This window comes from Perognathus longimembris, chromosome 18 (genome assembly GCF_023159225.1).
Source record: "Perognathus longimembris pacificus isolate PPM17 chromosome 18, ASM2315922v1, whole genome shotgun sequence".
NCBI lineage: Eukaryota > Metazoa > Chordata > Mammalia > Rodentia > Heteromyidae > Perognathus > Perognathus longimembris.
Window position 1 is genome coordinate 41,470,446 of NC_063178.1, and position 72,089 is coordinate 41,542,534.

The window sequence follows — 72,089 nt, forward strand, 5'->3', positions numbered from 1 at the left end:
CAGGTGGCCCTCACCGGGAAGAGTGGAACAACTCGGCAGCAGCAGCTGGCTTTCTGAGGCCCAGCCCACCCCCATGTTCGCCGACACTCACACACGTGTGAAAACGATGCTGTGGCAATTACTGCTTTCTCTTAGGGAAGAACTGCAGAGTCACCGTGAAGAAGCAGAGGTGTTCACAAGTACCCACCATAGCCCCTCGGACTACCAATCAACCGATATGCTTTAAAAATGCGCCCCGGGTTCTGACTCTCTCTCTCTCTCTCTCTCTCTCTCTCTCTCTCTCTCTCTCTCTCTCTCTCTCTTTATCCCCCCAGCTTTCTTGAGGATCAGTAGTCTTCTAGATTCACATATAGATTGCTGTCTAAATAATGTCAGTAGGGTTAATCCACTTTTTTCATGGGTTTGCAATGTCATTCGGAAGCACGGTGTGGACAGCTCTTCCTACAGCTGCATGTAAGGCACTCCTCCTTCCTCTCAAGAAGTTTCCCACATTCAAGCTTAGCTACGCCGCCGTGAATTGCTTGCCTTTGTCCGCAGTGATGGTCCCAGCTTCAATCCATCACCGAGAGCAGCATGCGTCTGTGTACACTTCTCTAGGACGGATCTCTACAGGAGCGGCTTCCAGCCAAGAGCATGCTTGCCCCAGCCAGGGCAGTGTGCCTGGGGTGGCCCAGCCTGGGATGGGAAGGATGGGAGGGGAGAGCAGGGTTCACGCACCATCCCATGGGGAAATCCTCTACCTGGCCACAGAGAACTCCAATCCGCATCCCTCATCTCGGAAGAAAATGGCCGTCGCTGCGCACGTGACAGACATGACTCTGCAGCCGCGTCCCTTGTGCTGGAGTGTCTGTGTGTGTCCACTATCTCCTTACTGCGTGGTGGCCTGGACACAAAGTCTAATTCATCATCTCTTTGGCTGCCCATTGTTCTCAGTGACAGCCACAAATCCCTCTCTAGCAGAAGAAAACCCCAGGCCTCCGCTGAGAGGCCAGGGAGCAAAGGAAGAGCCCTGTTCCTGTTGGAGTCCATTGTTGATTTAACCCAGTGGCTGGATTATAAACAGGCTTGTTTTATTTCATCTGTGAGGCAAAGAGGAGAAGTAAATTATTCCTCTGTAATGACTTCGAAGGTTTGGGGCCAGCGTCTGGCCAGAGCTGTTCATTTACATGAACATGGCCTCTCTCCCTCCGCCAATAGAAGTTCTGCACATGGAAGAAAGAAATGGATCTTGGCTCCATGCATTCAGACTCTGAGCATCCAGTTACCAATACTGGGCCCCTGTGACTCAGTCCCGGTGTGCAGAGCCCAACGCCCACAGCTGACAGTGGAGGAATGCCCGCTGCCTGCTGGGCACTCTCCAAAGCCCCTATCTACTTCCCCAAACTTTCCTTGTCCAGGTAAGGAAGCTGTTTGGGGGCTGGAAGCACCCACGTTTGATGTCAGGCAATCAGATCCCCCATCCAGTTCACGTGGCTGGCTGAAGTAGGAGCTCATCAAACCGGCCGCCATGATGGCCGGTGGCTACAGGGAAAGAGATGGAAAAGCCAGGGGATAGAGAACTCACCAGGACTAAGTTCAAAGCACCCTAAATGACCCGTGTACAGGATGCGATCAACAGAGCAGGACTGAGTCCTGGAGGGATGGCAGAGGCAGAGCCCGGCGGGCGCTGATACCCGAGGGGGGTCCCTGGAGGGCGGAGTCTCCACCAGGCTCTCCAGGCATGAGGAAAGCAGCACATGCATTAGGAACATGGGACACGCTTGCAGGAAGTCGCAGGCTGAGTGATCCCTTCACCAGGCCGCCCCCTCCTCTCCACCCCCGCCCAGCCCGGCCCTCTCCTCTCCTGTCCTCAGCAGGCCTCCAGGGAGCTGTTCCTCTCCTCCCACTCAGCAGAGGAGCAACAGTTGTCACACTGACTGTTGTCACGCTGGCCCAACCCAGACGCTCTTCCTGGTTGCTGCGCAAGAGAGAGCGAGTCTCAAACGCCAGAGGAGGAGCCGGGTGCGGGACAGAGGGAGAGAGGCGAGGGGACCTTGTCTCACTGGGGAGGCTGTGCACGTCACGGTAGAGAGCAGCTCAGAGGACCGCAGCGCTGCCAGGTCTCCCTGTGTCTCCCCGAGCTCCTGATCTTCCTTCTCCGCCCAGGTGTGCTCACAAATCTCTTCATTTCTTTTTGATTGACCAAAGTCTGTGGAGAGAATTAGTTGGGCGGTGCTCTGACGGGGAAGGAGTGGGCGGGCTTTGAGCCCCCATGCGCCCAGCGGGGTCACAGGACAGCAGCCGCAGAGGAGTGGGCACCATGTGTTACGATGATAAAAAGGGAATTACAGCTCAGAATTACCCAAGTAACCGAAGGGCACATGTTGACAAAGTGGCTGCCACAAGCAGACATCAGCCCTCAATCCAAAGAGCTCCAACCCTGTCCCCAGCCGCCCCGCCACTCCTCCAGCCTGCTGGGGGGTCAGCTCCGTGCTGGCTCCACCCAAGGACCCAGAAAACCATGGCAGGCAGGCAGAACCCTCCTTCGCCAGGCCAGCTGTGGGCGTGTTTCATTGTGAAAGCACAAACTGGGCTTCCAGGACCACCAAGCTTCCCATGCTGCTTAGGTTACAGATGGGAACCACTATATCTCGCTTACTTGTTGCTTAGATTATGGACGGGAACCGCTATATCTTGCTTACTTGTTAAGATGGCATTTTACTGCCTTTAGGTATGGGCTGGTCTAGAAGTACGATCCTCCTGATCTCTGCTTCCTGACTGGCTAGATTACGGCCATACACCACTGCGTGCTCCCGATTCAACTTTTAAGAGTGGTCATCTAAGTACTACTCAGTCTAAAGGCAAGTTTTGTCTTCAAACACGACAGATGTCCCTTAAGAGAAATAAACTCAACCACTTATTTTGCCAAGATTACAAGCTATGTATTTGTCCTATATTTTTTAACATTTTTACTGGGAATGGTGCTGGGGAGCGAATCTGATCTCTCTCACCCGTGTGGTCTTATAAAAAGATCTGATATGAGCCTGTAACCCCTCTGTACATCACCTCCATAATAACAATAAAAATTAAAAGAAAAAGAAAAAATTCTGGAAGGCAAAAGCTGTGGCTTATATTTCTAGAAGCAGGAGGTGGTGGGGAAAGGAGGGGGGATTCAGTGGGGATCAAACTCATTGCAGGGGCAATGGCTCCTGGGAACCAGTGTACTCTATGCCAGGGAGCCAGCCATTACTGGAGGGGGAGGAGAAGGAGGAGGGGGAGGAGGAAGGAGGAAGGAGGGGGAGGAGGAAGAGGAGGAGGAAGGAGGAGGAGGGAGGAAGGAGGAAGGGGGAGGGAGGAGGAAGAGGAGGAGGAAGAGGAAGGAGGAGGAGGAGGAAGGAGGAAGGAGGAGGAGAGGAAGGAGGAAGAAGGAGGAGGGAGGAAGGAGGAGGAAGGAAGAAGAAGGAATGAGGGAAGAAGGAGGAGGAGGGAGGAAGAGGGAGGGAGGAGGAAGGAGGAAGAAGGAGGGAGGAGGAAGGAGGGAGGAGGGAGGAGGAGGGAGGAAGAGGAAGGAGGAAGGAGGAGGGAGAAAGGAGGAGGAGGAGAAGGAGGAGGAGGAAGGAGGAGGAGGGAGGAGGAAGAAGGGAGGAGGGAGGGAGGAGGAGGGAAGAAGGAGGAGGAGGGAGGAAGGAGGGAGGAAGGAGGAAGGGAGAGGGAGGAGGAGGAGGGAGGAGGAAGGAGGGAGGAGGAAGGAGGAGGAGGGAGGAAGGAGGAAGGAGGAGGAGGGAGGAAGGAGGAGGAGGAGGAAGAGGAGGAGGCCACCTGGGGAGGGAGAGGACCTCACAGCTGATCCTGAGCTTGAAGCCCCAAAGGACCCAGGGAAAATCATTCCCACTGGCTTGCTCCGTGGTGTCTTGGGGCTGTCCCCCAGAGGGCGGCAGACACCAAGCATCAGGATGTGGTCACTCCCCATGTGGCCACACTTAGGATCAGAACTCCACTATACCCCATCAGCCCCTCTGCTCTGCTCTTGGGAACACAAGCTTGCTCCACGGCCACACTGCCAGCCTCCTGGCCAGAGGCAGGCTGTGTCCACAGCCAAAAATAAAGTAGGTGCTGACATTTTGGTATTCAATTGCACTGGAGAGCTGGGAATATGGCCTAGTGGTAGAGTGCTCACCTCATGTACATGAAGCCCTGGGTTCGACTCCCCAGCACCACATATATAGAAAAAGCCAGAAGTGGTGCTGTGGCTCAAGTGGCAGAGTGCTAGCCTTGAGCAAAAAGAAGCCAGGGATAGTGCTCAGGCCCTGAGTTCAAGGCCCAGGACTGGCCAGAAAGAAAAAATAGCAGGAGATTGCATTGGGGCATTTGAGACCTGAAAGTGGGCAGAGACTTCACCAGGCAGAGCGGGGCAGGCTGGGACCCAGCTCAGGTCTGAGCTGACACAGCTGCCAGGTGGATTCTGTTCCAGAGTCCTTGGAGCCCCTGGGAGGAGGGGGCAGGACGGGGCGCATTTTTCTGTCTTGGAGGTGAGCGCTTGGCCTGGGATTGCTGTGGCACAGGTTTTGCCTGCATGGCTGGTCTGGCTCCGGCTAGCCTCAGCTTTGAAGCCGCTACCAGGCTGCCAGGCATGGAGAGAGCAAGCGAAGCGTCGGAGCATTCTGCTGGGAGGGGGCAGAGAGCACGGAGCCACTTCGTAGGGGCATTGGACGGCCGGGGTGCACGGGCCCGGTTATCCCAGGTGGGCAGCTTCCTAATCCACCCAATGCTTAGCTCTTCAGACTTGAAATTCTGCCCTGAAATAGCAGAGCCGGCTCCAACATGGTGGGTTGTTGTTTCTTCTCATGAATGGGACAGACGTGCCGAATGATAACTAGTTCATCTGTGGTGGGGGGGGGTCCATTACCTCGCACCCCACCTCCAGCGGCTCCCACAGAGGCTCGGGGCAAAGACCTCTTCATGTGTGACAAGACCTGGGTCAGCAAAAGAGTTATTAGCTCCTGTCATTGTCAAGCAGCAATCCAGAAGGTTCTGTGAGGGAAAATAAAGAGGACAAGCTGGGAGCCTGCCTCAGGTGTGTGGAGGTAATGCCTAACCAAAGACAGGTCACTTGATTCTGCTCAGGTTCATTAAAATAATGCTGAAAAAACACACACACTAGGGATACAACAGTCTAAGAGGTAGCTAAGGGTGGGTCCAGCAGAACCCTGAGCCTTCTCCTATTTATTTAGCATATGCTAATTAGAAGACATAACTAACCACCACAACGTCATACACTGTACTTGGGTAGCAGAACTTTAGAGCCCGTTCTACTGAGAGCTTGTTATCTGGTGAGACGCATTCTTGATAAAATCTCTCATCATCAAATACAGGGCTCTTTAGGGTGTTTTTATGCTAGTACTAGGACTTGAGCTCGGGACCTTATGCTTTCACTCAGGAATTTTACTCAGAGCTGTCTCTCCACCACTGAAACCACACTAGTAGTTCCAGCATTTCCTGGTTATTTGGAAACAAGAGTCTCTTGGATTTGTGTGCCTGGGCTGACTCCTAGCCTTGATCCTCAGAACTCAGCCTCCCGAGTAGCTAGAATTACAGGCATGAACCACCAGTGTCTATCTTTTAAATTTGGTTCAAAATACCTGTGAGTCACCTGAGCTTCCAGTAACAGAGACCTACGTTTGGAAATCAAAACTAGTGTGATCATTGTATTACAACAGTGGTGCTGTGCAATGAAAAGGAGGAGTTGTCGGTAACACTGAGAAATGTTTTTAAACAATTTACATACAGTTCATTCCACAAGTATTCATGGAGGCCTAGTTTGTGTCCCAGATACATGCTACATGGAGTGTAAACATCTGTTACAGTTTTTATTTCTGTGGAAGGTGTTGGGGACTCTTTGACTAAGGACGCTTCTGGAATGTTTTCATGTGTGGTGATGAGTCTCCTGTCTCCCGCTTGGCCTCTGAAGGAGGCGAGCAGGGGCTCACCATGCCAGCTGCAGCATCAGTGCCCCCAAAGGCCAAGGGCACAGCGGAAAGCTCGCGGTGCCTCTCTAGACAGGAAGGGCGATAATGAACATGGGAGAGGAAACGGGCAGGGATAGAGGACGAGATGAAGCAGTCCAGATAGAAGCAGAGAAAACGGAGATGTGAGAAGGACAGGACGGCCGTCCATGGTTGAAAAGTACAGGCCGTAGGTGACCAGCCCTGGTCACATGGGTTGACTGGACGCTGTGTAAACTCACATCAACTGCTAGAGCAGACCTCCCAGCGTGAGCAGCGCGACTGTTTGGATCACGGTGAAACCAGGCTGCAGGGCGGTGGGGGAGAGCACCTGGGGGGGTGGGGGGGTGGGGAGAGCACACGCAGGGCGGGTGGGCCTGGTGCTGTCGCCCTGCGTGCTGCTCTTCAGCCTGGTGAGCACGGTGGCCCCGGGCTGGTGGCAGCTGTTGGGCTTCCTGAACAAGCCGGTATATTTGGTGCTGTTCCAGGGCCTGTGGGGCCTGTGCCCTGTGCCGCGAGGGCAGCAGCAGCGAGTGCCTCTGTAGGCAGCCGGACGCCTGGGGCTACCTGGAGACTACAAAAGGGAGCCTGCTAGTGACAGTTGGTTGAAGCTCATCTAAACATAGAAGGCCAAGTTCAGTGTAGGACTGTCTGCCATAGGCAGTCAGCTCTGTATTTTAGATGTGGAAAAAACTGATATGCAACATGGAGGTAACCCACAACAGAAAACGTTTACAGTGATGTCATTTCTACAAAGACATAAGGTTAAGACAATGACATGTAAAAGCCAGCTTAAGTTGTAGAGACAGCTAAAAATCGTTAAATATAAAAATGTTCAGTGTCCGTTTATGAAATAAAGTCCTTCTGGTGAAAGGACATTCAGTAGGTTTTGTAAATTTTTGAATGAAAAAGTAGTATGTCAAACTAGTATGGTTGTCATTTTTGTTAAGGAAATAAAATTCGCAAGGAACATGTATTTTCTTTCCACGGCAATGGGCCTTATGACACAGACTTTTATAATCCCATTTCTGGTACTGAGGATAAAGATTCAATACAAAGTGATTTGCCAAGTTTGAGACCAGACTCTTTTGCTTTGTGGCCTTATCTGCTATCACGAATTTAATGATCTTCACACTTTCCTTGGCTGTAAGCACAGTAGAAACCTGGGAAGACAAGCAGAGCCTTAGCAGGCCAAGCCATGCGTGGTCCCTAGCAGGTCCAAGCTAGCTGAGATCAATCCCAGAGTACACCGACTCCACGCTGCTAACTACAGCATCACCAACTTCATTATAAATGAGACTTACACAAATCACCTTTCCATAACTGTAAAGTATACTTGCTTGCTCTTTTAAATGCAGGATTTAATGATAACACGAGAAAGACTTTTCATAAATTCTAAGTGCCAATGTGTACTAACTTAGCAGTAATAATATGTGAGAGAAGAAGTAGAGAACTAACAAATGATCATGTGCTACTTTGCAGAAACTTAGCTTTTATCCTAAAGACAAAGAAATCACTATGTTTGGAAAAAGTAGGAAAATAGACTCTGCAGTTTCACTAGCTCAAATTTGGTTCCAGAATCAAACATTCAATTCCAGAACGTCTAACTAGTATTAGGGTAGACACCGTGCATTAGAAAGCCCTGTGGCTGAGTCCTAACCTAGGCTATGAGGAGACCACTCTGGTCACCTCTGTGCATATTCAGTTTTCCCAAACTCACTAACAAGCCCAGACAAACTTGTCCAATTTAAACAGTGACAAGTAATTACCATGTACCACCAACTGTTAAGGAAGTTAAAAGAGCACACAATAAAATGCATAAGCAGGTTTTGTTTTTATTTAATTGGGGGTTCAGTTTCAGTTCCTTGCTCATAACATCAGTCCATTTGTGAAGAAGTTAGCAAGTCCTGTGGAAAAGAAGAGTGGAAGTTAGAGAATATACATTATTTTAAAACAAAACAAAAATACAGAGACGGTGCCAATGATTTGAAGCTGGCTTGGTCAGACAAATCTGAGAGACCCTTATCTTTAATTTGACCAGTAAAACAACTGGAATTGGAGGTGCAGCTCAGTTTGGTTGCGCACTAGCCGAGAGTGAAAAAATCTCTTGAGGCCCTGAGTTCAAACCCCAGTATTGGCACGCATGCGCACATGTGTGTGCACACACACACAATTGTAGAGATGACAGTAGGACTAATATTTTAGGGTAAAAAAGCCTATCCTACTCTCCCATAAGGTTCAGACCCTGGAAACTCCTGTAAGACATGTACTAAAAGCCAAAGTTCTTGCTTCTAGTAGATAAATCTCCATTTCATACATGTCTCACTCTATTTAGCCTCAGTTCTTCAAACCAGACCCTGAAGAAAGAGTTGCCTCACAGTAGGTTGATATACAAAACAGAAACAGTCAAGGTTAAAATGAAAACATTACCTACTTTCCAACAGAGTTACTGTTTAACTGCATCCAAGAATTCATTTTCCTTACAGAGATTTGCCCAACTTCCTCAACGTACCTGTTCATCATAGGCTTCATTAACGAAAACCTCACTGTTCATTAAAGTTTCTTCTTCTTGCTTATTTTCCTCATCACAGTTCAAATTTCTTGCTGATGTCCTAAAAAATCAAAGAAACAAAGGCAAAAGTTGCTATCTAAGGCAGAAGCTGAGATCGGGGTATCTTACGAAAGGTCAATTTACCTCATATTAAAGGTTACTGTTATAGAAATTGTGCCTTGTTTTAATAATCTCCTATCAGAGCAAATAATCAGGAATGGGCAATACTAGAGTAGATTCCTATTTGTTACTAGGCATTTAGTTAGCTTCAGAAATGGTCTCCTTTCTCAGTTGAGGAAACCTAAGTAATGGAAGACTAAGAACAAGGAAGTAGTAGCTGGGCCCAACTGAGTTAGGAAAGCAGGGAATGTAGCAGGAGACGAGGCGTGAAGGAATGCGACCATAGCCCAGGGCTGACCACTTCACTACTAGCTAGTGTGACTCAGGAAAAGACAGGCCAATCCTCCTCGCCTTTCTTTTAGTTTGTGAAGTCCCAGAAGTAGAGAAATATATCTTCTCGACATGCCACATCCATATAAGTCAGACTGCAACTACAGGGTCTCTAAAAGATGTGAGCCCTGATACATTATGGTAAGCCAAGTGCCAGTAATGCTAGCTACCCAGGAAGCCGAGAGTGGAGAATCACAGTTCGAAGCCAGCCTGAGCAGACAAATTTGCAAGACTCTAATGTTCAAGTAACTGGAAAGTAGGGAGGCATGGCTGAAGGGGTAGAGCGCCAGCCTCCAGTGCAAAAGCAAAGGAAAAATGCAAGGCTCTGCGTTCCCAACCCCCATACTGGTGCCACAAAGCAAGAAAAGGAGAAGGAGGAAGAGGAGGAAGAAAGAGAAGCTGGGAAGAAGAGGAGATTTGAACACAAGCGAAGGCAAAGGAGAAACTGGCCATCTACAAGGCAAGGAGAGAACCTACAAGAGACAGCTATCCTGCTGGTAGACTTGGTCTTAAACATCTCGCCTTCTCTGAGGAAATGCATTATGTTGTGTGTGATGTCCCATCTCTGGACCTGTGTGATGGCTCTCCTCGCTAACAAATGCTCATGCTAACAGACCTCTCCTCCCATTCCCAGCCCTGGACGGCTCTCTCTGCCCTTCCTTCCTGAGGCTTTGCCTCCGCCCAGTTGGCTCACACTACACGCAATATTGTCATTGGCCTGGGGTCTCACTAGAAGAGGGCCCCCATTCCTTACTAGGTCATCTAACCAGGGAGACTGACTCGTCATCTAAATCCTGCCTCAGAAGTCCCAGTTTTAAGTGGCGTTAGGCACCAATCTAACGAATCTCCTGTGATAAACCTGCTTTGGAATACCCCTGTCCCATGAGGACGTGAGTGGGGCTCACCTTTTCAATTTCCGTTTTCTTCTGCAGTGCACCAGCGCACCCAGGGCCACGAGAAAGGTCAAGAGGGCGATGGCCACCGCGAGAGCAGAGGAGTAGGGCAGTCCGGGCAGCCAGTAGGGAGGCTTAGGGGATGCGCGAGGACTCAGGGATGTGGACACCGGTGGTGCTGACACTGGGCGTGGTGCTGTCGCCCTGCGGGCTGCTGCTCAGCCTGGTGAGCAGGGTGGCCCCGGGGCCGGCGGCGGCTGTCGGGCTTCCTGGATGAGCAGGTCGACATGGTGCTGTTCCAGGGCCTGTGGGACCTGTGCCACGAGGGCAGCGGCCGCGAGCGCTGCTGAGGGCAGCCCGGACGCCTGGGGCTACCGGGAGGCGCAGCCGGTGCCAGCGGCGTGCGTGCTGATGCTGGCCTTACTGGAGGCTGCCCCGCGGGGGCTGTTGCAGGCCGCTCTGGGCGCAAGCTGCTAGTGGCCCGATCCGCGCTTGGCGCCCCGCCGGCCTCGTTGGCCTCGCGCGGGCAGGGGCGGGTGCGCTGGGCTTGACGGCTGCCTCGTGATACACGCACGTGCTCGGGGACCGCACGGTGCTGCCCGCCCCTACCAGCCCCATCTCCACGCAGACCGGCTATGCCCGGGTGCTCGGCTGCCTGCGCAGCTGCCTGCTGCTGCTGGGAGGTGCGGCGCTGGCCCTGAGCTGGGCGCCCTGGTGTGCCACCCACCGCCGCCACCGCAAGGCGCCCCCCGCCGGCCCGCACCACGCCAGCCTGTGCGCGGTGTGCGTGGAGTGGCCCGCGCCCCCCGCCTGCGACCCTGCCCGCGCTGGCGCCGCGCCCCGCGTGGGCTTCCCCATTTCTGTGGCCCGGGCCCTGCGCCTACACCAACCCCTCTGACGTGCTCCATGGGGAGCACCCGCCCCGCAAGCCAGCCTCCCGGGGCGCTTTCTCCCGCACCACGCGGCCCTGTGGCGCAGGCGGCGTAGAACCCCCCCTTCCCTGTGACTCGGACCTGTAGACTGGACCCGGCCCGGCCCCCCGACCCCGGTCCCCCGACCCTGGCCTCCCGAACCCGGCTCCGTCCCAGACTCCCGGTCCCGGGCAGCGGGTCCCGGGCCGCCTCTCCCGCGCCTTGCCCGCGGTTCTCTCCCCCGGTGCGGGCCCCTTGTCCGACCGCTGGGCGCAGCTCCCTGCTCCCCGCGGTCCAACGGAGGGAGAGCCGGGACCAGGACCCAGCGCAGTCCCCGCCGCGAGGCCCCAGCAGACGCCAGGGTCGCTGATGGCGATGGCCGGGGGCTCAGGACCCAGGGGCTGCGAGGTCTGAGGATCCAGGCTCCAAGGTCGACCCAGCAGGGAGCCTGCGAGCCCTGCTTTACCGCCGGGAAGACCAATGGGGAGTTGCGGTTCCAGTGGCCGCACCAAGGAGAGCACCCTCCTGGAGAGCATATTCGAACCTGCCAGCTCAAGCCCAGGCCTGCGCACAGCCAACGCCCGGAACCTGCAGTCATCTTCACGGATCCCACGCTGCTGCTGTGGCCAGGCGGCCGAGCACCAAGGCGTAGCCGGCCTGCGCGCAGACGGGGCTGGCCTGGGCGGGCAGCGCAGTCCCCAAGGACAGCGTGCCCGCCGCCGCCAGTGTGAGGCCGGTGAGGCCCGTGATGCCGGCGGGCACCAGGCGTGGCTCGGGTGAGTGGGGGCTCACCTTTTCAATTTCCGTTTTCTTCTGCAGTGAACCAGCGCGCCCAAGGCCACAAGGAGAGGGCGATGGCGACCGCGAGAGCCACGTAGCCAGAAACTAGTCCCCGCACCCACTCCTCGCACACCTGCCCTCCGTACTCATCCGGCAGCTGCATCGTCTCAGATTACCTTCCAGTGTGCACACGCCCTGCCCTCCGCAGAAGCCGCTGCTACAGGGTGGGTGCTTTGCCCTCTGTGCATCCTCGGGGTGAACACACCCCTCCTTTCCCTTCGTGTTGGGGGTCTTTCTAGGGCACGCAGACCTCAGGGAGGTTAGGGTTTTCCCGGCTGGGTATCTCCTTTCTTCTGGGTCTGGGTATGCAGATGTGGTAAATTTGGTTTAAGGCGACTGTGGGAGACCCTCTGGCACTTTAGGTAGTGATGGTGAATAGGTTGTACCTGCAAATACAACAAGGTATATGGCGTCAGTTAACTCCTTCAGAAGAGTACGACTTTCAATTATCTTAGCCAAGGGATTTGAGTTTATGAAATTACAACCACAATCATTATTTGTGGTCAAACAGGAAGAGCAGTACAGGTTTATACACACATAACTGTATATTTTAAGGGCAAATGCATAGGTTTCAGGACCATTGTATTTTACTGACCAACCAATCCATTTCAAAATCAAAGTATGCACTGTTTTTTTTTTAAACCAAGGCATATATTATAATGGCTCTATAAGTCACAAATTAAGTTCTTTAAGAAATGGAGATCATTAGGATGAACTCCATGAGATATGAACAGCTTCCTTCACCGCTCGTTACCACCAAGACATCTCTCCCCAACATGGGCCCAGCCTCAGTGGGGCCAAGTGACTGGATCAGAAGGTATGCGGCCAGTCCAAATAAGTCTTTTCTCCTTATAAGTTCATTGTCTCATGCACTTTGTCCCAGAGCCATCCAGCCATGGTGTCTGAAAAGCAGGGAGCTTCATATGAAAGCCAGACATTTTAAAATATAAAATATCACAGTGGACATGAAGCCCTTAGTGTAAATCCAAATGGCGTAAAAGAGCCACAGAATAAATTAAAGCTCCACACACATGACTAAATCATGGTTACACATTATTATTTAGGTTAGGAATATATATCTCCAAAGCAAGACATTGCCCAGGACAAGTGCTAGTGCTAGCAGCAGCAGCAGAGGATTTCTAGGTGTAAGTTCAGTCCAGTCAGATATCTATCTGCTGCAGACTCACTGTCATCCGCGGTTGTCCAGAACAGCATGCCTTGACCACACGTGAAGAGGCTGAGGCCCTGAATTCTGCGGTGCTCCACTCTGTGTCCAGAGCCGTCCGGCTGAATGCTCTCTATGAACCCTTGCCCTAGGAAGAGAGGGTTCGCTAGTTTCACTTAGCTTGTCAGTGGCGTGATGCCCTGGGGCTCTGGCCTGAGCTTCTCTCCCATGATGGAGTTCGAGTATCACCAAAGCCAGGTCAGCTGCAGTCATTTTGAAGAGACAATTTAATGGAGGGGTGGGGGGAGAAGAAACCCACCCAAACTTCCTCTCCCTCTAAAAGTGATTGAAACACAGATTTGTTCATGCGTATTTCTTAAGTTCTCCAAATTTATGCTTCACCAAAGGGGCCATGGCGTGTCTCCTTGGGCTCTCAGGACACTACTTACAGCCAGGAAAGATCATATTGTTTTAGAATGCAAGCACAGACCCCAGTGCTCTCTGCAGCTCTGTCTGGAGAGCAGTGAGCTGACCGTCTCTCTCTCCTGGCCTCCCATCCCCCGATGCAGGAACAACAGTGGCTCACCAGCGTCTGCCCAGTACAGCCAGGCTCCAGAATCCATAAAGGCCAGGCCTACGGGCGCCTGGGATTTCCGCCACAGCACTCTCCTGCCGCCGCCATCCATGGAGGCGCACTCAATGCTGGAGCCAGGCCAGCCCCTGCCCTGGGCACCCGTGCCCACAAAGCACATGACCGTGGAGGGCGGGTGCAGCGTGATGGAAGTGGGCTGGTACAGGCAGTCGCTTAGCAGCACCCCGGGGTACTGGGCTTGGGGGGAAGCCATGTGGATGCAGGGAGCCTCACTGTCAATCCAATAGATGTTCCCACTCATCCAGTCCACAGCGAGGTCGGTCACAACCCCCTCCAGAGACAAGACTTTCCTCCAAGAAAGCGCCCCCGATGGGCTGGGGATATGGCCTAGTGGCAAGAGTGCTTGCCTCTTATGCACAAAGCCCTAGGTTTGATTCCTCAGCACCACATATATACAAAATGGCCAGAAGGAGCGCTGTGGCTCAAGTGGCAGAGTGCTAGCCTTGAGCAAAAAGAAGCCAGGGAAAGTACTCAAGCCCTGAGTTCAAGCCCTAGGACTGGCAAAAAAAAAAAAAAAAAAAAAAAGCGCCCCCGAGTCCATGAGCCTCAGGAGCCTGACGGCACCATTATTCAGCTCTGACAGGTAAAGAGCCTTTTCCTGGACCAGATAATCCAGGGAGGCCAGCGGTTCACACTGGTAAATGGGAGCGTTCTGTGCTGCGGCAGAGTTGCTCGTTGGGGTGAAGTTTTGAGACTTTCCAGATAGATCTATAGGAAAAAAAAATAGGTAAGTGGCTCTGGTTGAACGTAGTCTAGTTCTTCATCTTAGTCTTGTATTGCTGTATTGGAATCTTAAGGTCAGATTTTCCAGATATTCTATCATCTGGAAGTAGAGAGCAGTTGTGTTGCCCTCTTCCTGCAGCGTTAAGCAGTAGCAATTTCTAGAATCTCAAAATCTTTGTCAAGAATTGCTCCCTTGGGCTGGGGATATAGCCTAGTGGCAAGAGTGCCTGCCTCGGATACACGAGGCCCTAGGTTCGATTCCCCAGCACCACATATACAGAAAACGGCCAGAAGCGGCGCTGTGGCTCAAGTGGCAGAGTGCTAGCCTTGAGCGGGAAGAAGCCAGGGACAGTACTCAGGCCCTGAGTCCAAGGCCCAGGACTGGCCAAAAAAAAAAAAAAAAAAAAAGAATTGCTCCCTGTTAAAAAGCCCTCCTTCACTGTGTATCACCGGTGGTAGATGCCTATAATCCCAGCCGAAAGGGAGAAAAGGATGAGAAGATGGATGTTCAGGACAGGTGTGGACAAAACCTAGTAAGATCCTTCACAAACTAAGCTGGGCCTGGTGGGGTTTCTCTGTGATCCCAGTGGAGAAGGGAGAATCTGGTCTGAGGCTAGCCTTGCAAAAAATTTAGAGGCATAGTTCCATGGGAGAATGCTTGCTGGACTAGTAGGTGTGAGGCTCTGAGCTCAAATCTTAGTACAAAATTTAAAAAGCCATTAAAAAATAAATGATACATATATATCTACGTAGGAAGATAGATGATAGATAAATAAAATGCTAAAGATAGACATGTCTAGCTATATGTATAGATATCCATATGCATTTTATCCATCTGTATCTACCTATTTATCTACCTATCTATCTATGTCTCATTGTGTAGCCCTGGTTGGTCTCAAACCTAGGGTCCTCTTACCTTACTTCCTTAGCAATGAGTTTATAGGTGAGCCACCAAAGCCTTCTTTTTAAACTAAGACTCCATTAATTAATACCTTACTGATGCTGAAGTCAATCTGGCATCAAAAACTTTTGTTTGCCTTTTTAAAATGCCAAAGTTTACAAGTCTTCTAGATAGTAAAAGAGGGGGGTAACCTGCTTGTTTGTACCTTTTTTCCTCCTATTAATTTAAAGCAAGTTTCCTCACAAACACACTTTGATGTATGCCAGCCTGAAACCCAGCATAGCCACTGGTATTTGCAGTGACTTTATTTCCTGAGCTAGGTACTTGTACAACCAAGCAAAGGCAAACACACCTCAGGAGCCCTAACTTCACTGTGTTCTAGGGTGTGAACATGTCTTGCCAGACTTAAAGTAGCTCTGGTTTCATTTACTTATTTAAATAAATATTGATGTTGCTAGTTCTTTTAGCATGGCCAGGATACTTTATGGAAGTTACGGTGGCACCCAGCACAGAGGAAATGATTAATGTGTCACTGTATTTGTAGAACATGCCAAGGAAAAGAGCCCCTAGCATACGCTGCTGTCCATGGAAAATTCAAATACTGGAAGTCTGAAACAGGACATATACCAAGCACAGACATACAGTACGAGGAAGGTTCCAGAACAGTACCTGCATGATAATGGTGGGCAAGGCCAGAAGCACGAATGCAGAGTGTGGGGCGAGACACAGGTGACTCCATCATCTGCCAGCCGGAGGCCGACCAGACAGCAGCAGCGGCCCTGGGCTCGTGGGCTCAGGAGGCACAAGTGGGAACAGCCCGCATCCAGACAAGGGCTGGGCGAGCAGGGCTGGAGCACGGCGTGCATGATCTGCAGGAAAGGAGCGAGCGCCTTGAACACAGGACACGGCTTTCCTTCTGCAGTGCTGGGAACTGAATGCAGGGTACCCTGGTGCTGACAGAGCCCCTGCCCCTCCACCACTCAGCCACATCCTCAGCTCAGCTCTTGCTTCTGAGGGAGAATGGGTGGCTACCGCTGGGGTGGGTGCCAGGCAGCTTGCCCGGGTGCATTCCAGAGAGAACGCCAGGACGGCTTGGGAAGCCCTGCATACCTTGAGTCCATGGGGTGGCTCAGATCGCTTGATGAGCATAGCCCTGTTTCTGGCCGTCACCTTCTCCATGTGCCCTACCATTCCTGCCTTTGGCTCAGTCCAGAAGACCTCGTCTTCAAACACAGCCACTGCGAACGGGCTCCTCGTCTGTGCCAGCCATATCACCTGCAAGGGCAAAGGCGAGCTTTCTGGGGTAGCTTTTGTAAGAGACACGGGACAGTGTACACGAGTTGAAGGCCAGAAAGACACTTACACGCACACCAGTCCCATCCAGGTTGGCAAAGCCAATACAATGGAATTAGTCATCAGACCAGAATATCCTCCAGCTTAACTGGTCCAGCGCTAGGCTCGTTGGCCAGCCAAGACCTTGACCAATGAGTACTTTCCTCCTGCTACCATCCATCCCAGCTTGTGCAATTCGAGGTTCGTCCCCACTTCCTGTCCAGTACATCAATCTGTGTGAAGAGGACTCCACTTTAAGATAGTGCATCACTTCACTGAAAAAGAATACCAATGTCCAATTATGTTTCCTCAAATGTTAATCTGTTCCCTAAGTATATTAAAAGAAGCTTTTCTTGAAATTTGATGGTCATTGTTTAATCCTTTCATGAGGATAAACAATCTGTAATGACAACTGTACAAAAATACTTGGAATATATTTGTCTCCAGCTAGAAAATACCCAGGGAACCTGACTACATTTTTTTTTCTTCCTTATAAGTAGGCAAGCTCTATGTGCTGAAGTGAGCCTCAGACCTCATTAAATTATTTTTGGCACTGGTAGTGGGGCTTAGCCTCATCATCTCCTCTCACGCTCCTTTAGATTTTTCCTATGAAGTCTGGCACTCTACCACTTAAGCCATACCTCCACTCTGGCCTTTTTCTGGCTAATTGGAGATAGTAATATTTTGGGTTTGGCTGCCTGGGTTGGCTTTGAACCTTCATCCTAGATCTCACCTTCCTAGAATTATAGGCGGAATCTACCAGTGTCTGGGTTCAGACTTTATTCTTGACTATATGCCATTAGATATATCAAAAAAAAACTCCCTTTAGTTTCCCAAGGACCTTGTTGATCCATTCCTAATTGAATTCATTTCAAGGTACCAAATGTGGGCTGTCTTTGGATCCTAGGATTCCTGTATCATTTTCATACATTTGAGGCACATATGGTTATCTCTGTGAGGGAATGGAGTGTTAACCTTAACTTCCTTTGCAGACAAAAGACTCAAAAGAACTCCAACCTGTGTTGTCAAAACTTATATCTTCCCTTTACTTTCACTTTCTATTCCCTTCTCATTTTAAAGCCATCATAACTGCACCACTGAGGTGTATTTAGTTACCAAAGTGGCAGAAAGTGTAAGTGGACCACCAGGAGTGTCACACTAATTTCTCATGTTAATGGTATAAAGAACCTGTCCCAGGTGGGTTTTAGGCAACTGTGTTACAGTTGACTCACATCTTAATACCATTAAAGTCAGCTAAATTTCCTATTCATTCTTCTAGATCAAGAGAATTCCCACAAGTAAAATAGAACTAAGGAAGAAGAGCCAACTTATAGATGTTGACCACATGAGAAAGCAGAAAAACTAAGATGTTGACCAGAGTTTTAACACCTTGACTCACCCACTGAGGGGACACAAAGCCAAAGCCTGGGGTTGAGTCAAGTCATCTTCCAGAACAATTGTGTACTCAGATTTTCTGCTCCAGACAGCAAAGAGCTGAATGGCCAAAATCTGGCCAGCTGTTCCATCAGTCCAGTAAAGATTCCTTCCAATCCAGTCAATTGCGATACAGTCTGGTTTTATCCCTAAAAAAAAATTCAATAGGTGTACTTATGCTATTTGTGTGTGTGTGCATCCATTCATACATGCGTGCACACACACACAGGCACACACACTGGGATTCATATTCTGCACTTTGTCCTTGCTAAACAGCCACTCTACAACTCTAGCCATACCCATAGGTCTTTGGGCTTTTGTTATTTCTTTTCCAGTAGGATCTGAAGCTCTGACCCGGGCCATCCTGACCCATGATTCACGAGTGACTGACTCATCCTCCCACATAGCGAGGTGACAGGCATGAAATGCTGTGCCCAGCTTATTGGTTGAGAAGTGGCATCATGAACTTTCTTGCTCAGGCTGGCCTTAAACCAAAACTATTCTTAATCTCTAACTCAGGAACAGCTGGGATGATGAGGCCCAGGTGGATATTTTATAGCTTTTCTGTGTTTGAGCTCCTAGGCTGTAGGCTTGCATGCCATATGAATTCACTTTCCAACAGCTGTGTGCATTTCTAGATGTCCTCGAGGCTAAGACGTTCTAATAGACAGGCAGAACAGCATTATGAACAGTGGCTGGTGGCCAGTACATTGGCAGAAAGATAACATAGCTTTATACCTCTTGTCAACTAGAAAGACTCAAGGCTAGATAGAATCTGCCAATGTTCAGAATGCTAATAGCCACTGGTTTTATTATGTTATGTGCTTTTAATAAAGGTAGATTAGAGGCTGACAAAGTGGAATGCATACTGTTTTGCCACAGTTCCTTTCATCTTTGTGTTCATACTTATCCACCTTATACTTTCTGCATTCAGGTCAGCCCAGAAGACTTTCTGATCCACTAAGTCATAGTCAACAGAGACAATCATCAAGTTGTTATTGGTAGTTGCCAGAATATCTTCTTTCAAGCTTCTCAACCCATACAAATAGGTTAAACTGAATTGCAACAAGTAGGATTGGCTCAGAACCTGTCAAATAAGAATTGCCTTCAACAGAGTCATAGAGTAGACAGTGGAGCCTGTTGGGATTCTGCTTGGCCCTGAGTGGGGAAGGGCGATGAGAGACGCTGCCCTTCCCCTAGCCCTGGGGCAGTATGGAAGTGAGCCACACCTATCTCCTTCTGGGTCCGGAACCAGCAGGGATAGCTTTGAGACCATCCCTCACCTTGCACCAGCCAGCACGTGTGTTCCCTTTTCACGGGCTTTACCCACAGGGCGGTACTGTGGGAAGTGACGTTAGCCCATGCGGGAGGTCCTTGGGAGCTGCTCTTGGACAGACAAGCTTGCCAGCCTATCGCCAGCTCCTTCTCAATCCTCGTCATCATTATATTACTGTGAGCCCCTCCCAAATAAACCAGATTGCTCTCCGAAGCGTCTCCGAGATCCATGTGCACCTGGCTTCCTTGGTGGGTAAGGAGGGAGGAAAACAGACTCTCGTTCGGCCACGTCACCTTAGGCTTGCCCATGTCCCTTTGCTCCACCTTGGCCGCCCAAGGGTCGGGTGCCCAGGGGAGAGGGTGAAAAGGGGAGCACTGATAAGGGAGTAAGCTTAGCATCCCCGAACCAGGGGAGGTAAATCTAGCCCAGCAGGAGCCCAGCCCTGGCAAAGAAATACAAGGACACAAAAGTCACTTTTTTCTCACTGGAAGGACTAAAATAGTAACTAGCTGAAGTCAGAGTAGTTCTCTGTAATATAACGATTGGAATCGCAACCATAGTTGAATGTTACATAAAATAAAGGGATTAAAACAAAGCTTCAGTGGAAAGTATTTGAAATTAATATTTAGGGGAAGGAAGGTAGAAAAGTAATATCTGACCAGACAATCGAAGGTCGAGTCATGGATTCAGAGCTCAGAGTTATGTTTTCATTACAGTAACCCCATGATACTAGAGACACAGATCTGGAAGGTAGGCTCTGGGGATGTGCTAGGCTTTCTCTAAAAACAAGCAAGTGGCAGGAGCATTAAAAGGTAAGGAAGAAAGAATGTTCTGGTGTGGCCAGAGGCCTTAGAACTCAGAGCACGTGAGCAGCATACCGACTGCTTTACAGGTGTGGCTGTTGGGCTCCAGCCAGTAGCCGGGGTGACAGGTGCAGACATAAGAGAGCCATCGGTATTGATGCAGATCTGACTCCAAGGCCGTCTGCCTGGCTCCACGCACTCATGCATATCCCGACAGATCGCACCACTGCCATCCAGCTCGAAGCCTGGCTCACATGCACACACCTGGAGATACACGAGAAGACACTGACATTTCCCAGAGCCAGCGATGACAGATGTGGGCGATGCACAGGGGGTGGATTCCCCGCTGATGCCACTACTGTTCAGAGTCCGCTTGTCTTGTAGTCACTTCACTGGTCACCTCTGTTACTCGCCCGCCAGCCTCCTGTACACCAGCACGGGTCCTGAGTCAGTGAGGGTAACCAGGCCCAGCGCAGGGTGACCAGGCCCAGCACAGGGTGCCCGGAGCCCCGGCGGGGTCAGTGAGAAGATCCAGATGTGGTCTTCATGGGCCTGGCCACTTGCCAGGAGATGCTGGTCTAACCCAGGAGTAGAACCCTTTCCTGGGCTTGCTTGTGACATGGTAGTTCATTGCATTCGGTCACTATGGCCAGCCAGGGTCAGGGCAGAGGGGGTTCACATGGAGCACGGCTGGGAAGTGGAGAGTCACCTTCCAGATCTGCAACCTGGGGAAGACACTGGGCTTTCCAGATGTTTCACGGCCTTTCTCCAAGTACCCCCAGGGTGACCCACACATCACCATAGGTGTGGGATAGCTTCCCCAGGCACTGGGAGCGAGTGGGGAGCTACCTGGGGTACACCAGGAGCAGGAGAGGCTCGAGCCCACCCCGGCAAGGGGTCAGGACAACTCTGTCCTGTGCTGCCCTGGGGAGGACAGGGAGTTATTTGAATGTGCGGCCCCCTTCCCCCGGGAAAGCACAGAGGCGGGAGTGACTCACAGGCCCAGCAAGGGACTGGTAGCAGGCATTGGAGCACTGTCCTGGGGCGCACTCCATCAAGGCGTACCTTCCGCCCTCATCCGACCCGTCGGGGGACGAAGTCCTCCTTCCTGTCTCACACCAGGGGGAGGGGGAAGCAGGCAGGGGCGTCGCACTGGAACTCAGAGCCCTGGCACCTCTGCGGGAGGCCTGCAAGGGGGGGAACCCTCGACTTGGACAGTGATCATCCCGCCCTCCCCCCGCCAGCCTCCCCATGGGGCCTCCCCTTGGGGAGTCCAGACCCCCCCTCCCCCACGGGGCAGGAAGGGTGGCAGGTCCCCTCTTTGCCCGGCACTCACACGTGTCCCCACAGTCCCTCCGCCCGTTGCAGGGCCATGGCTGAGGGCCACAAGGAGCCAGTGCAGAGCCACAGTCCTGGGGAGACACAGCCCCGGTCAGCAGCCCCCCTCGGTTGTCTGGGGGTGGGGGGGGGAGAAGGGGGGCTGAAACACATGGTAAGACACTTCCCACCACCGGGCTATGGGTTCTATACGATGCCAACGCAGATGAAAAACTAGGATGAAACATTATACACACACACACACGTATCTATCATAACTAACCTACTGAGGAACTGCGATTACATCGAGGAAACAAAAGCAAAACTCTACATTACAAACACTAACCTGCCATGTCCAACACAGACCCCAGCAAATGAACCATCATCTCCTCGCAAGTACTCAGAAGAGGGGAGGCACATGGATACACCTGCTTGCTCTTTTGGATAAACTCATGACCCCTCCATACTGAGTGATTTCAGGTCACATGCTAGCAGTGGGTTCAAGTCCAGGATGCACCGTAGGTGTTGCGGCAGCTTTTGTAAATGCCACGGTGCCCACCAAGTAAGCTGTTCAGCTCTTCAAAGCACATGTTCCAACAGGACGTGGAAGACACAGCTATCACGGTCCAACTCTGGTAAGCCTGCTCCTACAATGGAAATAGCTGGTCACAGTTTGACTTTCAGCAGCCTCCTATAAATAGATCTGTGTCCAATGCAGCTAGGAGCAGCTTTCTGGACCATGATTATATTCATGTGTTTTTTCTAGTGCTTTCTTGGTGTTTCTAGAGGAAGCGTGTGGTATGTCTGTGACCCGCAATGAGCTCTCCATGCCTTGTGCAGCCACAGAGGTGGCTCTGACCACGGAGCAAAACGATCTGAACGCCAGGAGCTGGTGGCTCAGGCCTGTAACTCCAGCTACTCAAGAGGCCAAGAGCTGAGGAGCCGGGTTTGGCATTAGCCAAGAGAAAAGCTCCACGAGACATTGATCTCCAATTAGCCAGCAAAAAGCTGGAAGTGGAGGTATGGCAGCTCAAGGGGTAGAGTGCCCGCCTCGAGTGAGAAAGTGAAGTGATAGCTTGAAGCCCTGAAACCAAGCTCCAGTACCAGCACACACACACACACACACACACACACACACACACACACACACAGAAAAAATTAAAACTGCATCTTTGTTCAATGTGCGTGTGTTTCGATCGGTTGCATAGCATGCGCATTGTATGAAGTATCACAGATAATTTAAATAACGTGCAAAGCAAGAGGTGGACAGGTACACATAAATCTCACGCATTCCACACAGAGGACTTGAGCAGCCCCAGGTTCGAGACTCCCGAAGAGATGCTGCACCGGGGCTCCTGTGGGCGCTGAGGGTGACCACGCTCAGGTAGTTTTCTGAAGAATGCATGTGCTACCTTCTCTTCGGTGCCGTCTCTGCAGTCTGGGTCTCCATCACAGAACCGCCCCATCAGGACGCATTCTCCACTCCCTGGGCAGCTCTCCTGCCTGGGCGGGCACTCTGGGGGCCGGGCTGCAATCCCAGCCATCACAGTGCAGAGAGGAAGAGATGCACTGGCCATTCTCGCAGTGAAATTCAGAGGGGCCGCATTTTTCATGAACTGAAAAAGGTAAAGCCCTAGGTAAGCGCATGGGCATGAAACAAGTCCACAAGTCCATGATGAAACGATTTGGCCCCTCCCAGGTGGCAGGGGGGGAAAGGGGTAGTGAGTCCTGGCAGGTGGCAAGGCAGGAGTGAGGTTCAAGGACCTCCACAGGATCCCATCTCCCACCGAGGAATCAGCTCTCATTTCAACTGCAAAATCCACTCTGTGTACCCAGGAAACAGGGCTTGAAAGACATTGAGGGGAAGAGGTGCAGAAGAGCCCTGGCAAAGGAAGAGTAAGGACTATCATCTGAGATCATTTTTTACCTATAAAGTAAGACAAACGTCCACAACAGCCAACACATCCTGCTATGTAGGGTCTTGGACTCAATGCCTACAGATGGATTGATTTTATTTAAGGGGGAAAGAAGAGGCAAATGGCAGCGGCTCATGCCTGTCATCCTAGCTACTTTGCAGGCTACGATCTGAGGACCAAAAGTTAGAGCCAGCCCAAGTGGGTCAGTCCATGAGGCTCTTATCTCCAATACCCTTCCAACAAAAGCCAGAGGTAGAGCTGTGGCTTACGTGGTAGAGTGCTAGCCTTGAACAGAAAAGCTCAGGACAGCACCCAGACCCTGAGTTGAAGCTTCAGGATGAGCATTAAAACGGAAAGGGAGGGAGGGAGGGAGGGAGGGAGGGAGGGAGGGAGGGAGGGAGGGAGGAAGGGAGGGAGGGAGGGAAGGAGAGAGGAAGGGAGGGAAGGAGAGAGGGAGGGAGGGAAGGAGAGAGGGAGGGAGGGAAGGAGAGAGGGAGGGAGGGAAGGAGAGAGGGAGGGAGGGAGGGAAGGAGAGAGGAAGAGAGGGAAAGAGAGAAGGAGAGAGGGAGGGAGGGAAGGAGGGAAGGAGGCGGGAGAGAAGGTGGGGAGGAGGGAAGCAGGGGAAGAGGGAGGGAAAAGAAAAGGGGGAGGGAGGGAGGGAGGGAGGGAGGGAGGGAGGCAAAGGTCAGGTTTTGGAAAAGCTATAAACATATATTTAAAAAGAAATGATACCTTGAACTCCCCCCTCCTTTGCTCTTGTATCTCTTGCCTCCTATCTTTGAACCCAAGTGCAGTCAAAACGCTGGCCATGCAGCCCCCCCGCCCCGCCTCCCATTCAAATCTACCCTGGCACTTTACCCAGTTCAATTCTTAAGATCTTCTCTTCTACCCTGGCCCCACGAGGTAATGCAAGCCTTTGAAATATCTCATTAGTAAGAAGAAAAATCAGATATGTTCTATCAAGGAGGTGGCGCATCATGTAAAAAGACCGAGGGCCAACATTTAACTCTTCATGATGTGGCCTTCTAACGCAACAAGAAATAATTGTGGAAAGAAGACTGGTTTTCCACTCATGGAAATATACATTCTTTTTCTTTTTAAAAGTCGTTTTAATCAAGTAGTCATACACAGGAGATCCAATTCCAGAAGTCAGGTTATGAGTACAACGCATGGTGGCCATCGCTACCTTCCCATCATTATTCCTTTTTCCCAGTTTCCCTAGTCTCAAGTGTTGTATTCTCAATTTTTGTATCACGTCCACTGGATTGAGTGTCTGTACTTTCCCTCCCCAAATCCCTCCATTCCTGCCCTTCCCTCTCATCACTCCCACCTTCTAGTACACGTTTCAGCTTCCTGATGTGCAATTTTTTTTAATAGTTGATGACTTTTTTTCCATTCTTGTTTTAAAAGGGCTGTTGTTTGGTGTGATCTCTAAGAACTCTGTAATTCAAATCCTTTCCTCAGTGGATCTCCAATATCTGTGGGGTCCCTATTTTCATATTCAACTGCTCACTAACATTCCTTTGTAACCCCAAATCAATACACTGCACTATCACGACCATTTGCAGGTGTACCTAAACTACTCAAGTCACTCAGTGTGTGTGTTCCCAGGTGGAGTCAAATGAAGCCTCCTTGTGTCAGAAGATGGTAACCAAATGTCCCTTTTGTAATCTGTTTAGGACCACACTTTGGGTATTTTTGCACTGTTTGGTAATAATGCTGTGTAAAATGGCCTCTACACAACTGAAGTGTTGTCTAGTCCTCCTAAGCACAGGAAGGAAGTGATGGGTCTTAGGGGAAAAAAAACTCCACATTTTTGTCAGATAAGCTATTAAGCATGAGTTATAGTGTTTTTCAGTTCAATATTAATGAATCAAGAGATACACATGTATGTGACATCCTTAAAGCAAAACACAGATGTATACAATTGGGTGATCTATTTAATGATTAACAAAAACATTACAGCCCATGTCTCACATGAAGCCAGCCTTGAATTTTTCAAGAGCAGTTGTTCAATACCTGCTGACTCCACATTCACGATCTTTACAGAAAGTAAAATGCCACAAATAAGAAGAGTCAGATACAGAGGGGCTCGAACACTCCCAGGAAGCCCAGCGGAACTTACGGCATCCGTGCTCGTCGCTTTTGTCAGAACAGTCGGGGTTCCCATCACATAGCCAGCCCTTGGGGACACAGCGGGTTTGGTTGTCGCAGAGCAGGGAACATTCTTCGGTGGGCTTCCAGCAGCCCAGCTCATCAAACCCATCTGAGCACTGCGGATCCCCGTCACAGTGCAATTCCTCTGCGATGCACCTGCTTCCATCCAGAAGACCCTGTCCAGATACTGGAAGCATCAGTCATATGGAAAATTCAATACTAGATAAACTAACTTTGTTTTATTTGTGCATGTGTTTACTTTTCTTTCTTGTCAGTCATGAGGCTTGAACTCGGCCTGGGTGCTGTCCCCGAGCTCTTCGCTAAAGGCTAGCACTCTACCACTTTGAGCCAGAGTGCCATTTCTGCTTTTCTGGTGGTTAATTCTAGATACAAGTCCCATGGACTTTCCTGTGTGGGCTGGCTTTGAACTGTGATCCTCAGATCTCCTGAGTAACTAGGATTGTAGGAGTGAGCCACCAGTACCTGCCGATCAACGTACTCTTGTTCCGGGATCTCATGATCAAACTGAAATCATTGGATCCCAATGGTAGCACCGAATCGATTTGTAAACTAGAAACTTAACTAAGTCATTGAAATGAGGCCCCATGTGTGTGGTTACGCATTAGACCACTGCCCACTGCTAGAAGTGAGCTCCGGAGGAAAGTGCAGCTCAGCCCAGAGAAAGGCAAACACTGAAACACTTAGCAAGCCTGACAGAGCAAGAAGGCAGGAGGTAAGCCCACGGCTTGAGTGGGAGTCATGGGTATTCACACCTTGCATTCTGACAGGACGTGGCTCTTGCTAGTGCTGATGAGCTGGGGAGAGTGGGTGTGACTGGGATTAAGTCAACGCTTGCAAGTCTTACCACACACCATGTTCTTGGCAGGAGGCTGGGGACCCGGGGGAGGGTGACAGAACTGGTCAGTGGCAGAGCTGGGAACAGTGTTCTTCATCGGAGCCGTCCTGACACTCTCGTTTACCACCGCAGAGGGACTCGTGAGGCATGCATCCAGTCCCATTTCCACAGAGGACCTCGGACCAGGTGCAGAGCACAGGAAGCGGAGGAGGGAGCAAGAGAGGGGGGAGGGGGGCAGGGGCTGCTTCCACATCCACAGCTTCTAGAGCAAACTGTTGCTTTGGCAAATCAGTGGAGGATGGTGCCCATACCACGCGTGCTCCTCCACCCCCACCCTCCATTCGTCTCCAGAAAGCCTGCTTGTGGCTGTGTGTGGACATGACTCCACTGTATAAGAAGAAAATGACACCAACCTGAACATCCTGACCTGTGTTCAAACTGATACAGTAGGCCACTGGCTGGGAATGGGGACGAGTTGCCTTCACACTGCTGTGTGGCTCTGCCATGTGACCCCCCTCTGCCATGTGACCCCTCTCTGCTGTGTGATCACCCTTCTGCCATGTGACCCCCCTCTGCCCCATGACCCCCCTCTGCCCCGTGACCCCTCTCTGGCTCTGTGCTCTCTCATTCTGTGGTGGTCTAGGACAAGGCATAAAACACACTCATTTGTTGCGATGCTTAAATTGCACCACTGAATGTTATCAATTAGTGCCTCTCCCCTGCTTTATAGCAGCTGGATAGATGGGTTAGAATAATTAAAGTAGGGTTTATTCACTTTATTAACATACTTTACTAAATAAGAAATGCACCCTTATACCTAAAGCTTACCCAACTAGTGAGCCAAAAAGCAAGGCCGTTAGACAAGAATGAGCCAGGAGAGGCTGATGGCGTCTTAGGTACCACGCTCTCTGGCTTCTATTCCTCCTGAGCATGGCCGGCTGCTTCTGCCAACAAACACGCTGGCACCTGTGGTATGAACGCCTCTTTCTGCTCATGATCCAAGATTGGATGCTTTGGGCTCTGTGCCAAAGGCTTATATGAAAAAAAGATAAGTAAAGCCAGCTTTGAGCAGATTCATCTGAACTGCTCTGACACAACTTCAACAGATGGGAGAGTGCTACTCTTCCTGGGGTACAGTGAGTACCCCTAATCCAAACGTCTAAAACCCCCTAGTACCCCCAAACTAGAGATTTTGTGGTTGCCTGCTTGAAGCTACAACAGAAAATTCTACTCCTGATCTCATGGAACAGGTCACAGGGAAAAATGAGAGCCCAAACTATTGCACTGAGATTGCTTCAGGCGGAGTGTATGCAGGGTATAGGAAACATAAATGAGTTTCGTGGCTATACTTGGGACCTAGACCCAAAATATTTCATTGTGTGTAAACAGATAGTCCCCAATTCAAAGCAGTCCTGTTGCCAAGCATTTTTGGAAAATGACATAGCTGTACCTAGAAGTGTCACCGAGTTCCCTCCAAGATGTAACTTGCTATGTGTTCCATGAAAAAACAAACAAGGGGTAGGGTTCTTTTGTAAACCAAGTGAGAAACTTTCTTATATGCGTTGCTGCTAGACCAAGTGCCTTAGAGTGTGCTAATATGCAAAGCAAAAGGTGCTGTGATATGAAAAGTTCTGAGAGTCCTGCCACAAGCCACATCATTTGGCCACCTTGAAAAATGTGTTAGGTTCTTATATTTCCAGAATATGGGAAAATGAGGGATATGGCCTGCTGAATTATGGCATGGGACAACTGCAAAGACAGACTTACAGATTCTCAGTATCCTATGGTTCGAAAGACACACTGAAAGGGGCACTGCGGAGCAGAATGGCGAAAAAATAACCCAACAAAGGAAGACTCGCCTCACACCTCCTGGTCCTCTGCCAAGAGGATCATCTTCCTGATGTGTGGCTCCTTTAACACAGACAAGGGCTCCAGCGTCTTCCTGCTCCACAGCACCAGATCTGTCCCGTCCACTGTCACCAGGTAGGGCTCGTGGGCTGCCACCATCCCGACGCTCCAGCTCCAGTACTTGCTCAGAGAGAACATTCTGTTCTTCAGAAGACTCAGACTTTGCAAGCCTAAGGAAGAGCCAGGTCTCAGAAGAGGATGCTGAATACGGGGCCTGGGGCTAGGATGAGGGTACACTGGAATGCGTGTGTGGGTTCCGGCTAAGTGGGGTTCAGAGACCAAAACTGAACAGAAGCAAAGGCTCTTCCTAGGCTGGGAATATGGCCTAGTGGTAGAGAGCTCACCTTGTGTACATGAAGCCCTGGGTTCGATTCCCCAACACCACATATATAGGAAATGGCCAGAAGTGGCGCTGTGGCTCAAGTGGTAGAGTGCTAGCCTTGAGCAAAAAGAAGCCAGGGACAGTGCTCAGGCCCTGAGTTCAAGGCCCAGGACTGGCAAAAAACAAAACAAAACAAAGGCTCTTCCTATCACGCTTTGTAGATTTTGGTTATGTATGTAAATAAGGCTCAGTAAAGTGTCATACACCTCAGAGAAGAAGGGGCCATGGACTGCCATTCGGCTATATAAGATGTGTACTAAACACACGGGGTCACCAGCATGTAGCAGCAGGCCTCCAGGATGGCTTCTGGGGAAGAAAATAAGCAAATTCACCTGCACAGGTGTAACCTGTTCCAATGGTCGAGTTCTAAAGGCACCTCTGGTACCTTGTTTGCCATGGAAGTTTTTTCCCATTATTCCTCTTTGTAGAAGTAGAAACAAATTCTAAATATAACAAAAGTTGGGCTGGGGATATAGCCTAGTGGCAAGAGTGCCTGCCTCGGATACACGAGGCCCTAGGTTCGATTCCCCAGCACCACATATGCAGAAAACGGCCAGAAGCGGCGCTGTGGCTCAAGTGGCAGAGTGCTAGCCTTGAGCTGGAAGAAGCCAGGGACAGTGCTCAGGCCCTGAGTCCAAGGCCCAGGACTGGCCAAAAAAAAAAACAAAAAACAAACAAAAAACAATAAATATAACAAAAGCGATTAAGTACATTCAAAAAAGTTTTTTTTTTAAAGTACATTACTTACAAGGTTTTCTACATTATGAATCCCATAGTAAACTTTTAGACAGGAGATGAGTTTGAGTTAAGTGATTTATCTAAATGTTAATTAATTGATTTGATAATTACATATTGTATGCATGTGTCAAAATATCATGCTATGCCCCATAAGGACGCATGGTTATTGTGTCAGTTAAAAATTAGATAGATATGCCCAGTAGAGCCAAAAAAAAGTAATAAGAAATGTGAAAGGAATGTGAAAGGATTAGAAGTCCCACACTAAAATCAAGGCTCTGTTCGGAGCTTGCTCACCTTCCATACTTCTGCCTTCTGTACTCATGGTCCAGCACTTACCCAATGTTTTGGTGACCCAGAGGAGACTGGCTGAGCCCAAATCTAAGGCCATCTGGGGGTCCGCCATCCAGGTGCCCCTCTGGACCTCCTGCCTGTGTCTGCCATCAAGCGTCATGCTCTGTAGGAGCTTCCCGCTCTCCACCCAGTACAGACAGGGCCCTCCTGGGCCAGTGGAGCAGCAGCTGCAGTATACTGCCACGCATGCCACAGAGGGGCTGTGTGTCCCCGCCAGGCATCCTGGTTTTCTGGATAGTACCTCGATCACAGGGAGGCCAGTACAGGTTCCCAGTTGCTATGTCCACATTTGCTGAGAAGACTGTAGGAGGATCAGTAGCAGCTCCATTAGTAAAAGGTTTCAAGTGCCTTCCCACAAGAGCTCAAACTGGATCAAGGGGAGAAGACAGACAAGAGAGGCAGAAAGGATGTGAAAGCCAGTAGCTCTCCTTGACAAGATGCTTATGGATGGTCCACTCTCTTGCCATAGGCATTCCTTAGATCCTCATAGCCACCTACAGATGGATGTTTACATTCAGTGAAAGCTTGCATTTGAACACATATCTACTTCCCTCCCTCTTACGGGTAAATACGGAAACCAATCACTTACATGCCAAGCAAGTAAGAACTGAGATGGTCAGAGGAAGGCCAAGAGCAGGCCAGTGACCCCACGACAGTGCGTGGAAGGTCACCGGCACAGGCAGTGAGAATATTTATGACTAGAAGACGGGAGTATAATAGGGAACAAGTGTATGAAAAGCCAGGGAACCATTTTCAGATGTAAGAATTGAGTCAGGCACCAACCTTTAAACTACTCTTACTGCTCCTACTACGCCCGCTCAGCTACTCCAGTGCCAGCTGGAACTGTGGCCATCTTGCATGACGCTTGAGGACAATACCAAGCTGTCAAGCCAAAGTGCCTGCTCCGTATGGGAGGCGTCAACTTCCACACTTATTTCTTGAAATGCACATTCAATACACAGAGCTTTGCTCTTGCCGATTGTTTTGAGGATTAGTGTTAGAACATATAAAATACTGAGAAAAGAGTCTGTTGTTTTCAGCAAGGTATTGAATCTAAGCTGCACAGTACCCAGTACTAAGTTCAGGAATGCTGTAAGCAGGCTGGGCAATAGAGACAAATAAATAAATTATACTGACTTACTAAAAGTACTAAACATACAACTTGGAGCTTGTTTTCCTCTATGTTTCTAATGTAGGTTCACAAGTCCATACCCAAAATCCTTGGGAGCATACGCAAAGGGAGAAGGGATATTTGCATGTACATAATCCAATATCTTTACAAGATGAGATCAATAGTTAAACACAAACTTCATTATGTCTCATCATTCCCCATACAAATAGGCAGAATATATTTTTATACAATATTTTCAACACACTGGTACTTTGCAGCTTAACACAAGTTCAAGGGTGGCATTTCCCATCTATCACATCCGACGGGGTTCATAGACTTTCAGGTTGTGTGTTTTTGGAGTACAGGGTTTTGGATTTGAGCTGCTCAATCTGCTGCCCATACTCTAGTTTTTGGTATTAATTGAATCTATACAGTAGAGCTCTGCTACCACTTCCCAACTCAGTATTTCATCATGCCACACCTGAGCTTGCAAGCTGACATTGTGCGACTATTTACACCATGAAAGTTGCAAGTACTGCAAATCAAGGGGTGGTTGTTTTGTGTATGTTTTTTTTCTTTCCACATCAGGAATTGGCAAGTAATTGCCCTTGTACCAAATCTGGATTGTTGCCTGCTTTGAGATATATGTTTGGTGGAACCTATCCAATTATGTATCCATTATCTCTGACTACTTTCTTGATAAAATAGCAGAGTGGCGACCACAATGGAAATAATGACTATTGAGTCTTTTATACAAAAAATAATTGCCAATGCCTAGTCTTGACATACAAAAGTGATGAAATGTTACAGATTAATCATAATGTATTGTGTGTACAGCCATTGACTTAAATACCACAAAAAAATCAAGGGCATTTTTTCTAGTATTTGAAATGTATTATCTCATTCAGAAAATAAGTAATTTATGCCATGGATTGAGCAATTCTAACAAGTCTTCATCACTTTACCTTTGTATGACTTATATAAGCAAAAGGATCAAACTACACTGGTGTCAAAACAATAGTTTATTATTGTTGTTGTTATTTTCAACATACTATGTGATATTATTCCTTTTTCTTTTGTTTTTCTTCCCTATGGTATAACCCCTGTTGTTTGTCACTGTGTTTGATTTTGGTACCCTGGGTATTGTATATTCATTTATCTGAATTAGGGAAGGGAAGAGGAATATCAAAATGGTGAGACAAAGGGTAAAAAGCAAACTAATGCAACAGCAATACTTACAGGATAATATGTTGTAAACTAACGTTACAATTCGGTGTGAGGAGGAATTGGGGAGGAGGGAAGGTGGGAGAAAAATGAAGGAGGAGGTAACAAGTTTGACAAGAAATGTACTCACTGCCTTAGGTATGTAACTGTAACCCCTCTGTACAGCACCTTGACAAAAATGCACTCATCCAATGACTTCTCTACCTGATTCAATCATGAGGAGATACTTACTCATAGATTGTTAAATTCCAACTATATATTAACTTCCAATCCAAGAATTCAATATAAAAAAGGATTTTGACCATGCAGTGGTGGCACTTGTAATTTTTACTCAGAAAGCCGAGAGCTGAGGATTGAAGTTCAAAGCCAGTCCAAGCAGAAAAACCTGTGAGACCCTTATCTTCAGTTAACCAGCAAAAAACTAGAGGTGTAGTTCAAGTGGTAAAGTGCCAGCACTGAGTGAAAAAGCCAAGCGAAAGCTTGAGGTCCTGAGTTCCAGTCCCAGTACCAGAATAAAAACACAAATGAAAAATATGTTTGTCAAAAATCATCTAAATAGCCAGGCATTGGTGGCTCTTGCCTGTAATCATGATTTAAGGCCAGCCTTAGCAGAAAAGTCCACTCAACGCCATCTCCAAAACCACCAACAAAAAGCAGAGCTAGCTAGGGATGTCGCTCAAGTGGTAGACCATTAACCTGACAAAGACGGGGTCCTGAGTTCAAAGCCCCCTCCTGACAAGAACTAAATTGTTGAAACAATAATGAAGATTTTACAATAAAGAAAATCATGTGTTTTGTTATTTGCAGCAAGTGCTTACCAGCAGTAAACCTTATAATAAGCATATGCCAAGTTCTGTATGCACACTTTTTCCTCAATGTGTTAGAAAGTTACTCATCACCATGACACAATATCTGGGGCCTGCATACTGGGCCTTAGGGTGCAAACATTTCTGTACTATCCTTTGGATTTGCATACAGGAAGAACTTCCACAGAATCAAACTCCGCATTTCTCTTCATGTCTGTGAAATCACTCGTGCCTAGGCGAGTTGACAAGTCTAAGATTGCCAAATTAGTAAGAATAGCTGTCTCTCCTCTATTTGGCTCTACCATCTACAGAGAATGCATATATTCATCTGTTACCGATTTAATCAAAATCTTTAACAGATTCAAGGTTGAAAGTCCAATTGCCAGGATCACAGAACGTTCTCAACGCTATACCGGTTCTTAAAGACAGAGTTAATTTCTAAAATAGAATTTAGAATCCCTCGTGTTTTTGACTAGGAATTAAATCTGAAAAATTTGGCCTCCGTTTTCAACATGAAGGGCTGGAAGGACGTATGACTCAAGTGGTAGAACAGTTGAGTTCAAACCCTAATACAGCACCCCCCCCCAATCAACCTGAAGACAAGATTGATATACACAAATTAAAACATTAGCATCAACACACTTGGATGAATAAATAAGCTAAGAAGGCCATCAAGGCTAGGAATGTGGCTTAGTGGTAGAGTGCTTGCCTAGCATGCATGAAGCCCTGGGTTCGATTTCTCAGCACCACATACACAGTAAAAGCTTGAAGTGGCGCTGTGGTTCAAGTGGTAAAATGCTAGCCTTGAGCAAAAAAAAAAGCTTAAGGACAGTGCCCAGGCCCTGAGTTCAAGCCCTAAAACTTGCAAAAAAAAAAGGGGGGGGGGCAATCACCATCTAGAACAAGTCTAGAGAATAGCGGTGATACTGCTTGCTTTTGTCAAGGTTTTAACCATTACAGTGCTTGGATCTTGAATGTTCTTGGAAGACTCATGTGTTGCTATTGGTCAGTGGTGGAACTTTGAAGAGGTGGGGTCCGGTGGCTGGTTTGCAGGTCACCGGAGCTGTGCATGGCTTTGAAAGGGATTGTGGAGATCCAGCCCCTTCCTTTCTCTCTTTTCCTCCTTGGCCATGAGGTGAGCAGTTTTAAGTTTATTCCATCATGTGTGTCCTGTCATTGTCATAGCAACCCCCCCCCCCCAGCCCAAAGCAATGCATCTGAACAAAGGAGGGTAGTCCTAAAAGAGGATCACAGGGCTTGATAGCTATGTGCAGATGATCATAGAAAATGATGCTTATCGAAATGAACTCCAAGAAATGGAAACAAGAGGTTTTCTATTGTACTGTCTGCTGTCCTGGTTTCTCCCTTTTGTCTCTGTTTTTTATTTCTTTATCCTTTGTCTTGTATGTAAGTTTATCTGATTCGGGGAGGGGAAGGGAAAGCACAGAAACAGTGCAGCAGTGACACTCACTAGAAACTATGATGAAATTGAACCATACAACTTGGGGGGAGGATGGTGGGGAGGGGAAAAACTGGGAGAAAATGAGGGAAGAGGTGACACTGTTCAAAAAGAAATGTACTCAATACCCGACTTATGTAATGTACCCGACTCTGTACATTACTTTAACAATAAGAACATGGTCTTGTTCTCTTCTAACTCTTCCTCTTTGCAAGTTGATCATCTCCATGACTTATTGTAGTAAGAGGAAGCTGACTATCACGGCCACCAAGGCTCAGCACTCCACACTAAATCCAGCTCAGGCGAAATCATCAACCTTTTACATATCCTTGAGATAATAATTGAAACACTGAAACCAGTTAGCAACATCAGCCAGATGGGAGGAGCCAGCCTACTGAAGGGGAAAGATATTCTCACTCATGGGTCTCCCTAGACAGCTGTCCCGTGGCTGTGCGGTACCTGAGGCCATGCCTGCCCCTTTCAGTTTCTCCTGAGTATTTTCCACGCCAAAGATTGAGAGCATCTGCCTCCCACGCATGTGGTCTCCCACTAGGATCTGGACAGGTTACACTGCATGGGACGGTGGCTCAGGGACCTGCAGGCCTAATGATACTCCTTGCCATAAAACCTGTCCTTCACATTTGGGAGACTACCCAGGGTACAGATACCTAGGAATCCAAGCACTCACCCCAGAGCTCAAGGCTCAGCTTTCTTTTCTAAAGAAGTTTGCGTTTTGGATGAGTACAGAAAATGGAAGGATGGACTGTGGCTTTTCATAGCGTGGGAGGGAAGAGAAAGTATATATTAGCATATTAAGAAAATGTTTTTGCTAGTTGTCTTTGAAATTTTCATTGCAAACTGTTTCTATATTAGTGTAAGAAAAATCTGCAATGCAAAATTGAAGAACGAAAGGCCCTTTTCCATCCTCCCCTGACTTAAAGCCAGAAAAACTTTCAAACCTATTACTACATCTCAAGGAGTCTCTAAATCATAACCTGATGATCTGCACTAGCCACCGAAGAGAACCGGTAAATCACGAACATTTGTCATTTAAGTGAACTAAGGCCATCCTTTGTTATGAAAGATTGTTCAGATCAGAGTAGACAAAGTTTCTTAGCACTAGGTATTTTAGAATCAGAAAACCAAAGAGATGGGGAAAGAAGATGGCCACCGTGACCTACCTGTATGCTCAGTCCAGATCTCCAGCATTTGTCCTGAGTTCCCAGTTGAGTAGACCAGATGTCCCTGGGCATTTGTCCAATAAATCAGGTTCTTTTTCCAGTTAATATCCAATAAATAGATGGTCTCAGGATGCTCTTGAATTAGTTTTTTTCTATAGCAGATCCCATAGAGCCAACTTTCAATAAGTACAGATGTTTACCTGAGGAAAACACAAGTTTTAACTCCGTGAAGGAAAAGGAGAGGTTTTCCAAACAAGCTGATAGTCCCTTCCTTTTTGTTTTTATTAATTGCATAAGGGGGTTTCATTGTGACATTTCCATGCACGTACAAATTATTCCAGTCAATCTTACCTCCATCATTCTCTCTTACCCCTTCTCATATCACTCTCTCTTATATTCTTAAGACAAGTTCAACATGTGTAATTGTTCCCTCCATTCAACCTGACGGTATTCATCTTCATCCCCTACACTTTGGGAGTCCAACCACTCCCAACCCACAGGTATAATCCCACACCCACAGAGCACATTTTAGTTTACTGTGAATCATTACTTTGTGGTGTGTACTAAAATTGTACTGTAGGGTTTCGCCATGGCATTTTAGATTTACATATATCATGGATTGCTCAGAGTAAGCCTCTATATTGCTTTCTTTTTCCCTGCCCAACCTTATTGATCTACAGATTTTGAGACTGTTTATATCCTTACATGTATTTGCAATTCATTATACAATTATTCACCCTCTTAAATTTTTTCCCCTCCTCCTCAGCACCTCCTAAATAGTTACCTAGCCACAATCCCCTCTGGAAGAATGGCACCGAGAAAAGGTTCTTCTACTGCCTGTGCCTGAAGCAGACACAAAACCTGATTGTCATTGCTCTAGAGGAGGGGATTGGTGAGGCAGAGATCAGTGAGGCTCAGCTTCCCCAAGGCAATGGTTCATTTGGATTTTTGCTGAAAGGTTAAAGTGGAATCATGAGAAGGAGAGCTAAAGTAATGATCCCTTGATCGAATACCATTTTGGTATGAGAGAATTTTATGTACTTTACCTGAATTAAGGAAAAATATTCAGATATTTGCACTGAACAGAACACAATATATAGTCCTCAAAATAAAATAAAGGAGGCAGATGAGTTTTCCAGTACAGCTTATTATACCATGATTTCCTTCAGAGATACTCCTGTAAACTCTACTTAAATTTTAAAATAAAAGGTAGTTTGAAGCAGGTACCTTGACTCATGGCTGTAATTCTGACTATGCAGAAGGCTGATATCTGTGAATCACAGTTCGAAAACACATAAGACTCTTATTTCCAATGACAAAAAGAAAAAAAAAACCTGAAAGTAGAGCTGTGTCTCAAATGGAAAAGTGTTGGCCTTGAGCAAAAAAGCTCAGGGACAGTATCTAAGGCCTGAGTTCAAGCCCCAGGACTGGTACACCCACACAAAAAAAGTTTGAACATAAACATCAACTACGGACATGGCTTAAATGACAGTGTGCTTGCAAGGCAAGCTCCTAGAGTTCAATCTCCAGTGCGGCAGGAAAATTTAAAGCAATGCAAATATTTGAATAATTAATTCCTTTTAAAATCTCAGTATTGTATAGATAAAAGCCAAGTACGTTGGGTAAAGATGTTCAAGTGGTTTATGTATGTAGCAATAGTCTTTTGAAGGAAAATAGTGTATAGGGAATTCATATTAGCAATATAAAAGACAAAAGTGAAGATCAGAATGTCTTCTACCAAAAAGCTTTCAAAATTTCTACATATGACTAAGTAGTAGGAACTGCTTTTTTCCCTGATTGAAAATTAACCCATGTCAATTACACAGCAACATATGAATAAAGTGTGGTATTCTCATATTATGGGATATCATTTACTCTTACTCAATGAAAGTATGACACATGCTACAACAAAGATAGACATACCAAAACCCAAAGGCATGTACCCAAGGTCTTAAGGAATGTAGTACTGAGAATAAGCAGGCTCCAATGAACAGAAAACAGAACTATTTTCTGACAGCTGACAGGGACTATAATAGGGGAAGAAATGTGGGGCAATGCTTAATAGGGTCTAAGTTTGGTTGCACAAAGCACAAATGTACTCCGTGCCGCTGTTCACTTAAAGATATTACTCTGGACTTTGCTTCCTTGGATTCAGCCCATTTTACCTGGTGTACTTACCACTGCAGGTTCCGGAAGGTAAAAGAAATAGTCCCTCTGGACAAACACACTTATAGCCATGGAGGTGGACCGGGGATAGAAGGCATTAGTGACTGCACGAACCCGGAACACACGCTGTGTCTGTCTATTTGAATAGAGACATTTAGAGAATATTTCAGATTTATTTATCCAAGCCACTTCAAAACTCAATACAGAAAAAGAGGTCGCCATTTTTTTTGCCTTAAGAAGAGTCTGAATATACTGTAAGATCTTTTGGTTATAGGTCTGGTCTTTGAATCTCGGTGGTCTTCTATTGTCTTTCAGATAACTATTCACCTTTCTTAGGCTAGAGACAATAAAGCTTCAACCAACAGAACCATTTCCCTTGGAGTTAAGATAAAATGACTGTCTTGCTGTATTAGTGGAAGGTTTCCTTACAGAGGGAAATTTTCTGATGAGTTTTTCAAATCCACGTAAGAACCATTATCTGAATTGAATATGATTCAGAATTTCAAGTTACAAACAATTTTATGACTTCTTCCTGCAGGCAGGATAGCAGACTTCCTTCAATTTTCCTTTTGTCAGTTAACATGAGAAGGCATAAACTAGCCCAACCACCCTGCAAATAGCTTCTTGCCCTGGGTTTTCTGTATGTCAGATCTTAAAATCTGGCTGATACTCTAGACAGACAGGAGGCAAATAACTTGGGATGCATCTCTGAGGATTGCCTTTGTTGAGTTCATCCTACTTAGGCATTCCAAGTAAGTCTGGGATATCCAGATCCTAGCCTTTCCTCAAAAGAGCAAGTACCCAGGAACTGGCATAGCACCCTAGACAGATACAGCGGTTCATAGTATTCTGATGCATCAGCATTTCAAAAGTATGCCTTGTACTTACTCGCAGGCTGCAGTGACTTGTGGAGGACTGAAAACGCAGACACAGGGGCATCCAACAACATCTCTCTCGCGCTTGGACTGTGGGGTGAGGTACGAAAGAGCTGTGTCTTATTTGCCCAGAAGAAAGAGTTCTCGAACATGGCTAGTCCTGCTGGGGCTTCATAGTCCAAGTAGAGCTTAGGAAAGGTGTGCCTCCCATGGCCGTCCACGCTCACTGTCTCTATGGACTGAAGGAGAGTGCGTGAGAGCCGGAGAACGTTACCAATACTGGTGGTGTTAGTGTCACCCCCAACAGCTTGGACATTGATTCATATCTGTACTGGATATCGACTTGATACAGGTGAGTAAGAAGATTCATGGATGTTCATGCTAAAGCCAACAGACTGAATTGCTTCTTGTACAAATCTATTGGAAAAGAAGTTACTCTAACTTAGAATTCCAATGAAGACATTGTATAAACTGCTTTCTCCTTATTCTAACAGCCTTAGGAGGTTCAGATTCTATAATTTTCAGAAAGGGCAAGACAGAGGTTCTCCAAGAGGCAATGTAGCCAGACACAAATCTCAGCTAGGAAATTCTAGGCCTAGCAGCACGACTCCCAGCCTGTGATGTGACGCATCCTTGTCTTTTTGTTTGGCATTTCTAAAAATGGGATACTATGAGCTGCAATATTAAACCAACTGAACAACTCATGGGGGAAGAGGGAAAGTGGGAGGGGTAGGGGGTAGTGAGGGAGGAGGTAACAAACAGTACAAGAAATGTACCCAAGGCCTAACATATGAAACTGTAACCTCTGTGTACATCACTTTGACAACAAATAAGGAAAAAAAAAAGCACCTCTGGATTACCTAAGTAAGTACTCTTTGCTTTGATGGGTTTAGTCAGCAAATCTTAAAAGATTTTTGTACCCAAGATACAACATAGCCCATGGTTAGCACTACCGGGAACTTCCAATGGGATTTAATATGGAGTGTCGGAAAAGCACATGACATCTCCCAGTTGCCTGGCCCGGGAATGTGATGCACTGACCCCTTGTCCGCCCTTCCCAGAGTGTTGTGTAGTTACGCTTCATCTTCTTCATGCTTGCCATCAGAATGCAGTTTAGAATCAGTGTAAGGTGCAAAGGAATGTTGTACCTAGCTGTTTGCCTATGGAGTCCCAACAACCCCTCAACCCTCGCAGCTTTTCCCCCTTCTTCGGCCCTCGTGTACCTTCTTGTAGCCACTGATCCAGTAGAGTCGGCCATTTAGGCGGTCGAGAGTCAGTCCTCGGCGGTCACCACTGCCAGCACCTTCCTATCTGAGCCGTCCGTTCCTACAGCCTCAATAGTCCTTGCCTCCTTCTCTCCTCCATTTACCCAATACAAGTACCTGCCACCGGGAGAATGTGGTGCTGGAGGGTCTTGCTCACTTGCACGTGTGTGCGCATTATTCCACACAGCCACTGACCACAGAGGCCTTTCGCACAGGGCTTCAAATCACTGCACACCTGGTGGTGCTAAAGATGGCTGCTTCCACACTCACTGGGCTCACAAGAGTTGGGCTCCGTAAAACTCAATTTGAAGAATTTGGGGGAGCAGGTGACATCTAGTTTTAAAAGCTTATTTCTGGTTTAAGATGATGAGATTTTGGATATAGCCCCCCCCCCCCCGAAAGAACCCCTACTTACTTCTTTTCAGGAAACACAACTAGCTGTTCCCGCACAACATCCTTTTCCAAGACTTTGATGTAGCCTCTGCCATCGCTTAGGCCGGCCCCGATGACTCTGGAGGAGCTCCTGGCCCAGTACAACTGCCCCGTGGGCCAGTCCACGGAGATGCTGTTCACCGATGTCAGTTCTGGGGACACAGGAGACTGCATCACATTCCCGCATTCCTTATCACACTCTTGCCTAGCGTGGAAAGGGGAACTTGGTCCTGACTCTCCTAGGTCTTCTGATTTCAAGTTCTAAAGCGAGGGAAAGGGACCCAAAGAAGGAAGTCCTGAGATGAGTGGCAGCGCTTCCAGGGTGCACAGCCCCACAGAAGGAGGGAAGCGCGCAGGAGAAAAATTGAGGGTTCTGAGCATCTCCAGCTGCAGCTCAACGGCAGTCGATGGGAAAGCTGCCATGAGCTCAGCCACTAAACTGTAGCCACGCATTTCTATGCTCCCACCATTCGGCCAAGCCCTTCCTAGGCACTGTCTAGTTTAGGTCCCCCACTCGCCTACTGAGGCAAGCACTGGCTAGGATGGAAGGCAAATCAAAGGGGGTGAGAACTTGCCCAAGGTCACAGAACTATATTCCAAGACTTAATACCTTCATGTCACAAGGAATGCTCTGCGACTGTTCCCGTGCAGCTAAGCTGCATCGAATTGGGGGCTTTATATTCTTGCGCTAGGGGAGCGAGAGGAGATGGTCCAGACGGCCAGTGTTATAATTTGGATGTGGGATGTTCTTTAAAGTTCTGTGTGTTAAAATCTTGGTCTCCAGACTGAAACACTATTAGTAGAAACCTTTAAGAGGTGAAGCCTCGTTGAATGTTTTCGGTCCTTGTTGGTCTTCCTTGATTAGAAGGATGGGACACCAGTCTTTTCTTCCTTCTCTTTGCTTCCTGGCTACCACGGAGTGAGAAGCTTCCTCCACCAAATACTCTCACTATGATGTACTTATCTCATCACAAGCCCTCAGTTAACAGGGGCACCGACTGTGGACTGAAACCACCAAAAATAGTAAGCACTTTCCCTTTTTTTTCAAGTGGATGATTTCAGGGATTTTTGTACCACTAACAGGAAGATGGTTAACACATATAGCTTTAAGCAGCTAAGATTCATAACCTGGGTAGAGGGGAACAGAGTTTGGCTTCCCAAAGGCAAACACATTTAAAACTTCATCCACCCAGAAGTACATGCTTCTTTCTAGGTCATATGCAACAGCATGAGGCCTTGATTTGACAGGTATCAGACTCTCATAGATGCCTGTCTTTCGATCCAGAATACCAGGGCTGGGGATATAGCCTAGTGGCAAGAGTGCCTGCCTCAGATACACGAGGCCCTAGGTTCAATTCCCCAGCACCACATATACAGAAAACGGCCAGAAGCGGCGCTGTGGCTCAAGTGGCAGAGTGCTAGCCTTGAGCTGGAAGAAGCCAGGGACAGTGCTCAGGCCCTGAGTCCAAGGCCCAGGACTGGCAAAAAAAAAAAAAAAAAAAAAAAAAAAAAACAGAATACCAGGCTTTTGCTCTGATGCAATAAGAATTTTAACATCATCCTCTGCAATACAAGGGAATAGTGACATGTTAGTATGAATCTTTCTTCCACATCTTTCTGTTAATTAAAGATATTACCCTATTTCCCATGTCCATATCTACTTCTCCCAAACATTGACACTAAGCACATTCATAGGACATCATTTAAAGACACTTATTACAACTGACATCCTGAACAGTGAATATTATAATGACTAATCTTTTTTTTTTTTTTTTTTTTTTTTTTTTTGGCCAGTCCTGAGCCTTGGACTCAGGGCCTGAGCACTGTCCCTGGCTTCTTCCCGCTCAAGGCTAGCACTCTGCCACTTGAGCCACAGCGCCGCTTCTGGCCGTTTTCTGTATATGTGGTGCTGGGGAATCGAACCTAGGGCCTCGTGTATCCGAGGCAGGCACTCTTGCCACTAGGCTATATCCCCAGCCCTATAATGACTAATCTTTATGGAAAGAATAGGGTCATCTCTAGTACCAATGGCATGTGTCACTTTCCTCTGTAATTATGGCTAAGAATCAGCAGAAGGTAGGCTTTGCTTAATTAACTTACCTATCACTCGACAGTCAGTGCCATTATAAAGCCAGTAACCTTGAATACAGTCACAGGAGTAAGAGCCTGGTGTATTGTGACAGAGTTGGCCACACAGACTGTATGCCGTAGAGCACTCATCTACATCTGAGGACAGAGAGGTGTAAGTCAGAGATAACCTAACAACAACTTCTTCAGTATTATAGTTATAGTACTCTTTTGTTTTTGCTTGTTTTGTTTTTTGCCAGTCCTGGGCCTTGGACTCAGGGCCTGAGCACTGTCCCTGGCTTCCTTTTTGCTCAAGGCTAGCACTCTACCTCTTGAGCCATAGCATTACTTCTGGCTTTTTCTGTATATGTGGTGCTGAGGAATCGAACCCAGGGCTTCATGTCCACGAGGCAAGCACTCTACCACTAGGCCATATTCCCAGCCTGGTATTACAGTTCTTTTGAGCCATTTCCATATGCTTTCTGAACAGGTAGTATGTGGAAATGATAGTGTCAGGAGCTGGAATAGTATATATTTACTTATTTGTAGTTATAGTTATGGTTATGGTTATATCTAAATAGTGAATATAAGGTAACAGAAACTTTAATATAGGCACACATGATATTTAGCTAGTAGAAAATACTGATATGTGTTATCCTAGCAAGATTCCTGGGAGGTAGCCTTTGATAAGCCAGCCAGAAATAGTTTCATAATGACAGTGGTAGTTCTGGAGTTCACTGGGTTCCATGGAATAACTCACCTAAAATGATGGAAAAGGTATAAAGCTCTTAGGTATAGTTGGTTGACCTTAATAAGGTGCAATTGATTCTCAAAGCCTGATCATAGAGACTCTTTAGATTGTGAGTTACCAAACTATTTTTTACTATTAAGGAAAATGGTTCCTGAAGAATTCTTTTTGGAAAATGTTTTTCCTTCCAGAGGTACGAGATACCTAAGGAGAATAATACCCTCCAATTCTAGAAAAATAACCCGTGTAGAGTTACTGCCAGCTCAGTGGCCAACAAGTCCTAGCATGGCTCAGAAAACCAAGCATGGGCTTCAGGATCCTGGAGCAGGGGATGCACAAAACCTACATCTATTTGAGTAAAATCACCAGCTCTAGATGAAGAAGCAGTGAATGGAATAGATCAAGTTATTGATTTTGTTTAGAGAAATTAAGTTTAGATATTAACATTCATTAAAATTTAGTTAAAATGAATAAACTTTAGATAGGCTCATAGAAACTCTTGATAAAGTATTAACATAAAAAACGATTGTAAATTTAATGCTGCTTAGTAAATCTGTCTTCCTCTTATAGTCCTCCCAGGTGGCTAGGGTTACAGGTGGAACAAGGAAGAGAGAAGGCATTACCAAGTAGGGCTAATCCTTGAGGCTCAGTGGTAGAGCTGATCTCCCCTTTAGGTCGGGGCATCAGGACAATAGATCCTTTGTCCTGCCCATCATATTTTCATCTAAAATACTGTCGGGAGCTGAGCGAGCAGCTAAGCTCATCCTGACCTCTGGCCGTGCTGATGTCGCCGGAATGTCGGGAGCCAAACTTGCAGCTAGATTCATCCTTACCACGGGCTGTGCTGTTATCGCTAGGATGGACCAGATGCAAGGACCTTTGCTCACGGCCACTATCTGGAATTGCTTTGCCATTGTCTGCACCTTGCTATGTCCGCCGGAGTAGATTCCTATGTTAATCTACCTTTTCCTGTGTTTACCATAATCAAATGTTTGCCAACTTCAAAGCCCTGTGTGTTCTTAAATTTTAACAACCCTATGCTATTCTCTGGTTCCAAAACTGCATATAAGCTGGAAGTTAAGAATAAACTGTTGCTGCAGTCTTGAGGTTCAACCTTGCGGCTGCAGACCTCCCGTACCCCATCTTTTGTCTCTTGTCTTTTTTCTCTTGCCTTATTTTTCCTTTTCCTTATGCCCGCCGCCCCTCAGTCAGGATTCCTGCTCCCCTGCCGGCTGGCCTGGCAGGAAATACCACCCTGGATTTTTTTTTTTTGGTACACAAGTGCAACAGGGCAGAACCGAAACCTTTTCTAATTATTACTGACTGATAGAGATAGGTGAAATTTATTTATCATTTATATACCGTAATCCTATTTGACAGCCAAATGCAACTTAAGGACGGTGAAAGTTGGAGGTCAGCTAGCCGGAACAGTTGGACATTCCGCAGATTCTAACTTTAAACTCTTATTCCATGGACCTCAGGGATGAAATAACAAATCTATTTATTCAGGGACAGAAACCCTTTAAGCCCTGTGAAAGAAGGATACAAAATCTGACATTTTCTCAGTAGGCGATAGTTGACCTAAAATTGCCACAAGAGGATGAAAGTCAGCATTGACAGGATATGGTGGGAGTCTTAAATGGCATAGCCTCTATGGAAAATTGTTTCACAATAACTCAAAAAAAAAAGTCATTCTGCTTTTGAAATATACCCAGTGAATTGAAACTAGGGATTTAAACAGGTACTTGTATACCAATGCTCATATCGGTATTATTCAAAATAGCCCAAGGGCAGAAACAACCCAAATGCTTCACCCATAGATAAATAGGTAACATATAATCTATATACATAACCAAATTGTATTCATTTTTAAAAAAGGAATTCTTGACACATCCTAAAGATAGGCTTTGTGACATAAACCAGACACAAAGGGACAAATGTTGTATGATTCTACTTAATATGAACTTAGAGTTCACAAAATCACAAAAGGCAAAAAAGCAGGAGAGGTTACCAGAGGACAAGGGAGAAAGGAGTGAAGACTTATCATGCTGTGGAAAGACAGTCTCTACCGGCAACGATGGAAAAGTCTAGAAATACACAGCGAGGATGGTTACACAACACTATGAACATACGTCAGGCTACGAATGATACGCATAAACACGACTACACAGGGTAGGATCCATGTTGCCACAGTAAAGATATGTGCAAGGAGTGGGGACGGGGGGCTCTGACCTCCACAGCTCTGCCTGTCGAGTTGCAGCTGCCACCCAGTGGGGCAGGAGCAGTGGACTCCCCAGGACGTGTCATCGCAGGGCCCCTCGCAGCCCCCGTTGACCAGCACGCAGCTTCTGCCAGCGGGAACAAGGCAGCAGACAAGGCAACTGAGCGCCATGGAGAAGCAGCACAAGGCAACTGAGTGCCTTGGAGAAGCGGCACTACCACTTGAGCCACAAGGACACTTCTGGCTTTTTCTTTTTTTTTTTTTTTTTTTTTTGGCCAGTCCTGGGCCTTGGACTCAGGGCCTGCGCAATGTCCCTGGCTTTCTTTTGCTCAAGGCTAGCACTCTGCCACTTGAGTCACAGCACCACTTCTGGCCGTTTTCTGTATATGTGGTGCTGGGGAATCGAACCGAGAGCTTCATGTGTAGGAGGCAAGCACTCTTGCCACTAGGCCACATTCCCAGCCCCCCCCTTTTTTTTTGTCCAATCCTGGGGCTTGGACTCAGGGCCTGAGCACTGTCCCTGGCTTCTTCTTGCTCAAGGGTAGCACTCTACCACTTGAGCCACAGCACCACTTCTGGCCATTCTCTATATATGTGGTGCTGGGGAATCGAACCCAGGAACTCATGTATACAAGGCAAGCACTCTTGCCACTAGGCCATATCCCCAGCCCTGGTTTTTATATATATATATATATATATATATATATATATATATATATATATATATATATATATGTGGTGCTGAGGAATCGAACCCAGGGCTTCATGTGTACTAGGCAAGCACTCTACCTCTAAGCCACATTCCCAGCCCCATCTTTGGCAACTTTTAACAGAACTAAGTAGGTTCCACCAAAAACATGTGAGGGAAGATTTGGTGGGAGGAAACAGACGACAAAATGAAGAGGTAAGATGCCTGCTCTCCCCTTCCCCCTCCAAACCAACAGAGATTTTACAAAATGAGAATGGCCCTCAAAGTTTTACAGTTTAGGTACTGTTTTCCCATCAAAAGTCTAAAGCCAAGTGCTAAAACTTATAACCTGTAAGGGAACCCATTCGTGGAAGATAGTAGACTAAAGTATGAACCTTGGTGTGAGTACTCTCTGGAGGAACAGCCTCTATGATAACTGAGGCCTTGGCCGCTCAGTCCTACTTTCTCACCACCAGCTAAGCCACTGGTTTCTTACCACATGAAATGGGCTTGTCCATGCCATCTTTACAGTCTGCTTCTCCATTGCACATGAGATTCTGGGATGCACTTGTTATCACACCCAACGGTGTCTGCTGGACAGGAAGCTGTGTGGGGAGTTACACATTCCTTCGTTAGTGCTTGTGGGGAGGACAAAAACAGACAACTTTCTCAATGAGTAAAGTGTTCATATTTCTATAACCCAAGGGAATTCTAAGCAGGAACGAGCATTTCATCCTTTCCAAGCTATGTATCGAGGAAGTGGGCCTTTAGGTTTGATCACAAAGGTGTTAAATACCCAGGTCGGTATTGAAAGAGTTGATGGATCTAGAATTAAATAGTTATAACTGGGATGGTGTGTATAACTTGTCTTCTAAAAGCATTCTCTTAAGAAACCGGACTTTGCTTCATTGTAAAAATGTTGGAATCTGAATGCGTTAGTTATTACCAAGTTAACTCTAGGATAGATCGGGTGGGATTGTGGCTTATGAAGTCAGAAGAGGCAGTACAATGAGCATGCGGCGTCTAGGAGAGAGATGCAGGGTTCAGCGAGCTCTCGGGAGTGTTCCTCCTAGAAGGAGGCATTTCCCCCTTCTGTAGTCACTGCATGAGATTACAGGTCATCTGCCATTGGGCTTCCTCACAAACAGGCACGTAGGTGTCCTAAGATAGTGCATACCAGGACCTTTTCCATGTAACATTGAGAGCATTCAGTGCCGGCGTTTCACTTCAAGCATGGCGGTACAGTTCCATGGATACCCTCATGCTAGCTATTGCTAGGCCGCATCCCGCATTTAGCTATAGGAGGGCAGTCTTGGTGTTAGGAATGAACGTGCAAGTTGTATAAAGCAGCCCCTGCAGCCCAATCTGCCTTTGAGAACCAGAGAGGAAGCCGGACTCACCGAAGGCCTCCTCATCAGAAGAGTCCCCACACTGGTCGGTGCTGTCGCATTTCCAGTCGTCTGGGACACACACCTTGTTCTGACACTGACACTGGCCCTGCAGGCAATGGCTCTGGGGACTGTGAGCTTTGTCAGACTCATCTGCATAGTCTTAGCGGACTTCACAAAGTTCCCAGGCATCCAGACACAGAGGTTTCCCGGGATATCGGTCCTTGGGGTGCGGACATGCTGTAGATCTTTCTGCAAGGCAGGAAAAGGAGGCTGGGCGAGGCAGAGGTGGACCACGAACCACCGTCCCCACATGGAGGACGGTGTGCTCATGGACTCAGTCTACAGAAAAGCAAGAATTAAATGAGATGCAAGCCACTGGGGATATGGTCTCAATGTTGTCTACTAACATTCCACTCCAAAGATGTGTTCGAGAGTTGCGTAAGCATGGCTGGGAATGTGGCTTAGTGGTACAGTGCTTGCCCTGCATGTGTGAAGCCCTGGGTTCGATTCCTCAGCATCACATATACACAGAAAAATCTGGAAGTGGCACTGTGGCTCAAGTGGTAGAGTGCTAGCCTTGAACAAAAAGAAGCGGCAGAGGGGCAGAGGGCTGAGGGGCAGAGGGCAGAGGGTCTGAGGTCAGAGGTCAGATGTCAGAGGGGCAGGGGCAGAGGGGCAGAAGGGCAGGGGGCAGAGGGGCAGAGGGCCGGCACCTACCATAACAGGCCTCATCTGAGACGTTCCTGCAGTCCCCTGTGCCGTCACAGAGCCACCCAATGGAAATGCCCTTGCTGTAGTCACACTGCCAGGCCTGGGGGTGGCCCCCGCACGCCTCTCCTGAAGAACAGAGGCGGTGGGTTCACAACAGCATGCCAGAGACAACGCTTCCCACCTGCTCTGTCTACCACGGTAGCAGCTGGTTACCTGACCACTCAGGACTCGAACTACGTGGCTGGCATTACAGAAGAATTTAATGTTATTAAATTTAGTGTATTTAAATAATTTCAAGCCCCCATAGTTCCCACTTTGTTGGCCGTTGCGGTGCTGTAGTTTTCGTCTATAAGTGTGTGTTCTGTGTATGTGTGTGTGCGTATGTACACGTGCAGGTGTGCATGCACATATGCCAGTAGTGAAGCTTGAGCATTGAAAGCAGAACAAGTTGATTGTGTGCAAAAGCAATTCCGTGTGCCAGGGTTGGCAACAGTTTTCTGTTCTTTGGACTAGTCTAGTTTGAACAATAGTTCTACCAGTGATTGAGCCTCCATTGAAGATCTTGTTAGGATAATGGCGACTAACATATTTGAAGACACGTCCCTGGCTGACCTGCTGACAGCTCGCAACAACCCGTTTTTTAAACGTGAAATCAGAAGTATTGCAGGGTCCAAATTACTCAAGTGTTTGGAATAGTTGCATTAATAAGATATCTTGATGATGAGACCCAAATATAAACACAAAATTCATAGATATTTCATCTACACCATATCCAAAGATAATTTCTACATGGTTTTAACTGCTCCTGCATCTTGCCTGTAACCCATCATCAAGGCCGGGATGTAGAATTTTTTTTGTGGCATTGTGTCGGTGCTTACAAACTTTGGGCTTTAGAGCAGTTCTGATTTTCCCATTAGCAATGCTCAGGTCTACTTCCCATCAGGGCCAGATTCCTGGGACAGTCTTGTTTTTGTTTTAAGTTATCATCTTTCAGTAGCTGTACCAAGGAGTCCCATTTAGTAGAGTGGTTTATGGATATGGTGTGTCTTGATCAGTGTCATCCACGGTCTGGAATCGTGCTTACCACACTGCTAGTCAGTCCCGACCGGGCACTCCTGCTGGCCATTGCAGAGCCTGGCCACGGGAAGGTCTTTCTCTCCGCGGGCAGCTTGCCTTGTCCGGTTACACTCCACTCCGCCTGCGTTAGATGACCAAGAGGCAGAGGCATTACAATGTCTGGCTTCCTTGGGTACAGGGGAGCCTGTTTTTCATGGTAAGCCACTGCTGACAATCATTTTGAAAGACCTTCCTTCAACTAGGGAGGACTCATCCCTCCCAAACCCACAGAGCCGCCCAGTGGCATTCCTCAGACACAACTTCTTGCTGGTGTTGTGGAGTTGCTGTTGGAGACTTGTTGTATGATGGCTTGTTTACCTAGTAGAATGAGGGCTCGCTCATAAGTGTACACCCGGAGACACTAGTCTAGTACTTTCCTCAGCTCTGGCTAAGTGTGAATACTTACAGCATTTGACTCATTTACTCTTAGATATGTAGTGACAGATCTTAAAATATAGATTTCAATATGTGGTCCTAAATAACCACTTTCTTTATAAGAATACTTCTAATAGCTGGGGCATAAGTATTTCTGAGTTTTCAGTTACTTACAAGAAATTGATTTTTTTCTATTTTATTTAAGTCCTGTACTTGTGTCTATAAGCCTCAAACATTTAATGAACAAAAATAATTCTAAACTGGGCTTGTCTGTACTCAGGAGACTGAGATCTGATGATCATGGTTTGAAGCCAGCCTGGGCAGGAATGTCTGAGACTTTTATCTCCAAGTAACCAGCAAAACTCCAGAAGTGGAGCCGTGGTTCAAGTGGTAGAGTACTAGCCTTGAACAAAAAAGCTCAGGGACAGCACCTAAGCCTCAGGAACGGCAGAACAAAACATACACACAAAAAAGAAGCCTAGTATGCAGAGTCCATAGAAAGGAGCCACAGAAGACCTGAGTATACTTAACTTACTGTACTGACATAACATTCCCAGAAAAAAAAAAACCAGTCATTGAGTTCCTAGGAAACATAAACCATGTGATATATGCCCGCTGAAGTCTCTGCATAATGCAAGGAAGCGCTGGCAAGTCCTACTCCCAGTGACAAATTTTTTGCATAATGGTGGGATTGAAATGGACCGCAAAAGGCTGCTGTCAGATTTCATCTCTTGGTTTACTCTCAGGAAATAGTAGTTGTTATTGGACAGCTAATCATGTTAGCATCACTCGCACCCTGTCCAGGCTGTCTCAATGAACTGGGACAACACTTTTAAGTTGAGACTGCTTGATGTGAGTAATTACAACTATGGGAGCAGGCTCAGTCCACAGGCCACCTGCGTCAGAGCTTAGGTTGGACCACTTACTGACAGTGTATCCTCGAGAGAGTTAGTTCCTCTCTTAAGCTCTCAATTTTCTTGTCTATTCAATGAGACTGGCAAATAAGGCATTACAGGAGGGATGAATTCCACGAGCCCACAGAGGCTTAGCTGCAATGCTTGTTAAACAAAAGCACTAACCACTGGTGCTTCTTCCAAATGGGTCTCAATTAGGTTGAGTGTAACCCTTGAAGACTGACCTCCATTAGGTGGGCTACAACTTGAACAACATTTTGTCCTACAGATGAATTCTACGCATTATTATCTGTAAAATGGTCTCAAAAATTGCATGTCCAATATAGATAGCTACTTGCTATATGTCTATGATGTGTATTGGTTAATGTACTGGCATATGAAGTTCTCTTGCTAATATATGGAGTGCAATTATCATATGCTGCTGCAAAGCAGATATCAAGATGTCTTCATAGCAGAAAGGGGATGCAGGGTAACTAGTTAGGGAAAAAAGAAAAGGACAAGGAACTTGGGTGGAGTTTCAGAAGCTGTGTGTGGAGATAAGTCACAGCAGAGATGCAGCACTGGATAAGAGCAACGCCTGGGGGTTCCTATTCCCCCCCCCCCCAAAGATAAGCTATGCCCTGACAGCTCAGAAAGGAGCCTGCCAGTGCCTGTGGCCGAAGCCCCTTGCTGGTCAGAGGCTGGGGGCTGAGGATGCTGAAGCCGGCGCAAAACCCTGAGCTCCCGGCTCCAGCTAACCTGCAAAGCCACAGAAGAGGTGTGACTCTGAAAAAGGCCCTGAGCTCGAGCTCGAACACACGCACGCACTCACGCATACACGCGCACGCACACGCGTGCACGTACACACCACACACTACACACACGCATGCACACATGCCACAACATGCATGCACACACGTGCACACACCTCACGCGCGCACATCACACAGGCGCCCCACACACACACCACACACGCATGCACGCGCCCACGCCCACACCGCATCCCTTCCTTGCTGTCCGGGAAGCACTTGCTGGTGGGATCCCCGCCCTGGGGAGGGCAGGCGTCTTCCCTAACGCGGGCCACGCCACCAACAACCAGGAGACCCCGACTTCCCCCTGGGGACCTGCTCCTGGCCCCAAGGGACCACGGGGACCAGGCGGCTTGGCCCTCTCTGGGGTCTGCTTCCACCCAAGTGGGATCAACAAGTGCCCCCAGTGCCCCCAGCCCCAGCGCCTTCATGCAGGTGCACGCGTCAGGCAAGGGCGCCCAAGACAAGGGCTCCCCAAGACGAGGGCGCCTCAAGACAAGGGCGCCTGGAGACAAGGGGTCCCCAAGACGAGGGCCCCCCAAGACAAGGGCTCCTCAAAACGAGGGTGCCCCAAGACAAGGGCGCACCAAGACAAGAGCCCCCCAAGACAAGAGCTCCCCAAGACAAGAGCCCCCCCCCAAGACAAGGGCTTCCCAAGTTCTCCGCCTCCTGCCCCAGAGGCTCGCAGGTAGCCCGCCGCCTGGCTCCCCGCAAGTTCCGGGAGCGGCCCCCTCCGAGGGAGCCCCGCAAGCCGCACTCACCGGCTACGGAGCCTCTGGCGCGGGTCAGGGCCGCCAGCGCCGGGGACACTAGGAGGAGCAGGGTCCCGCTGCGCATGGCGGGGGGGGGGGGTCCCCGGGACGCGGGGAGGAGCCGGGGCCCGCAACGCTGGCGGGGACCGACCCGGGCGCGGGCGCCGGAGGGCGGAGCGAAGCGGCGCGCGGGTCTGCCGGGGAGTGGCGGCGGGGGGGGGAGGGGGGGAGCGGAGGACGGGGAGGGCGGCTCCGGGTCCGCCGGGGTGGGCGGGGAGGGGGGATGTGGGCGGCTCCGGTTCTACTGGCGCGCGGGTCCGCCGCGGGAGGGGTGGGGGGGCGGGGGACGGGGAGCGCGGCTCCGAGTCTGCCGGGGCGCGGGTCCGCAGGGCGGGGTGTGGAAGGGCGGCTCCGGGTCCTCGGGGCGGGCAGGGGGGGGGGGGGTCGGCGGCTCCCATCCGGTCCGCGGCCGCTGCGCCCGGGAAGCGGGTCGGGAGCCCGGCGGGCAGCGGGTGGTGGGTGGCTGGGCCGGCGCCGTCCTCGCGGGGACCTGGGGCTGCGTCTCCCGGGCTTTCGCTCCAGAGGGGGAACGGGAACCGGGGGAACCCAGCAGGGCAGCGGGGCGTCCGCGTTTGCGGGGCCCGCACTCATGCAGGCCTAGGGGCCACGCGGCAACCCAGAAGCCAACGCCGCGCACAGGGACCCCGCGGATAGGTGGAGGCCGGCGACACCCGGCGACACCTGCGCCCCGGCCCCGCGAGGGGACGGCCGCCCAGCCTGCGCCAGGAGCTGGAGTTACAGACCCGCCATGCCACCTCCCGCGCCCGGGTCCCTTCCCGAGGACAGGGTCCATCGCAGGGCCTGGCACCCTCCCTTCACCGTCCTGGGGGCCAGGAGGGGAGTGGGGAGGCTTCCTTCTTAGACGGAGTCTAAGCCCACTTTGCAAGGCCAGGGCTTCATTACGCACCTCCCACCCCCGCCCCCCGGGCTTCACGGTGACTCAGGCCGCCAGGGCTGCCCCTCCCTTCCTCGGCTCCACTCTGATCTCCATCCTGCCTTCCAAGGTGCCAAGGCTGACCTGGGAGTTGGGGTCCGTGACGGCAGGCCCAGAGCCGCAAACAGGCGGCCGGGCAGAACACTGCGAAAGCCCCGGAGCCCACCACGCCCGTGTGCGCGCCCCGGGGGCAGCATAGTTAACAAGACGACCTAGACTGCCAGGAAGAGGACGAGGAGCCTCCATGCTTCAACCGTTCCTCCAGGGCCCCCAGGCATCGACTGTTCCCCCAAATTCCCCCAGGGCGCCCAGGCATCAACCATTCCCCCAAATTCCCCCAGGGCACCCAGGCATCCACCGTTCCCCTAGGGCGCCCAGGCCCGGTTAGCTTAAGGGTCGTCTTATCCAGGCAGGACAGTTGAGGAAGGAGCTTGGGATAGGGTATCTGGCCCCTGCCCTTCCTGTCCCCTCAGCCCCACGGTGACATTCAATTCTTCCTGTTTGGGAGAAGACATGCTTGTCATTTTCTTGGAAAGAACCCGACAGAGTTATAAGTGATTATGCTAAAGTGATGAGGAACATTTATAGGCTTTGGGCGTGAAAGCAATAAAACACTAAGAAGAAATAGAAGCAAAAAAAAAAAAAACAAAACAAAACAAAAACCAAACAAAAAAAACAACAACCCTGCATTGCCCAGCACCTTCTTAGAGTCTGTCTGCAGCACTGGAACCCAGCAGCTTTCTTTAAGCATGCCTCCTCTTCACAGTCACTGTGGTGTCACCAAACTACACGTGACTCCAGAGCACCATATGCGCCCAAGTTCTCTTTACATTTGTTGTATGCTCTGATTACAGAAGCCAATTTAAAAGAGCTGTCTGGTTTTAACAACAGAAATATCTCCTAAAGTTGCTACACTGCTTGCTTTCGGAAACGTTGAGGCTTCGGGGGCCAGATTGTTTCAGGTGCTTAGTGAGGGGATCCTCCCCAGAGGCCCCCTCCAGTGCCCTGTAAGCAGGAGTGGCAGGCCCAGGCCTCAAACTGGAGAGCCAGCCAAGCTCTCATCCTCGCTCCCAGGAGCAGCCTGCAAAGCTGGGAGCAAGGACTGACCCCACCTTCTGTGGAGCCAGGTGTGGCCGTTTGAGGTGCCCCACTGGCCAGCCGGATGCTGCGCACACTGCCCAGCTCAACCTGCAAAGCATCCGGCGACGAACAGGGCAGGAATCCCATGCTTGACCAGGGGCAGGAGTCCCATGCTTGACCGGGGGCAGGAATCCCATGTTTGACGGTGGAGGGGAAACAGCAAAGAGGAGCAGAGGGATGTAAGGAGGTTCCATGATGGACTCGGTTTGGGCTACCGCAGCTCATTGGAAAGACCACCTTAAGGGAAGGGGGGCAAAGGAATAGAGACAGCCTCTTCTTGCAGGAAGGCAAATGCCTACGACTGGATACCCACACCCTGGGTTCAAGTTTCAGCTATGTGAGATGACTCTCTTGGCATGGACTGCTCTAACAAATTGCCATGGACATAGTGACTTAACCACAGTCCTAAAGAAAGGTTGGGAAGTGCTGAAAGATTCAACATCTTTTGAGGGTTCTCAGGTGGCCTTCTTACTGTGTCCTTAACAGGGCAGACAGCAGAGAGAAAGAAAGCCCAGTCTAGCCCATGACTCCTTATGAGGGCGTAAATCCCTTGACCAAGTCTCCACCCTCCTGACTAACTACTTTACAAAATCCCTACCTAACATCAGGAGTTAGCATTGCAAAATACACATTTGGGGGGGGGGTGGAAATATGTAGTCATATATACATATATATGCCATATAAAGAATAATAAAGCTGTCATGAAGATATGTACAGACCTGTATGCATACACATCTGAATGGCAGCTTTATTGTTACTATTCCTCATAACACAGGCTATTTATGAGAGTTCATACCACCGAGGAAGCATGGGCACCTGGGGTTGGAGGATGGAGTGCTGTACTTGCCAGCTTGGTGTCTTGAGGCAAGGAATGTAAGAAAGTTCTAGAAGCAGCAAAAAAAAAAACCCCAAAAAACAAAGAAATGCGTTCTCTCCTAGAGTCCCCAGAAGGACTTGCCAACATTTTTGTTATCACAATACCTTTTCCACTTTTCTATTTCCAGAACTGTAGGATAATAAATTCATGTTGCTTTCAGTGACTAAGTTTATAAAAATTTGTTACTGCAGCAACAAAGCACAATGATTATGTTCTTGTTCCTTCCTGACATATTATTTTCTAATTAACAAAAGCAAAAGAATTCTCTGTGATTGTCATCAGCCCAGCGATCGGGAAGTACTTACATTTAGGGGAGCTAAAGATAGAAGAGCTGGTTCAGAACGTTCTGTCTCATCTTTCACAATGAACGATATCACACCACCCTTTCTGGATCTGGCTGGAGACCTGGCTTCTCAGCCCCACCACCCCCACCCCTAGCTCCCCTTCTCAATAGGTAAGGCCTGACTTAGACACCTCAGCATTCCACTAGACTTGGACTTGCATCTTCAAATCAACCTGTTGATCTCTGACCTGAAGTTTTCTGAATGCAGAAACTGTTTTGATTTGTGCTTCTTCTTATTTTTTTAATGTCTTATACTCTTGTTCTCAATGTTTTCACTCAGGTCCCATAGTTAAAATGTCCCTTAAGCCAGGGGAAAGTTACTCAGGAGGTACAGATTAGAAGCATTGTGATTTCTGGCTCCCATCTCAACAAACAAGCCTGGTTTAGGGTTATATGTTTATAATCCAAGCTATCCTTTAGCATGGTAGGAGGATATAATAGTCCAAGGAAGAACTTGGTGAAACATGACCCTGTTTAAAAGAAAAAACTAAAGCAAAAAAAGGGGGGTTAGAGGTGTGGCTCATATAGTAGAGCACCTCTTAGCAAATACAAGGCCTTGTGATCAAACACCACTGTCTAAAAACAAAATGAAACCTCCTTAAATTTATTGAATACTATTAATCGAATTATTGGTTAATGGTCTGAGCATCATTCTACAGACTGGAGCTGCACCAATGAGCAAAACATAAAAACAATTGTTTTTCTTTGGTTTAGTCCCTCTGGTCACTTTATTTGATTTCTGTACCCTTTGTCTTGTAAGTTTATCTGATTTGGAGAGGGGAAGGGGAAGCAGAGAAACATGGGCTGCAGGCTGAACCAATTCAGCAGTGACGCTCACAGGAAACCATGTTGGAAATGAACTATACAACTTGAGGGGTGAAAGGGTGATTGGAGGGGAAACACTGGGAGAGAATGAGGGAGAGGTGACACTGTTCAAAAGGAAACTTATTCATTACCTGACTTACATAACTGTAATGCCTCTGTACATCACCTTTATAATACATTTTTTTCATAAAACTAAAACAACTGCCATCAGAGAGCTTTCATTTTAGTACATGTTGCTACAGAATAGAACTGGGAAAGACACATAAGAGCAAAATAAGTGTGTATATTTTATAGCTCATTATAACATGATAACTCTTAAGAAAAACTAAAGTGTCCAAAAGGAATATAGAGTGTTGGTGAGGAAAAGGCAGTTACTATTTTAGAATATTGGCTATGAGACACCACTCTACACAGATATTTAAAGGAGACTAGAGAAAACCTCTCACTCCAGAGTTTCTACATAAGCCACAAGAAAATTGATAAAATACAAAAAATAATTAATGCAGTTCAGGCCTGAGAGAAGAGAACAGTAGTTGTTGAGAAAAGAGAAACAAATGTTCTGCCTTTACCCAGGCTTTCTGCTTGGGGGCAAAGAAGGAAGGAAGAAAGGAAGAAAGGAAGGAAAGAAGGAAGGGAGGGAGGGAGAGTGGGAGTGAGGGAGGATCTATATAAGGAAAGACTTTCAGGAAGCTGCATAAGGAATTCCCTTTGCATAAGGTGAGATTCGATGTACAAGGAGAGGAGAAAGAAGTTATTGGGAAATTGTAAAGAATTCTCAATTCTCAGATTTCTTACAATACTAGTAATCATTTGTGTCCTATCTCCACACAACAAAACTAAAAATGACTTCAATAAATACAAAAATATTTGATAGAGATTCAAGGAATGTATGGCTTAAACACAAGTCAAAAATTGTCCCAGAATAAATAATACTCTAAACCTTCCTTACAAGAACTTAACAATTCTCATAAGGATAAAAAAAAACAAATTTTAAATGATCACATTTAACTTGTCATATAGTGTCAAGTGCTTTTTTAAAAAAGTATAAGCCGCTGAGGAATTCAACAATGTAAAATTCACTTTGTCTACTATCCCATAAAACTTAGTGGACATAAAAGAAGCAGAATAGATCATAATAAAAGAAAAAGTAGTCCAAAGGGAGTGATGTAGATGATAAAATTAAAACTCTAAAATAGCTGTTATAGACGCGTTTCATATGCTCAAATGTATATAAGAAAACATTGACACAAGGAGTAAAGAAAATAATATTGTTTAAACGATCCAAATGGAACTTTTGGAGATGGAAAACTTGATTATAGTAGAATCATAACTGATTAGACATGGAAACATAAAAATTAGTAAACTTGAATAGGTAGTAATAGAATATATCAGAATAAAGCACAGGGAAACAAAAGTTAAAAATAAGGAGAGTCTCGCTAATGTATGCTCTCATTTCAAGTTTTACAACATGTACAATTAAAGTCATAGACAAAAGAAGGGAGTCAGCAAATATTTGGTGAAATAATAACTGAAAACTTTTAAAATTTGATTGAAAAATCATAAACCTACATATTGAAGGAACTCAATAACTCAAACAATATAAACACAAAAATATCACATGAAGCTTTTCCACAAGCAACTGAAAAACCAATGATAAGGCAAACATATTAAGAACCATAAAGTGCAGAGACACTTGTGCATTGAGAACAATAAGATTAACAGCAGAGTTCTCATGTGAAACTATGCAAGCCAGAAAACAATAGAGCAACATCTTTAAAGTGCTCCAAGAAAAATAAACCCACTAAGGAACAAATGTCAGCCTCCTATTCCATATTTGGAAAAATTAAACAGGCAAAATGAAGAGAACGTAAAATGATAAATCTGTCAGATAAACAAATCTGAGTGAATTTGTCTTGCCAGATCTGCACTATGAGAAGTATTAAAGGAAATTGCTTCTGTTGAAAAATAATATCAGATAAAAGCTGATTCTACATAAGAAACAAAGAGCTCCAGAAATGTTAAGAGGTAAACAGCAGATTTTATTTCTCATTTAAAATTTTCTTAAAGATATAATCACCTGTTTAAAGAAATATAATGGTGATGAACTTTAGGCTTTGTAATATAGACAGAAGTAAAAAATATCTAAAGTGTAACTCAAAGGAGAGATGGCATTAAACAGTTGCAAATGATGCTATGTATATTGTTGTATATGTAAAGTGGTATAGTAACTAGAGTGTGACAAAGTCAACATAAATATTGTCACCCTAAAGCACCATTGAAAAATACAGAACCAGGCGGTCAATAAGCCAGTAAGCTAATAAGCCAATAGTGGAGATACAAGGTTATAAAAAAATGCTTAATAAACCCAAAAGCCACCGGAGAAAGTGGAAGGGGAAAGTGAAGCCAAAAGCAGATGGGACAAATGCAAAACAAACAGTAAGATGGTGAGTCTCACTCAGCACACAGATTTACATCAACAAGCTTGCAGAACGTAGATGTTCCAAACACAGCAGTAAAAGAAAGTCAGAGACTAAAGCACAGGGATATTTAAAGAAAGAACACCGCAAGCCAGCTGAGGAAATGACAAAGACTCGTGCGTGGGAATCGAACTTGCTGCTTCAGAGGCAGAGCACGCCCAGAAGCTGAGGGAGAGTGGGTGAGGAGCCTGGAGGGAAGGGCAGAGGTGGGGAAGAAGCTGACCCTGGAGGGCTTGCCAGACGTTGGCTTTTACTCAGTGACCCAAAGAGCCATCCCTGTGCTCAAAGCCACAGGTGGCCAGCATCGTCGTGTGGCTACTGGCAATCATTCTGGAGAAGACAGACAGCATTCCCTCAGCTAACTCAGCTCCACTTCGCGGGGAGGGTCTTGTAGAGATGACAGACATGTGATATTTCAATAGGATGACAGCTTCACGGGTATGGACAGATTGCATGAAGAAGGGTGGAAGGAGTGCTAACACATTTATATATTTTTAACCGAAATTGCAAGACCGAAGAAAAACTATCATTAGATTCTAAAACAACCAGCGATGATTTAGAGAATAGGAATATTTTGATATTGAAAGATAAATATTTCTTTAAGCTGAGTGCCAGTAGCTCATGACTGTAATCTTAACCACTCAGGTGGTGGAGATCTGAGGATCACAGTTTGAAGCCAGACCAGATAGGAAAGTCTTTCAGAATCCTATCTCCAATTAACAGCCAAAAAAGCTGGAAATGGAGGTGTGGCTCAAGTGGTAGAGCACTAGCTTTGAGTAAGACAGCTCAAGGACAGCACCCAGGCCTTGAGTTTAAGCCCCAGGACAGACATATAAAAGAAAAACTTACTAAGATTTGTCCCTCCTGAAGAAATCATATTTGTCAAAATATCTATCAATGTTTTCCATAACTTAAAACTAAGAATTTTTAAAAGTAGTTAAAATAAAAATAACCTGTTGTTATTGTAAATGATACTTTTTATTTAAAAAATCATATGTTTCAAAATAAAATGTGAGAACAGTAACATTATTTTATATTTCCCCCAAATGAATTTACTGATACTAATGGAAGACAGCTATATTGTCATATGTCCTTTTAAATCCCATCTGTTATAATGTGTTGTTGTGATTTTAATAGATGAAGAAACCTCTATCAGATAGGTGGTTGGCCACAGGAAAAGTATCATCTTTTCAGGCAATGGTAGATAGTCTTTGGGGGGTGGGAGGAGAGGGAGGGATGCTATAGTTTGAACTCGGGACTTTATTTCCTTAACGTGGAGTTCATTTCACTTATCATCTTATCTGTTCATAAGGGCATGCTGTGACTTACCTAAACTTGTGCTAATTATTCCCTATGAGGGAGACCTTACAGTCCATGTTTCTTTGGGTCTAGCTCACTTCACTTAGTATAATTTTTTCCAAGTTCTTCCATTTCCTTATAAATGGGGCAATGTCATTCTTTCTGATAGAGGGAGGCATAGAATTCCATTGTGTATATGTACCACATTTTCCTGATCCACTCATCTACAGAGGAGCATCTGGGTTGGTTCCATATTTTAGCAATGATAAATTGTGCTGCGATGAACATAATTGTGCTGGTGGCTTTAGTGTGGTCTTAGGATTTATATTTCCCATCATAGCTGGGATGAGAGGTTCATATCACCACATCCAGCCTTTTCTGCTTAGGTAGATAGTGTAAACATTTTTGTGTCCAGTCTAGCTTTGAATTGTGATCATCCTGCTCTCAGCCTCCTGAATAGCATATATTTCCTTTGCTGCTGTTATTGGTTGGAGTATGTCCCCCCAAAATGATATGTTGGAAATCTAACTTCTGGTACCTTGGAATCTAACTTTCTGTGGCAAGTGGGTCTTCATAGATGTAACCAAACTCGGATGAGGTCATTAAAGTGGGTCCAACCCAATAGATGAAAAGCGGAAATGTGGAGGCAATAATAAGTGTGCCTGGCATTATATCATGTTCCAGGCTCACCTTGTATATTTCTAACTCTAGTTATGGAACAAGCCCTTTCACAAGCAGGCCCAATTCCTACTGAGAATGGAGCTGGGAATCAAGATCTGATGCTGAAGTGCAATTATTACTGCACAGGATGATTGGTCCTAGTCCCTTGCAGCTGATAGAACAAGAAAATATATGTGTATGTACCAATACACACACACACACACACACCTATCTATCTATCTATATTTCTACCTATCACCATCTGTAGCTAAAAAAAACTAACATTAGTTTATACCAGTGTCATGCCTCTAATCCATTACCATATGGATTCTTTTAGCATTTTCCTCCAGCATGTCTATGACTTCTTTTTCAGCACATAGAAACCTGGCCTCTACCATCTGCCAGACATTTACACAAATGTTCAATTCCAGTGAACATGTAGTGGTTCCAGATTTATTCTGCTTGAGCTTATATTTTCTCTTTTTCCCCACCAGAGGACACACACAGAAGGTGAGTGATAAAATGAGAAACCTAAATTCAACCATGCAAATGAATGCTGTAGTCTTCCAGTGTCACTGCCAAAGTTTTATACTGACCCTGATACCAATGTAATTGTATTAGGAGAGGGGGATGGTGCCTCGTGAGCGTGTCAGTGCCCTTGGAAAGGATGTTGGGGAGCAATCTTCACTCTTACGCCACGTGAGACAGAGTCAGTCATCTCCAGACACCAAATGTATTGGCACTTTGATCTAAACTTCCAAACTTCCAAAACCGTAAGAGAAACTTTATATATATATATATATATATATATATATATATATATATATATATATATATATGCATGTGTATATAACACCTTGTATATGTATATACGTAGGTATAGGTAAATAACAAATACATCACTGTTTTATTTTATTATAGCAGCTCTAATAGACTAAGATATGATCCAAGCACACTAATGAAATTGGACTTTAAGGAAGATCTGATTGCATGCTGCCTAAAATAAATCCACTACAAATATGATTGTGTTGTAAGTATTTCTCTTTATCCCTATTGTTTTCATTCTTTTGACATCTATCTTATCTGACCTACCTAAAGCATTGCAGCTTTAATGTTTACAGAATAGATCTTTTTCCTGTCCTTTTGTTTTTAATCTGTCAATATGTCTGGCTATATGCACACCTAGCAACAAAACTTCTAAATATGAAGCAAAGGGCTAGGAATATGGCCTAGTGGTACAGTGCTCGCCTCGTATACATGAAGCCCTGGGTTCGATTCCTCAGCACCACATGTATAGAAAAAGCTCAAAGTGGCGCTGTGGCTCAAGTGGTAGAGTGCTAGCCTTGAGCAAAAAGAATCCAGGGACAGTGCTCAGGCCCTGAGTTCAAGCTCCAGGACTGACAGAAAACAAGAAAACAAAACTAAATATGAAGCAAAAAGAACTAGAACTTCAATGCAAAACAGAAATATCCATAGTTAGTTGGAAATCTCAATACCTCTCTCTCAATAATGAACAAAGCCAGTATGCAGATAATTAATAAAGCAAAACCTTGATCCTCTAGCAAGTGCAACATCCTGGTTTTGATCCCCAGTACCACCCCCCCCCCCAAAAAAAAAGGCAAAAGGCAAACAAAACCTTGATCTTCACTATACACAACTTGTTATAGTTGGCATCTCCAGGATATGCCAGGTAGCTGCAGCAGAATATTAATACATACAGGACAGGATATTAATACATACAGGACAGGACATGTACCAAGAGGAACCCTAACTTCCACTGGAAAGTAAATCACAATCAATCCAAAAGGTTTTAAGTCATAGGAAATTTATTCTCTGACCACACTGGAATAAACTGCAAATCTTGTAATAGGCATCTGGAAATCATATAATACAGTAGATAGTTGCACGGAATAAGCAGATCACTGCAGGCTGCCTATTTATTGCAAGGAAGAAAAGTTAAATTGTGCTTTCAAAGTAAAGAAATGAGCCCAAATCCAAGCAGGTGATTAAAAGCCATGTCTCTGATGAAGGGAAGATCTAGTACAACTCTCGTGAGTAACTGAGAGAAACACAGCATCCTTTGGTTAAGAATGAGCTGAGAATGCATAATATGGCTGTAATTACAATGGAATAATCAGAAAAACAGAGCATAAATGATATTCGATTTTAATTCATTTTCCCAGCCCTGAGTCCAGTTCTGACACAAAGTGGCCAGCGCTGTAAAGTTGACAAAGCCTGTGTCGGGGTTGTAGAAGAAGGCATCGTATCTGTAGAGATGGATGAAATTGATCTTTCCCTGTGTAGAGCAGGTCCATGGTTCACTGTGTAGGAAACCTGTGTAGGCTCAGGCTGCTGCCGGGAGCTCTGTGCTGGGTGAACAGCCGATTCCTTCTTCCCATGATGCCACTGCACTTCCACTCAAGACAGCGGCCTCCCAACAAATCTAAAATCCAACCAACAGAGCCCTGTCACGGTGCCTAGCTCTGGGGACTCCATGGGGTTTTGAGGAGGTAGAACAGGGAAACTCTGAGCAGGTTACACAACAGTTCACAGGCAAACTAGGGGTAACTCAAGCCTGGCTGAGGGGGTCTCCATGCACAACGCAAACTAGGGGTAACTCAAGGGTGGCTGAGGGGGTCTGCCCGCGCACTTGGCTGTGTGAGCAAACGCAACAGCCATTGGAAACATTCGTTTTTAAGATTTATTCCAATTTTTCAAGAACAATTTTTTTTTTGCCAGACTTGATCAAAAGCATTTGCAACCAATCTGTGAATAAGGCAGGCTCACTATAGCGTTCTTCATGGGGAGTACACGCAGAAATGTAGGAATAAGAGTTATGATATGCATTTTCACCCTGAAAGCATTCAGGAAATAAGTGTGTGTGTGTGTGTGTGTGTGTGTGTGTGTGTGTGTGTGTGTGTAAAGAGAAGGAAATGAATAGAAAAAATGGAATAAAGTACTAATAAGTAAATCTGATCAAAGAGTATTGTGGATATCCTTGGCCTCATTTTACATCCCTAATTATAAATTACTTTTAGCTACCCATAACTACAAATTCTTAATTTTATTAACAAAATACAGAAGTTTAGAATGGTACAGTGAATAAGAAAATAATAAGCACTCTAAACATGTCAACTGGCAGAGACTAGGAAGAATAAAGTCCTCAGGGTACCAGAGTGGGTGCTGAATTCTTATTTATTCGCACAGGCTTTTGTCTCATAAGCATGGGGCAAAATCTAGAAGATACGTGTCTTGCCATTTGTGTTGCTTCAGAAGAGAAGATTTAAAAAATTGATGTCCTGCTTAATGTAGAAGAAATCCTAAAAGTAGAAAAACATGGACAGATATAATAGATATAAAAAATATATAATAGACAGATGTAACAGACTTAATGAACCATTAAAAAATGAAAGAAGGAAGATGTGAAGTCCAACAGCAGCCAGCAGTACGAACCAGCTGACCTCCAATATCAGAAGCTAAGGGCTCTTATTTTGGGCTAAGAAAATAACTAACTCTCTACTCTACAAGAGACACAAAAGTTTTCACAGAAAATTTGACATTGAAGAAATAGATAAAGATAAATCAAGACCAGGCAAAGCAAACAATATTAAGTGAACTGTGAAAGCAAGCACTTAGACGTCTCCAGGAAGTCTGCACTATCTTGTCACCAACCCAATTCAAAGGAGAGGCTCAATCACCTGACAGCTGGCCTGGTGTCAGGAGCTCGCCGTCTCACCAACTGAGCCTAACAACTCTCCATTGCTGCATTCTGACTTTTTTCGACACATAGAACACAAACATAGTTTAGTGGAAAGTGGTGGCTTTAATGCCATGTCCAATCCAACTAAATGATAGCAGCATATAGTGGGGTTTTCCTTGTCAACCACACAAGGCAAAGCCAAGAGCCCCAGGGCATAAGGCTACCAGCTTTGTGGCGAGCGGCTCTTGTGCCTGAGTGCCTGCTGCCATCTACAGACTCTGTGTGGTCACGACATGTTGTTCTTTGGGCTAGTTTTCCTTCACACACGGAGGAATCACTTCAACATCTTGTAGTTGGTGGCATGAACCACGAAAGCCAACGTGAGCCTCTGGCCTCCACAAGAATACAGAGGAGCCCAGAAAACTCTCTGGGTACACACCTCCATCGCCACGGAGAGTTAAGGGATAACGAATTCACGCCAGATAGGCCCACTTGCAGGCAGGCTCTGGGGGGGCCTGAGTAAGACGCCCCACCCACTACCGCAAGCCTGGAAGTGCAGCTCATCAGCCGGGCCTCCTCTTTCTTCCCTGTACTCCTGAGCCGAAGATACTAGAGCTCCACCAGGCAATCATAACCATGAGGCTCAGGCATCTTAGCTAGGCTCTCTCTCATTTATTCTGCTGTGCTCATAATTATTGTGATAATTAGTCCCACCGCCTTTATTAAGTAAAGGACAAACAGCAGTTCTGAAAAGATAAAATAGCTTGTCTAAAACACAATCTAATTTCTAAGTAGTAAGCCCTGAGTTGAATCCCAAACCTGGCTCAGAGTCGACCACATTGTATAGGACTCAGGCCAGGCTTGACTTACTCAAATGCATAGAAAGTTCCATCTCATAGCTACGTAACTCAAACGACCTGCCCACATGCAGGATAAAATACATTCCTTCATTGTGACGTTTTCCCCTGTGAATTTTCCTTAGGGTACCCATGTCTAATTCTCAAAACTCTACAGTCATGTAACCACATGCTAAATGTTCATGAAGAAAAATTAGTACAATAGTCCAACTAGATGAGCATCTGGAAACACTTATCTGGTAGAGGAGATGTCTGTGGTACATTTGTTCAGTTGTTCATTCATTCCCATACCAATTTGTTTCTGGAACTATTGGCCACATAAACCAAACCATGGTACAAGGTAGCAAGTGTTGTCACCTAACACAACTCTCGCACTAGTTCTCCTTTTCCTCCTTTTGAACAGCTTTTCCCCCAACCATAAAGTGTACCTGATGATGATGCAAGTCTTCCTTTCTATTGCTATTTGTATATGTTTCAAAGTTCAAGTTTCCTTGGTGTGTGTGTGTGTCTGTCTGTGTGTGTGTCTGTGTCTGTGCCTGTGTGTGTCTGTGTCTGTGTGTGTGTGTGTTGGTCCTGAGGTTTGAACTCAGGACAGCATGTCCTCAACTGGCCCTGGGAGCCACTTTTTCACTCATGGGTTACGCTCTAATTTAAGTTATGCCTCCAATTCTAGCATTTTGCTGGTTACATGGAGATAAAAATCTCTCAGAGCTGTCTTCCTAGGCTGGCACTGAACTGAGACCCTATGGCCTCAGCCTCCTGAGCAGCTAGGTTATTATAGGCACAAGCCACCATGCTGGACAAGACACAGTGCTTTGAAACTTGATCTTCTCTCAGGCACCACTTCTGGCTTTTTTTTTTTTTTTAATGTGGTGCTGAGGAATCGAACCCAGGGCTTCACACATGCTAGGCAAGCACTCTACCACTAAACCACATTCCCAGCCCTAAAGGTCTTTAAAACATCATTGATGAAATCTAAGAGATTGCACTGAAATTATCCAGAACAGTAAGAGCTCAGCCCTCTGACATCTCTCTCAAGGGCTTTCCAGATGCCGCCCTCTAGTGGAACTGTGGTTAATTGTTGCTCTGTTCTATGTAGAGATCTAGAAATCACTGAAAGTCAAAATGATTATTTCTTAAAGACATTCCAACATGAAAATAGGAAGTTTTCCAGGTCTTCGTCGTTGCTACAAGAATATATCTCTCTCCATCACTCATTCTCTGTCCCACCCATTCATCTCTGTCTCTCAACAGAACTGTGGTCTTGCTTTTCAACAATACCATGTAGAGGGGCTGGGGATATGGCCTAGTGGCAAGAGTGCTTGCCTCGCACACATAAGACCCTGGGTTCGATTCCCCAGCACCACATATACAGAAAATGGCCAGAAGTGGCGCTGTGGCTCAAGTGGCAGAGTGCTAGCCTTGAGCAAGAAGAAGCCAGGGACAGTGCTCAGGCCCTGAGTCCAAGCCCCAAAAACAAAAAAAACAAAAACAAAAAAACAAAAACAAAAAAACAAAACAAAACAAAACAAAAACAAAAAAAAAAACACAATACCATGTAGAATCATTTGTTCACAAACAACTAGAAATCACAATCATATAGAAGCCACAATCATCTTGATTGTATCTTGATATTCTCTCTTATTTATCACTAATGAGATTTGCACAATTATATTTTAATTAGCTTGCCCATTTTAGAGGGATTTCTAATAGTTAATTGGTTCTTACTACACGTAGGAAGTACAAGGGAGTTTGAAAAACAATTTGCTAATGGAGCATTATCAAGTATTAGCTTTAATTGTCTAATGGAACATTTAAAATTAAACTTGTCACAATGATAGTGGTGTGACGCGCTTCAATTTAATCTGTAAAAAGAAAGAAAAAGAAAGTCTGTGAGATTCCATCTCCAATTAACCCACAAAATACAAGACTAGAGGTGTAGTTCAAATGGTAGAGCACCAGAGGTGAGCAAATAGCTGAGCAAGTAGGTGGCCCCTGAGTTTAAGGTCAGATTACACACACACACACACACACACACACACACACACTCACATCTCATAGTGCATATAAATGTTTCATTCAGTTCTTCCATCATAAACCTAGTAAACACTTTATTTTAGAGGGCAGTGCTTAGCAACACGTTATTTCTTTTGTAGCTTTTGAGATTTAGTTGAGATTTAGATTGTAATTAAAATTGAGCTGGTCCTACTTTTCCATTTTTGCTCTACCTGAAGCTCATAAGCTAATTGAATCATAGCAATTATGTTGAACCACATAATTAAAAGTGTGTATTTACTTCCATTGATCTTGACTTCTCATGTTATTAAATTTTTTCTGGTTTGTATATTAAAAATAACCTGTACTTAAGTCTAAACTTTTTGTAAGTCTTTCTCTAAGGTAGGCCAGAAGTTTGTCAAGTCCTTTATTTTTTTACATTTATTACTTTTTTGTTTATTGGAATATTATAGATTAGATAATGTGTTCGGACTGCTTCATAAAGAATAACAAAAAGCAAATGCATAACTTTACCATTTGCAGATAGCTAGTTAATATTTTGTACCATTCATTTCTTCATTTGCTATGCATATAGGGGTTTCTTTACAAAATTGGAAGGATATTATACATGGAATCATTGTGCTTAAACATGATTAGAGCCATAAAAAGGATAAGAATATTCCGAATAAGCATGCCTTTTAACTTAACCATTCTTTTCCATATAGCCCAAATGTATTGTTTCTACTATTCAACAGTTCAATGCGTATATTATATGCAAAGTTATGCTCACCTGGAACTAGATTCAGAACGAACTTTTAGACATACAATTATTACATCAATAGGTAGGAACATTTAAACTTTGGTATTGTTTGACCAAATAATGTTTTGGAAATCTTTTCCAGATTATTTTTTATCCACTCCCCAAATTCCACCCTAAGAAAACCCGCCAAATGTCCTCTACAAATGCTGTTGTTGTTTTTCCTTCCTGCCCACTTCCTTAAGGTATGTTCTCTCTTTCCTGAGTGGTCTCCAGGCCTTCCTGTCCACAGGAAGGGGGGCATTTCCTTCCGGCCACAGGCCATGCTCTGCAGCTCCTCGGGGCAACTCTTCTCCTGTTCTTCAGTTGGGCTGATTTCTCCTCCAAATATTTTTTACTTCTCCATTTTCCTTGGCATTTCCCCTGCTTTTCATTGAGTAAACAGATGTTGGTTTCATGGGAGAGAGCTTTTAAGAATTGACTAGGGTAGCCAGCAACATCCTTTTTTTAAAATTTTGTTGCCAGTCCTGGGCTTGGAGGCAGGGCCTGAGCACTGTCCCTGGCTTCATTTTGCTCAAGGCTACCACTCTGCCACTTGAGCTCCAGCACCACTTCTGGCCGTTTTCTATATATGTGGTGCTGGGGAATTGAACCCAGGGCCTCATGTATACAAGGCAAGCACTCTTGCCACTAGGCCATATTCCCAGCCCGCAACATTCTTTACTGCTTGTTAACCAGTTGGTCCTAATAATGTACTCCTGTAACCCCAGCTACCCATGTGGTAGAAACAGAAAGGTCACACGTTTCAGATCAGCTTCTGCAAATTTAGCAAAACCTATCTCAAAAGCAAAACAAAAGGGCTTGCCGTGTAGGGGCTGTGGTGGAGCAGCTGTTTAGCGCGTGGAAAGCCTTGGCTTCCATGCTGAGTACTGGAGAAATGTTCATAGTGTCATTTGTGGAGCCTGACTTCCCCTTTGTCCCTACCCAGTCAGGAGGCCCAATTTGTGATGGGTGCCTAGCAAAGCTGACAAAGACAAGTTCTTTACGCGATCCGTTGAGTCTTTGCTTAAAAAAACCTAAAGGCCAACCTTTGACTCCTATGTGGACCAAGCCCCCATTTCTCACTATGGTAACCAAGATGGATCCACTGGTATCCCGGCTTCTCGTTTCATCTCTCCCTGTGTCTGTCGTCTGTCCCTGCCTCTGTCGTCTCTCCCTGCATCTGTCATCACCTCTCTCTGCATCTGTCATCACCTCTCCCTGCATCTGTCATCACCTCTCCCTGCATCTGTCACCTCTCCCTGTGTCTGTCATCTCTCCCTGCATCTGTTGTCTCTTGCTGCGTCTGTCATCTCTCCTTGCGTCTGTCGTCTCTCCCTGCATCTGTCATCACCTCTCCCTGCATCTGTCATCTCTTCCTGCGTCTGTCGTCTCTCCCTGCGTCTGTCATCTCTCCCTGTGTCTGTCGTCTCTCCCTGCATCTGTCACCTCTCCCTGTGTCTGTCACCTCTCCCTGTGTCTGTCGTCTCTCCCTGCGTCTGTCACCTCTCCCTGCATCTGTCACCTCTCCCTGCATCTGTCGTCTCTCCCTGCGTGTGTCACCTCTCCCTGTGTCTGTCGTCTCTCCCTGCATCTGTCACCTCTCCCTGCATCTGTCACCTCTCCCTGCGTCTGTCATCTCTCCCTGCATCTGTCATCACCTCTCCCTGCATCTGCACCTCTCCCTGTGTCTGTCATCTCTCCCTGCATCTGTCACCTCTCCCTGCATCTGTCATCTCTTGCTGCGTCTGTCATCTCTTCCTGCATCTGTCGTCTCTCCCTGCATCTGTCATCACCTCTCCCTGCATCTGTCACCTCTCCCTGTGTCTGTCACCTCTCCCTGCATCTATCATCTCTCCCTCTCTCTGTCATCTCTCCCTGCGTCTGTCATCTGTCCCTGTGTCTGTCGTCTCTCCCTGCATCTGTCACCTCTCCCTGCATCTGTCACCTCTCCCTGCATCTGTCATCTCTCCCTCTGTCATCTCTCCCTGCCTCTGCCTCATGAACACTCCAGCCTACTGCTTCATTGCTCTGCCACAAGTTCTATGATTTCAGGCTCTCGTGCATCTTTTCTTTACCGTCCCTCTCTGTCCAAACTCTGCCTGTGCTTTCAGAGAAGTGCCAGGGCTCCTACAAGGAACCTTGTCGGCTGCGCTGAGAGTGGGCTACCATCATCAAAAGCCCCACCGGCTCCCGCACATCCGGGGCTTCAGACGAATCCTCAGCCTCTGCTGTGGCACGCTGAGTCCTTGTGATGCAGGGCTGGGAGCTCTGCCTGCCGCATCTTGTGCCCACATCTCCTACACCGCAAGCACATTACTGTGTTCATGGACGGACGGATGGATGGATGGACAGATGGATGGATGCTGAATGGGAGACACAAAAATAAAGGCGATGGGGAGACATGGTTGGGGAGTCCCTCCAATTCAAGACTGATGTTCACTATGTACAGCAAGAGGACATCAGGGCAGTGGGTTAGTACAACCAGAGGCAATCTCCAAATGGTTCCAATCAGTGATGTAGACTTATGTTTTTGTCCTTTCTTTCTTTCTTCCTTTCTTCCTTTCTCTCTCTCTTTCTTTCTTTCCTTCTTTCCTTCCTTCCTTCCTTCCTCCCTCTTTCCTTCCCTTCCTTCCTTCTCTCTCTTTCTCACTCTCTCTCTTTTCTTCCTTCCTTCTTTTTGTACCACTCAAGGGCTTAAACTCAGGGCCTAGGCACTGTCTCTGTGCTTGTTTTGCTCAAGGCTAGTGCCCTACCACTTGAGCTACACCTCCGTTTGGGGCTTTATGGTATTTTGTTTTAGTGGAGTTAAGAGTCTCACAGACTTTTCTTCCTGGGCTACCTTTGAACCACGGTCCTCAGATCTCAGCCTCCTGGGTAGCTAGGATTACAGACATGAGCCATTGGAGTCTGGATTGTCTTTGTTATCTTAAAAGAGGTCCATGGTGGAAATGGAGAGTCATGGGGTAGCAGATGGGCTTAGGACATCATTATTTGGAACCCACAAGATGAAGAGCTGATAAGGGCTGCTGAGGGCGGGTAAGCCTCTGAGGAAAGACCGGTGAAAAAGACTTTAGGTTATTGGTCAGAATACTGTCTTCTCTGCTTGGCAATTCAAAGATGCTCCCTGCTGTGGGGGACCTGGGGTAATGAGCTCAGTGGGAGACAAGAACCTGTTCATTTATTCTCATCTTTTTTTTTTTTTTTTTTGGCCAGTCCTGGGGCTTGAACTCAGATCCTGAGCACTGTCCCTGGCTGCTTTTTACTCAAGGCTAGCACTCTGCCACTTGAGCCACAGCACCACTTCTGGCTTTTTCTATATATGTGGTGCTGAGAAATGGAACCCAGGGCTTCGTGTATACAAAGCAAGCACTTTACCACTAGGCCATATTCCCAGCCCAAGAACCTGTTAATTTGTTAATCAGTTGCACTTTGGCCTGATGTCTGGGAGTGTACTTTAAAGGTTGACTATAGGAGATAATAAATGAAGAGTTTGGCTGGGGAAATGGCCTAGTGGCAAGAGTGCTTGCCTCGTATACATGAGGCCCTGGGTTCAATTCCCCAGCACCACATATACAGAAAATGGCCAGAAGTGGCACTGTGGCTCAAGTGGCAGAGTGGTAGCCTTGAGCAAAAAGAAGCCAGGGACAGTGCTCAGGCCCTGAGTCCAAGGCCCAGGACTGGCCTAAATAAATAAATAAATAAAGAGTCTGGTGTAAGTCTAGCCAGTAGCCTGACATGCTAGTGTGCAAAAGCTAAAAGAGCCGTAAAGCATAAATACAAGACAGCAGCAGATGATAAAACAGTTGCTACCACTAGGTGGCGGAGCAGAGCAGGCCCCTCAGCCGACCTGGGCATGGCCGGGAATTTGTGGGGAGAAAGGCTAGAGTCAAACACAATGGAATCTGTAAGTTATGACCTTGATTTCCCTCTTGCTCAAATTTCACACTTCCAGAAAATGAATTGTCTGGTAGGATGCTAAATTTTCAAATATTAAAAATATTAATTAGAATTATAAATTATTTATATAATAGATCATTAGTAACAGTAACAAATATAAACATTTACAGAATAGGTGACTGAATTATTATATCCAGGGTAAAGGTAATAAATACTCAAAAGCGATCATTTCACAAGTCTCTTATTCATTTCCTTATGTTCTGTGCTCTCAAAGCTATGTACAGTGCTCTTGTGTATATGACACACATAGCATATAATGGAGTGCAATGGAAGGTCTCTGCTCGATTCCACATTCCAAGTTAGGAACCTGAAATTGGCTGTGAGAGGCCGCTGTACACC

At 46.7% G+C, this 72,089-nt stretch overlaps 3 pseudogenes; 1 reads left to right on the top strand and 2 right to left on the bottom strand.

Annotated features, from left to right (window-relative positions):
• LOC125366978 overlaps positions 1-75 on the bottom strand; it is a 23,342-nt pseudogene extending 23,267 nt beyond the window's left edge.
• Positions 76-10,440: 10,365 nt separating this feature from the next.
• Positions 10,441-11,200, top strand: LOC125366979 (annotated as a pseudogene).
• A 753-nt stretch (positions 11,201-11,953) lies between these two features.
• Positions 11,954-51,912, bottom strand: LOC125366980 (annotated as a pseudogene).
• Between the last annotated feature and the right edge of the window lie 20,177 nt (positions 51,913-72,089).